The sequence below is a fragment of the Haemaphysalis longicornis genome, unplaced genomic scaffold, assembly GCF_048455015.1.
Source record: "Haemaphysalis longicornis isolate Haplotype H1 unplaced genomic scaffold, Haemaphysalis longicornis Haplotype H1 scaffold_6, whole genome shotgun sequence".
NCBI lineage: Eukaryota > Metazoa > Arthropoda > Arachnida > Ixodida > Ixodidae > Haemaphysalis > Haemaphysalis longicornis.
Window position 1 is genome coordinate 211,725,078 of NW_027526407.1, and position 54,091 is coordinate 211,779,168.

Here is a 54,091-nt window from a genome sequence, read left to right on the forward strand (position 1 = left end):
TTTCGTTCATATTAGGGAAATAAGATATAGCGCAACAAAGGCAAGGACGGCGTTACTTACTAAGCTGTTATGGGAGACACCGTTGACGGCATCCTTCTGAGCAATTGCATTACCGCCAATTGGATGCTTCTCAGTCGACGAACTGTGTCATTAGTGAAGTAGCGTACACCCTAAAGCCGTAATGGGAAGCCGTAACGGGAACCCCCGGAAGCCCGCGAATACATTGTTTCCCTTTTGAGTAATAGCACACCTAGGTTTTACCAGCATTATCGAGTAATTGTCCACGGTAACTCTACTGAATGGCCCCTACTTATCACATCCTAAGAGGCCTAACAGCAAATACCGGACGATGAAATATTGTCATGCGGTTTATATTTCATTTTAACCGAAACTATACATCATAGTAGAATGGGGTTGATGTTGCTATACAAACAGATTACACCCAAAAAGCTTTTCATCAATTAAAAGTGACAGAATACCTTGCGGGGCAAACGAGACAATACGTTTATACTGTAACACATCCTATTGTTCCCACAAATTAACGCTACAGCGTAATGTTAGACCGACAAAAAGCAGGAGGTACTTGCTTTGCTGTCGGAACTCAATGTGGAAGGTACTGCTAACGAGTGCGCTGTCTCAAATTAAAAGTCAGCTCACTGCGCTCGGTCAGCAAACACTACAGAAAATTCGCGAACAGTCCTGATTGACAAATATACAGTGCAGGGACATTTGACTCACTCTGGCTGGACGGATAGGCGTCTTCTTTCTCCTTTTTTTGACAGCTCTACGCTACGATGCCTACATGCTCATTCCCGGGTTTACTTGATATTGTGACCGGGTCTACTCCATGGCTAAATTTGCGAAGTGTTGACCTAATTCTGGAAGTTTATTCTGCAACACAAGCAATCAAATAACCGTACGTCCACACGCGCTTCATTTAGGTTTGTCGTGTGAATATGTCCGCGAACCTTAATGCGCTGGAACAGGACGGATGAAAAAGTAGATATTGCAGGAACGAAGTTCTTTTCACTGGTCATTTATCTGCAGACCCCGCATCTTCCGTGATTTACAAAAGTGCATCGCAAAGGGACAAGAAGCTGGAATTGAAATTGTTTTCGGAAACTCTCAACTGCAGTTTTTGTTTTATGAATTCCTGACTACACAATCATTTTGTTGCGGAATTTCCAGGAATTGAGCAGCAAGTTCCGTATCTCAAATAATCATACCGTTAGATTGCATCTGAGTTATTTCGGTGCAACCTTGCTCGTCATAATCTTCTCCTTTCCTGTACTTGTGAAGTAGTAGTCGTAGTAAAAAACGTTTTATTGAACCGGTGAAGTGGGAGTGGTTGGTTTGATTGGCTTCGGTTTGTGGGAGGAGCGGGAGGACGAAAAAGAGAAGCACTTTACTTAGAAACTCGGTATAGGGAAGAGGGGTGGCGCAGAATGCGATGTTCTCCGCGACCTTGGCGGCCCGGCTGGTTTGTGCTAACTATACGTCCGGGTCGGAGCTCTCCACAGCCTGCTTCCAGTGTAAGGGGGAAGCAAAAGGGCGAAACGGGTCGTGGTGACACTCGCAGAGGGCATGGTGGCGGGTATCCGGTTCGAGACATTGAGGGCAAAGAGGCGAAGGGTAGAGATTGGGGTTGATGCGGTGAAAGAGTTTGGCAGGGGGTTGTGTGAGTTTGGACTCGGAGTAGCCACCACTGTCGAGCGGCCTCTCGGGTGAGGGAAGGGTGTGGGGGAGGATATATCCTGCGGAAGAGGCAGAAATGTTGGGCAATGTCCCGGTACGAGACTAGAGCGCCTCAGAAGTTGGGGGTGCCGTGGGTAGAACCAAAAGAAGGGCTTGCTCGGGTGACAAGAGCTCGAGCTGTACAATGGGCCGCCTCATTGGCCTCTGGTCCCGTGTGGGCCGAAGTCCACAGCAGAGCCACGGCGGGGGGATGGTGTTCTGCGGGAGGGGATTTTGAGGGTGTTTGGGGAGAGTAGTCCTTCAGAGAAGTAGCGAATCCACAATTGAGAGTTCTAAAGGACGACTGTAGGTGTTGGAGACTGTACTAGGGCGAGGGCGATGGCGGCCTCCTCCACCGCGGTTGCTAATATTGTATGTGGTCCGGGGGGGAGGGGGGCGGCTGTTGAGCGAGAAAATGACGGTTGCGACGAAAGCCGGCTTATCGTTGTAGCTAGCCGCATCGATGCATAAATGATGCTGGGATGTAGCGAACGTGCGTTGCAGATGTCTTGTCCTGTCCGGTCTGCGTGGTCGGGGGGCGCGCGGGAGTAGGCGAACATGCAGCAGCCGGGGAGTGGGGATAAGGGAGGTGAGGGGAAGGGGGAGCTCAGGTGCGCCGCTGCAAGAAGGGCGCGGCCAGTATGCGTGTGACTGGCTATCTGGACTGTGCGGAGGACTTCGATGATGTAGCCGACGGTATTACGAATGCCCACAAATAATAGACAACTGGCGGAGGCGTTGGGAGGTATTAGGAGAGCAAGGTGCTAGATGCTCGCAGTTGGCAGTGCAGCATTGTCTCGTCGCAGGCAGCGAGTTTGCAGTACGGGAGGTAAAACGTAACGCGAGAGAGTACGAGGGAATGAAGAAGTTGCCTGGGCGGGTGTTAGCAATGCTTCGCTACACAGCGTCCCCACGTGACACGTGTGATGTCACTTCTCCGAACCCAAATTAAACGCGATCGCAGTTCCGAACGTAGAGGCCACCGTATTACAGTTATTAGTGAAAATGCCCGCATACTTGGTCCCCGAAAACGTTTTTGCAATTAAAATATAAAAAGTGGCAACTTCTGCTGGAGCTCAAACCCAGGTCGCCAGCGCCACTGTCCAGAAGTGATGAAGTAAGATGGCAAGTTGGGCTAGGTGGTGCAGATTAAGATTGATGGTGAAAAACAGCGCAAGGACCACATGGACAAAAGAGTGGACGACGCGCAGCGCTGATGATTTCTACGCCGAAGGCCCCCGCGTTTAGCAGTTGCAAAATGTAACAGCGCGTGAAGTGACATCGCGCACGTCGCACGGGGGCGGTGTGCAGCGAAGCGTTGGGAAACAGGACACCGTAGAAGGTGTAATTGTGTAGAGGCATTGTTTTCCCGTACGCTCATCCAGCTGAACCCTTTTAGTTGCAGAAGCCACTCTTAAAGCTACAAACGTAGCCTGGTGGTCGTTGCTCCTGCATTTCTCGCCGTACAGGAGGTCGGATCGTAGTCGCGGAAGTGCAAAAAAATTGGGCCCATCTCCCCGCGAGGGGGACTTGAGTAAATGCGTCGCATAGAGGGTGGGTGTATTGCGTTAACGTTTAGTGTTTGGGGAGTTGGTGGTAGTGAATGCGTTGTATCAGCAGCTTCTTGACGTAGTTTGAATGAGTCAAGGATATAAGGCGCGTTCGTAGCCTCCCATTCTGTGTCGGCTTTGTGGCGCAGTGGGTAGAGCGCCATGTACATTGCGTTTCGCCCGCAGGGTCGAGGGATCGAAACCAGGCACCGGATAGTATTTTTTTTTATATAGTGTAGGGGGAGGGGTGCGGACTACGACTACGGACGTCAACGCGGGTGACATCGTGAGTTACTGAAATGCTCTGCATTAAAAAAAAAAACCCTCTTTTCACGTGCTCACTGGAACAACGGCCAGCAGGACTGGATGGAAGCTGCATAATATAGACGCTCGTACTGTGTAAACACCCTATGCACTTGGTGTCCGTTCACGAGTACCCATGTTCTCGGTAGTAGAAGTCGGACATCGTTCAAGCTTCGCCTTCCAGAGTGGAACGTGATAGGCCTGCAGGAGCAGGCGTCGATGCCCCGTCCGCACTCGTCGAAGAGCGCCCAACATCTGCACCGCAACCATCGTCCACGCGTGCTCTCTCGGCGAGCGATCACGTAAGGATTCCATGGCGGCAGTCATCGGCTTCCGCCGCGGATGGAAACCTCCCGCAGCGCAACCCGACAGATAGTCGACTTGGCCGTGTCGACCAATGACGATTTTCGGACCGTGGCACTGCAGCCGGCTTTTCTGCCACGCGACCTACTTAACACTTTTTCATTACAACAGAACCGACAAAAAACGCGAGACCGGCAGTCCAACTTGTACAACAGCTGCATCGTCAATCCTAATTGCGTTAACTAAACTATCTTTGCTGTCTGTATAGCAGGGAAGATCTCTCTGTCCTCACGAACAGCACGTAAGAAACTGCTTGACTTTGGTATGGAACACGTCGTGCAAACTGCGTCATTACGCGCTTACTGCCGGTGTAAAGTACTAAATGTACGGCGCAGGCGTTGATTCGATCCAAGAAATTGATTGTTAAGTGCAGAGAACTTTAGGCGCTCACCGTGTCGTCCTAGCTCGCTCGCTGGAACCAAGCATATCGTCACGGCGTTGAGGTGTAGCCGGTCACGTTCCCTTCGCCGCGGCGTAAACCAGAGGCTTCGAAAGCCAAGCGGCTATGCCAGGATATACGCAGCGTGAGCTAAGGTTCAAATGGTTATTCTTAGCTTTGCTGGTTTTCTAGGATTAGCTGATTATAATGCTTACGGCTGCTTATCATCCGATCCTAATCCAATACAATCCAACGCAGTGCAATCCAATCGAATCCTCGCGCTTGCGCTGCATGGCTCTCCAGGAGCTCAGCGAAACTGGAGAACCTCGGTCAGTGCAGCCAATCCAATCAAATCCAATCCAGACAGACGGACAGACATTGAACTTTATTAAGCCCTGAAGGTCTAACCTAGCGGCCCAGAGGACCGTCCAGAGTAGATGCGGGCCGCACCTGCGCGGGTGGCGGGAGGTTTATGACTTGCGCCCTAACGCAGGCCTTCTGGACAGCCAGAAGTTGAGTGTAGTAGTCTTCGCTGTGGAGGACCATGGTCTATTCTTCCTCTGTGAGAGAGAGAGAGACAGCCTTTAATAGAAAAGGATGACCACTGGTCACGATGGGGGAAAGGAATGGGGAGGGAGGGTAAGAGAAAAAAAAAACAAATAAATGCTGGTTGTTCTCAGTAGACTCAATAACTGGGCCAGTTCTTAGAACCTGCAATTCATGGGCCAGTTCATGGTGATCGCAATAGGGTTAGAGCACATACACCAGTTCGTTCGGGGGAGGACCCGCTCAAACAACCCGTGCCAGACCGCTTTTAAATGAATAAACCGCTATTTCATATAATAGTTGTGCATCAGTTTGTTGTGGATCGGGATGGGGGAAAGGAAAGCTGGTAGCAGAGGGGACAGTGAGGGTCAATGTCCGGGTGAAATAAGCTAAACCGGCTCCTGGTTGGGAAGGAACCGGTCTAAAGCATTCTAAAGGCTGCTGACTGTGGGTGTGTGAGAGCATGGTGGGCCAGTGGGAGTGTTCTTGGCGTAAGTTGGTAGTGTGTGACTACCTCGCTGAAAGTGAGTAATTCCTCTCGGAACTCTCGGGGGCCTCGGGAGCTCGGCCTGTTCGATCGCCGCGGCTGACGGTTTCTTGCGCGCGATCGTGAGCGAACTCGTTGGCGTTGGGGAGGTTGTTGTGGACACCGTGGCCCATGTGGGCCCAGAACCATGTGATGTTATGGAATGTCTCTTGTTTTCTTCCCTGTAGAATCCTGGCTGCCTCTTTGGGAATAGTTCCTTTGAAGACGGCTCTTGATTTGCTCTTGATTTGCGAAGTCCGAGTAGATTTGCTTGAAGCGGGTTTCCGTCATGGCGATGGATAAGGCGATTTGTTCGGCCGTAGTGGCCTTTGGTGCATAGAAGGACGCCGAGGTGACGAGGTTTCCTTTGACATCCATCGCTGCCATGCCAAACCTGCCCGAGTGGCCGTACTGGGCGACGTCCACGAACAGAGCTTGGCCGATCCTGTATTTGCGAGCTGTAAGATTGTTATATTGGGGGTGTACATTCCTCGGTAACGGGTCTACCTGGAACGTTTCCCTCACCGTTCCGGGGACCTGTGCAGTGTGATCCACAAAATGTTCCTTCAAGTAGCCGATGTCTCTAAGAATCTTCCTGCCGGCCCTGGTGGAGAGCAGCCTCTGTTCATGCGCGGTTCTTTGCGCTTCTGCGATTTCGACAAGTGAATTGTGGATGCCCAGTTCTTGCAACTTTTCCGTGCTCGCGGATAAGGGGATACCGAGCACCGTCTTTATGGTCTTCCTCGTGAGCGTATTGACTTTATTCTCTTCCGTGCGGGACCAGTCGAGGGCACCCGCCACGTAGTTATTGTGGCTCATGAGGAAGGCGTTGTACAGTCGCAGCAGGTTGCGCATAACGAGATTGAAGAACAGCGGTGACAGTACTGCCCCCTGCAGGGTGACCCTCGGGCCGAGTCTGTACTCATTCGACCGCACCAGTCTCTGATGAAGGATCTTGTGTATGACTGAAAGTTTCTTCCGAGGTTGAGTTTCGATATCACCTTCAGCACGTGTTGGTGATGAACCGTGTCGAAGGCTTTTGTGAGGTCGAGGGCTAGGTTGACGGCCCCTGACGTCTCTCGAATACACTTCCAGGACTTGGTTCTTGAGAAGCAACATGACGTCTTGCGTGGACAGTACGGGTCTAAAGCCGACCATGTTGTGCGGGAAGATCTCTTCTTGCTCGATGCGACGTGAGACCCTTGCGTTGACCACGTGTTCGACGACTTTGCCGACACAAGACGTCAGCGAGATCGGTCTCATGTTCTCGGGCGCTAGGTGCTTACCCGGTTTGGGAATCATGAGGACCGTTGCTTCTTTGCAGCTTTTGGGAACTTGGCCAGTTGTCCAGACCTCGTTCGCTTCTTTAGTGAGGAGGAGGAGGAGGAGGAGGAGGAATAAACGTCCCTATAAAGCAGTTCGCCTTGGGGAAGAGTCCTTATTCCAGGACCCCTTGAGACCGTCCGGCTTCTGAGGGTCTTGACCGATTTGGCGTCGAGGTTACGGAGCATGCGCTTCGTGACACCGCCAGGCAGAACGGCTGTTCAGCTCCTGAAGAGCCGCCCAGACTTCCTGCTCCGTAATTGGACCGTCGAGAACCTCGTTCTCTTCTCCTTGGTATTCCGGGTAGTCTTGATCTGAGCTCTGAACCACAGAGAGGTAGATGCTAGCTAATTTATCGAAAATATTTTCGTCCGTCACGCCCGACGTTCGCAGGTTGTGCATGAGTTTGTCGAGTGCGAGTTGTTGATTGCCTCTCGACTGTTTGTCGTCGATTAGCTTCTTGATTAGATTCCACTTTCCACCCATACACATGCGACCGTCTGTGAGGGCGCAGATCTCGTACCATTTCTGAGTGTTGAGTGTAAGTGCGTGTTCCTCTATCTTGCGGTTGAGTTCCGCAGTCTTCTTCCTCAGTCGTCTATTGAGTCGTTGCTTGTGCCATCTTGCTTGAATTGAATTTTTCGCCTCAAGCAGGTTCGCGAGTTTGGCGTCCATCTGTGTGATATTTGGTGGGGCCTCGATGGTTTTGGTGGCGGCCGCGACATCCGTCTTAAGCCTGTCGAGAAGATCCTGCAGAGTCTCGTATTCGGTTTGGTCTTCCTTACGGATCTTGCGAAACGCGTCCCAGTCAACGATTCTATGTTGCCTGGGCTTTTCCGCTCCCATCTGAAGGGTGGTGACCAAGATGTAATGGTCACTTCCTAAGTTCTCTAGAGTATTGCGCCAGGTCGCCTCCTGAATGTTCTTTATGAAGGTTAGGTCCGGTGTTGTATCTCTTGTCACGGACGTCTCAATCCGCGTAGGAAATTGGGGGACCGTGATCAAGTTAAACGAGCAGTCTGTGACCGCCTGTCGGAGCCTAGCACCCTTCTTCTGGACCGTTGTTTTCTGGTAACCCCAGGGCTCTTGCGTCGAGTTGAAATCACCTGCCATAACAATGGAGACATCCCTCGCTAGAGTTGCAGCCTTGGAAACTAACGCGTTGAAAGGTTGTTTATAGTCAAGCGGGGAGTCGTAAACGTTGAGAATGAAAAGCCGTGCACTCCACTGACATTAGGGACAATTTCGATCATGATGTGTTCAAGCTTAGCTGAATTTATTTTGAGCACGTGCTCTTGGAATGAAACTTGCGTAGATACGAGCGTGGCAAGCCCTCTCTTTCCTTTCTCTCTATCCCCGACGACTCGATATCCTGGAATTGTAAGGGTTTCGCAGAGCGTTTCTTGTAGGAGGATTACCTGGGGTTTCTCGGGTTGCGATTCTAAATATTGCTGTAATGTGGCTCTTCTTTGCTTGAAACTAGCGCAGTTCCACTACCAGATGTGAAAGTCCTTTGGTTTACTGGCCATTGCAGGGTCCGTTTGGGTTTGAGCATATCGCCGAGTGAGGTAATCATGTTGCTCCGTTAGATTGTACAGCATTACTTGGGATATGTGCCGCCACGATACTCTCCATCGTGGCCATTCGTTGGAATATTGCATTGAGGTCTACGGATTGCCTTCTGAAGGCTTGCAGGACAGCCTCAAGTTTGTCTTCCCCCTCGGCCCCCAGAGAGCGCGGAGACATTCTACGCTTGGTGCTGCGCGATGGGGTCGTCCCCCTCTGCGACTGTAGCTGATCTCTCTGTGTTTTAAGCGAGGCGTTCTCGGCCCTAAGTCTCATGTTTTCCTCGGCCATATTGGTGATAGCATGTGTGCGCTGATCGAGCTGCACCTTAATTTCTTTGTTTTCCCTCAATACGTCGTCTATCCTGCTATTGATATTCGCTGGCAGTGCCCTAGACGTTACCTGGGTGTTCGTCGACGACGTTGGCGGCGTTTTCCGCCCGCCGTGGACTCGATCAGCCCAGGAAGGAGGCTGCAGGCGCACCTGCTGGCTGGAACGGTCACGTCCGGATCTCGATCGTCTCCTGGACTGCGACCTGCTCGAACCGCGTTGGCTCCTGGACTGCGACCGACGTCTCGAACGGCACCGCCTGGCACCGGAACGGGATCGCATCCTGGATTGCGACCTGTTCGAAATGGCGTCGACATTAGAACTGCCGCCTTTGTTACTGGGCGAGCGCGCCCCTCCCTTGAGGGCGCTGCGGAGGCCGCTGGCGCCCGCTGGCGGTTGAAGTCATCGGCGCCGCTGGAACGGTCTCGCGATTGCAACCGCTGTTGTTTGCGCTCCCGGCTCCTCTGACGTCGGCGCTGATGCACGAGGAAAGGTACTTGGAATTTCTGCTTGCAGGTCTTGTTGCCGGTGACGTGTCCGCCGCCGCACAGGCCTCACTTCGTTTACAGTTGTGTTCTTCATCCGTGTTTGCGGCTCCAGCCTCTGCAATTATCCAACTTGGGGTTGATGCAGACGTCGGCTCGGTGACCCGGCTTTCCGCATGAGTAGCAGACGTCGACTTGACGCTTGTAAAGAGAGCACCTGACGAGGCGCATGCCAAAGACGACATACCTCGGAACCTGCATGCTCTTAAAGAGGAGCTTGACAGTCGTAGAGGTCTTGATACGCTTGGCCTCGAGGACCGGCAGATTTCTTTCGGTGACGAAAGGCTCCTTAAGTTGGATGTCCGTGAGGTGCGCGTCGATGTTGCGGACGACCCCTTTGCACGTGTTTTCGGGCGCAGCTACGTAGGCAGCAATTGCAAATTGCTTGGTGCCGATGATTATTTGGTGTACCTTGGCGTATGACTCCGCGTTTTTTGCAGCCGGCGTTGTTCGTACGTAAATATTTTGCATCGGGTTAGGACACAGCAGGTCTTGCTTGCAGCGTATGGGTACGAGCTAGTTGGTACTCCATCTAAACACCGTAGAGCTCAGTAGGCAAGACAAAGGACGAAGGGGACACGGACGTGTCCCCTTCGTCCTTTGTCTTGCCTACTGCGCTCTACGGTGTTTAGCTTGCCTGCAGGCTTCCCCAGTGATTCCCGCCGCCGTCGTCAGGGCTCTCATGACAGCGTACAGGATCATTTTCTCGACATCGATTCCGTCCCTGGGACAAATAATAACACGAAGTTGACCCCTTTGTAAGCGTGGGAGCCGTGATGCTGCAGCCAATCGCCTTGCAGTGCTACGTGGGTCGGGCGTGTGGCGGCTTACCGAGCTGCCAGTACGTGAAGGTAATGTCCGCCGAGGATGGAAACTCGGGGCGGGATTTCCTCTTCTTTGATAGTGACGTACGCCATCCTGGACAGTTGACCTCTTCGGGGGAAATATCCACCCCCTCTACCATTTCCACCTGGAAATGGTAGAGGGTATGTTCTCGGAGTGCTGCCGGTTAGGCCCAGGAGCGGCCGTCGGCCAAATCCAATCCAAGCAACGTTGTTGTTCGCGGCGTACCCCAGAGGCTTCGAAGGCCAAGGTGTTTATATAGTCATAAGCGTTCGAAACTCGTGAAACGCTGGCGCTTGTCATACATCTTCCCGTTGTTTAGCGCAAAGAAAACTACAGGTACATTTGAGGGAAAATATACGTAATTAACCGGCAGCGCCCCCGTTCCTTTAGTTAAGGACGCCCGTTGGGTTGGTTTTTCCGATAGTAAAGGCAAAATGTGGCAGTGCAACGCCGGCCCGTGCGGGGAGAAAAGCAGGCCCGTGCGGGGAGAAAAGCACAAAGAGAACAGAAATCTCGCTGGCGCAGTTTCAAACAAGGGGTGCGAGCAGAGCGAATGCGGGAAATTCGAATGCATGGGGTGGTAGCAGTAAGCGAATACCGGCGGTGCAGCCCATTATGGCGAATCACTGCTCTGCACATCCGACAGCTTTCACATTTAGTGGAACGGCTTTAACTTCATTTCTTCTACCCCGCGGTTGCCTCCCCAGATGGTGTGCCTACGTCACCGAAGTCGACACGTTCAGGACATGCTTATGGTGAGCCCAACGGCAGCTAGGAGGAGTAGTGGCCGTACAGAGATAGCGAGAATAAACTTAAATAAAATCAAGGAAATGCTTCAGAGACGCGTCGTCATTCCGGAATGCCTTGAGCTTGGGCCGTGTGGACAGCCCTTTCGATCAGGCACAGCTGATCTTCGAAGCCGGAGCTGGCCAAGGCTCTCTCCCAAAGCTCGGAGCAATGCATCGGTCCTGTATACTAACGTACGTAGCATATATTCAAATTACATAGCCCTAACACTTTATTCATTGACTCTGAATCTGATATTGTCCTGCAAACAAAGACTTGGATGTCAAGCTACCCACGAGTGAGTTATTCCAAGGTAATCAAATTTTTGTGGTATATCGACGTGATCGCGACGACAGGACAGGTGGCGGTGAAATAGTTGCAATAAACGCCTGGTTAAAACCTTTTAGTTTCTATACCTTCCGAACGTTAAATTATAAGAAGGTATTGTTCGGCGCTTATTGCCGGTCTGTACTAGTGGTTTTTGTGAAGGTCTTGATGATAGTGTAAATCCAATATTGATATGATATCAGCGAGTGGAAGTTTCTTGGTTGGTGATTTTAACTATTCAAATATACTGGGGCTGCATTCGTGTCCTTTAGTTCAGCCTGCATCAGCTCAAGCTTCATATTTCTTAACGTCTGCTCCACTTGTAACTTTTCGCAGCCTGTTCGCCATCCAACCTGGGTAACACTGAAACATCGTCCTTGCTTAATGTCTTATTGACCTCCAACCCATATACTGCTTCGCAAATCACACACATCCCTGGTTTGAGCGGCCAAGACGCATGCAGATTACTGTTTCCCTTCCTGCTGCAAGAAAACTAGAGAGCGTAAATCTCATCAGGGGTGATATCTGTACTTGCCTTTGCGGATTTCTTGGTGGTTTGCTGCCTTATTACAAGGGGCGCAATGGTGATTACATGCGGAATTCTTTAAAAAAAATGTCCATGAATTATTAAGAAGCATATCTAAATAACGCGCGTCTACAGTAACACTAATGTTCCCGAGTCCACCCGATATTTAAAAAAATTGTCGAACAAAATTCGCAGGCTCTATCATACCGTCTAAAAATCTGCACGCCCGCAGCATAGATCAGCGCACAAATCAGAAGCCGCATTTTACGCAAAGCCCCTCAAAGCAGCAAAATGTACCTGTTTTCAGTTAACTTCGTTGCTTAATACTAATCCCTAACGTTTCTGCGGCATAATGAAGTACCAATGCGACAACTCACTGTCTGGTAAATAATCAAGGTTTGTAGCCATTTGCCTGGATCACTGCAAAATAATACTTTCGCTAGCTGTCCTTGTGAGGTGGAAAGCTCGGTGTGACGCCGACCGCGAAGTGTCGCGAACATACCCGCGAGTGCTCGTAGCGCGAATGGGTGCTGCGGGGATGGCCCTCAGTGTGGCTGCGCCGAGGGACCATGCGAGGGAATGACGTTGCCAGTGGGAAGTGGCCACAAGCGAGCAGCTGGAGAGGCCGTGCTGGAATGGAGGAGAACGCCGGGATGAGTCGACGGAGCAGGTTCAACGAGACGTCTATGTTGAAGACTCGAAGCTCGCCGGGTTTCTGGGCCCCAAGCTGTTGTAGGGTCTACCGGGCGCCTTGGCATTCTGGTGGCGCGGCGCGACTCCTGAATCGTGGAGGCGCGCAACGTTGGTGTGCTCCCCTCTTGGAAGACCCGCTGCCTTCTTTCCTGCCGGAGCCGCCAATTTGTGCGAGGGTAAAACCCCCGCAGGTTCTTTTCAGGCACTCAGAGGCGACTGGGACTTGCCACAGTGGGAATAACTAGACGAAGGTGCTTGGCAACGGCACAAAGAAACTTATATTCTTGAACCAACACACACACGAAAGACACTTAACTGTGACGTAAAGTACAAGTTAACTTGCACATTCACTGACACATACATAATCTCAAGACAGATCAAACCTAAAGAAAACACACAAAAAGTCCCCACCAAATTTTCTCCGGTATGAGGCGCGGTCTGCAGGGCGTCGTGGGTGCTCGTGACGATGCGATTCGAGGTGTCGCGGGGCTACGATTACATCGTCGCGCATGCCGCCGTCGAACGTCTGCTCGGCACCCGCTCACGATCAGGTGCCAGGTAGGGGCCGGTAGCGGGCAGGGGGCAACCGGCCACTGCCGGGCGATGACGGGGCTCGTCCAAGAGCGCAGCCCACCGACGTTGCGAGCCTCCACGAGTTAGAATTCGCGCTTCTGCTCCGGGATGCCAATGCGCCAGAAGATCCGTCTCGAGCTCGGGCCCCGAAAACCCGATGAGCTTCGAGTCTTCAACCTGGACGTCGTGCTCCTCGGACCTGCTCCATCCACTCCTCCCGGCGTTCTCCTCCCGTCCCAGCCCGGTCTGTCCAGCTCCTTGCTGGTAGCCACTTTCCATTGGCACACGTCATTCCCTCGTGTGGCTTGCCGCTTGTTTTGCAGCGTGAGCTACACTGACCGAGGTTTACCAGTTTCGCGTGGAGAGCAGTGGAGCCTGCGAAGGCGAAAAAACGATAACATCGTCCAAGTAACAGAGGCATGTGGACCACTTAAAGCCCTGGAGCAGTGAGTCCATCATGCGTTCAAATGTTGCTGGCGCGTTGCAGAGGCCAAAGGGCATCACCTTGAACTGATAAAGACCATCAGGTGTTATGAAGGCGGTCTTCTCACGGTCCATTTCATCCACGGCAATTTGCCAATATCCCGACCGAAGGTCGATGGATGAAAAATACTTGGCTCCGTGGAGGCAGTCAAGGGCGTCATCTATCCGCGGAAGGGGATAAACGTCTTTCTTCGTGACGGCATTAAGGTGTCGATAGTCCACGCAAAACCGCCATGTGCCGTCTTTTTTCTTGACTAGCACCACTGGTGAAGCCCATGGACTGCAGGAAGGCTCAATGATATCCTTCGCCAGCATCTTATCCACTTCTTGTTGGATTACTCGCCTCTCAGCGCGGGAAACTCTGTACGGGCGTTTGTGAATTGGGCTTGCGCTTCCTGTAATAATTCGATGCTTCACCGACGAAGTTTTACCTAAAGGGCGGTCTTTGAGATCGAAAATGTCCCAATAGGATGCTAGAAGTCGGCAGAGCTGAACGGACTGTGCAGGGAGGAGATCGGGAGCCAACATCGTTGAGTATGGCTCGGTTGGGGAAGGGGCACAAGAAAAGTCATCGGCGGGATGTTTTTGGGGATCGGCTGTTAAAACAGAAAGGTTGTACTCTCCTAAAGGGGACAGATGACCAAGAGTGATTCCTTTGGGCAGCGATTGCACGGAAAAGCTGAAATTGAGAAACGGAAGAGATGCTCTGCTTTGCTTGATTCTGACAACGGTGTGTGGTAGCTTCACTCTGCGCTCCAGTGCAACGGGTGTGGTTGGCGATACGACGTAATCCCCGTCCGGTACAGGGGAAGAGATGAACAGCGGGACATAAGTGAATGCTTGAGGTGGTAAACGAACATCTTCGAGACAGCACAGACGCGGCAAGGGTTCTTCGATAGTGACTGGTGGCAGTGGAAGGTCGAGGTGGACGAGCCCGAGAGAACAATCTATGAGCGCTGAATGATCCGACAAAAAATCTTGGCCTAGAATAAGGTCATGGGTGCAGTGGTCTAAAACGGCGAACAGGACTGTTGTGTCATGGCCAGCGATGGTGACGCGCGCGGTGCACATACCGGCGACCGCTGGGGTACCTCCGTCAGCGACCCGGAGACACGAAGTGGCTGGGGTCAAAACTTTTCGCAGACGACACCGAAGCTTCGCACTCATGACCGATACTTGCGCCCCGGTGTCAATGAGCGCACTCACATCGATACCATCAACTTTCACGTCCAACAAGTTCTTTTCGGCTCGCAGTGTTGTCAGAGGATTTTCAGGTCGGTCGGAAAATGCAGCGTCACCTCCGGGGGCTGCATCCTCTAGTTTTCCTGGGAGGGTCTCGAGTAGCTGGTCGGCGGGGTCGGCGAGGAAAAGCGACGAGGAGAACGGGACTGGCGACGCTGCGGCGATGGGAAACGACCAGACCAGCGGTTGTCGTCGGAATCAGCGGTATTCGGCTGCGGCTGACGGCGGGAGTAGAAGCGTCGAGGAGGGTCGTCAGGGTACTGGTAGAAGTTGTTCTGGCGGGGCGGAAATGGACGGCTCCGGCAGTATCGAGCCACGTGGCCTACCCGACTGCAGTTGAAGCAGATCGGCCGGTCGTCAGGAGTCCGCCATTCATCAGCAAGGCGGCTCTGGAAACGTGGCGGCATACTGTCGCACCGAGAAGGGCTGATGGGTGAACGATAACGAGCGCATGGGTGACTCACGGAGCAAATTGGTTGCACTCCTAGGTTCAGCAGCTCTTCGCGCACAACTGCCTGTATGAGAGGTACAGGGACAGCGGAGGAGGTCTGGGCGTCGTGGGGGAAGCAAGTTGGGGCAATGGCCTCAATCTCGCGACGTACAATTCTTGTGATATTATCTGGAGTTGGTGGCATCCCTGTGGAAGTGCGCTGTCCTGCTGGCGGCTGGAGGTTATCTTCGCAGAAAGAGGTCGCAGCCGTGTTAGGGAGCCGGGTGAATTTTTGAGCGATTCGGCGGCTTTTCGCCAGCTCAAAGCGACGACATTCGGCGATAAGGGTGTCAACTTTGTCGCAGTTCTTGAAAACTAGAAGGTTAAAAGCATCGTCGGCTATGCCTTTTAACACGTGGCCCACTTTTTCTTCCTCCGACATCTGACGGTCAACTTTGTAGCAAAGGGATAGCACGCTCTGAATGTAAGTAACGTACGATTCAGTGGGGCTTTGCACGCGGGAGGCAAGGTCATTTTTGGCTTCCAGCTGCCGACTCTCGGACCGTCCGAACAGAGCCTTCAGCTCTTCTTTACAAGCGTCCCAACTGGTGAGGCGGGCTTCGTTTGTGTCAAACCAATCTTTGGCCGCACCTTTAAGGTAGAGGTCCAGGTTGGCGAGCATGAATGTGGGGTCCCAGCGGTTGTGGCTACTGACACGCTCGTACATAAGGATCCAGTCTTCTACGTCGACGTCATCCGTGCCGCTGAATGTACCGGGTTCGCGCGGGTGGGTAAGGATGATGGTCTGGCCTGTAGCGGCCTGGCTAGGCGGAGTCATGGTGAGGGTTGTCCCTCAGTGCTCTTTGCGAAAGGAAGTGTGCCGGACGTGGCGTCCGCTACGCAGCTCCGTCTTCGCAGAAGGCCAGCACCTCCACCACAAGATGTTACGAGGCGAGGACGCGGAAGAGAAGAATGTATTTAAAGTATTTACACTATTTACAGGAAGAAAGGCTGGGCTGCCGCTAACATCAGAACGACCCACAAGAGACCTCGTCGTCTTCCTCTACCAACAACCGTCGCTGGACGCATTGTTCTTGCTTGTGGACCAATCCCTCAGAACTACATCGTTCGTCGTCCGCTAGTTTGCTCCGTGGCAATATACAACGCAGCAGACGTATTCGAAGATCCCTTGCTTGAAGGCTGTCTTCACGACTATGCAGGATCCGAAAACAGGAGCCCATAAACCGCGTAGAGCTGTTGCTGTTTGCGATGTACCTTGCTCCAGGAACGTCCCTTGTCTTCCTTTGTCCTCAAGTTCCCATTGGCACCTAAAAAGAAAAACAAAACAAGGCAAAAATGAGATGTAGCTTTTCAGAAATACTGCAGGTAAAAAAAATTCAAGTGGTTACTTGCTATTTATGCCTGTAGGTAGCACCACAACAAATGTTTTAGAAAAATGGCGCAATGCCTGAAGCTGGTGTGCAAAGCATGCAATTATGGAAAGCTATGTGCCCTGGTTCACTGTTAACATGGAATGTTGCGAGGGTATTTGTTCAGAATGCGTGCAGCTGAAGACCTAAAAAATGGCAAGGCCCATTAACCCTAATATCCACTGGCCAACAGGCTGTTGGCCAATGACCTCCAATGATGTCTTTTGGCCAATGTGGCCATTGTTTGTTTGCCAACATGTTTGTTGGCCAATGATGTCGCTTGACCAACAATCCTTCGATACCCATCAGCCAACAGTCTGTATTAGCAAGCTCCCACCCAGACTCGAAGCTGTGCTAGCATGAGCTCATCGCCATAAAATGGGCTGCAGGAGCTCACCCAGCCAAAGCAGACGATGCCGTGCATGAGCCAATTGCCTTTCAAGAGCGCAGGTTGACATCTGGATCTGTCACTTCGGCAGAGTGATACATCACATGAGCTATCGTTGTTCTTAGCTTGTACCCAAGTATAAAGAGTTTCACTGCAGCTACAAGGTAGACGCACCACCACACTCACATATTGCCATTATATTTAGCTCTTTGAATGACACCCCATGGCTGTTACGTACAATGTAACATTTATATTACTAAAGAAAGCACCTGCTACAGCACAGGTAGCATTCCAAAGACGAAATTAAAAAGTTTAGTTTACCAACTCATAATTGTCTTGTAGAATCACGTGTTCATGACTGTGACTTGCTTAGGTGAAATTTCTCACTAACTGGGAGTTCAAAATTACAGTAGGATTTTTAAATGTTGCGTTGAACAAGCCTAATTTAGGCAAACAAGGAATAAGCAAACAGTCCTGTGCCATTTCATGATTGCAACCAGTGTCATTTTAAGTGACACAGTGACGGTGCTTGCATATTCTACATGTTCAATGCAGCGCAAGCAACCGAAAAATCATGCCTCTCATACGCAGCACACTCAATGTGGCTGATATGCTGCATTTTGCCCCTTCCGTGGCATTCACAAGCATGGACCAGCATTTTCTCCCACCTGCTGAACCATTTACGAGTGCTTGTCAAGGTTCATCTAGGTAAGCCTTCACATTCAATTTTAATTTTGAAAAAACTTCGGTCGGATGGAAGAAAAGGCTATACAGCGGCAGTCTTTGAATTCTGTCTTGGGTCATGGCCAAAGTCGCCTCTTCAGCCCGTCAATAAGCTGGAGCATTGTCAAAGGTGAAGACGGCTTTGCCATTGGGGTCATGTTCTCGGGCTCGCTGCAATGATTCTTCAAGAAATTCGGCCCAGTGTGCCTTGTTGGCGATACTCCAGTGAATGACGCTGCTGGCCAATATTAAGAGCAGGATGTTTGTTTTCTCTTCGGTGTCCGTCACAAGTATTACAGCTGGAGTACCCCTCTTCGCTCGGGCAAAACAAAACTTAATGTGCACCACACATTAAAATTGGTCTCATTAATGTAGTCCCATTACACCATCGTGCCCACCTTCAGCAACAATTCTGCATACTCACGGCGCTTCACTGTGACCAACTTCAGCGAACTGCCACGGCTGTCAATCCAGTGCTGAATGCAGACCGCATCCGAGAAAGCATGAAATATGGGTGGTTGTCCACAATTTCAGTCAGCACTTGCATGACAGCCTCATCGAAAATCTGTTCAACAACAACGCTTTTTGGCGGTGCTGCGGTTCGTTGCTGCAAGAAATGTAGCCGTCTTGACATTTATGCCAAGCATCTCGGGAAAAGCTTCAAGCCGCCACCGCGCCAATACACGTGAAGGATTCGGGCTGGGTCGAAATTTGAAACGGAGTTGTAGTTCTCTCCACCAGGAGCTTTTTCAGTGTTCCACGAAAACAATTTTTTAATCCATTCTCCATAAAACATCTTATGCGTAGAGATTACAGACATTCACTAACATGCGGCAACCAGAAGAGCTTTCAGTCGGTGCCTGCCATCTAAATCATCTGCTCGCGTAACATTACACAGGGAAGTTCCTTTGGTAAAACACAATTCTAAAATGCCTTTGTTATTTAGTTCTGAATCAACATTTTTTCGCAGTGTTGGCTGTTTTGTAATAGTGGTTGAGAAACAAGCCTCAAATTCAAGGCAAAGCACCTTGAGTAGGAAGAATCGCTGCAGTCACTATCGTGCCCTTATTGTGCAGCGACTCTTCCTACTCAAGGAGCTTTGCCTTGACGTTCCGACAGTTTTTCTTGACCAGTATTAGAAAACAACAGCTAACACCGTGAAAAAACATTGATTCAAAATTCAAAAACAAAGGCATTTAAGAATTGTGTTTTACCAAACGAACTTCCCTGTGTATTGTTACGTGAGCAGGCGATTTAGACGCGAGACACTGACAGACGCTCTCCGGGTCTTCGCAGGTAGTGACTGTCTGTTAAGCTCTACACGTAAGATATTTTTCACAGAATGGATAAAAAACGCCACGTTTTCATGGAACACCAAGAAAGCTCCTGGTGAACAGAAGAAGCACAATTCCATTTCAAATGCCGATCCAGCCCGAATCGTTGACGTGTATTGGTGCGATGGCGACTTAAAACATCTCAGTGATGTGCTCAGCATTAACATCAAAATGGCTATTTATTGCAGCAACAGACTGCAACACTGACAAAACGCGTGTTGGTTAAGCAAAAACTTTCCACGAGACTGTTGTGCAAGCGGTTACTGAAATTGCTGACAATTACCCGTCTTTCACTCTTTCTCAGATTCAATCTGGTCTCAGCAAAGCCATGCCACGCCTTGAAATTAGTTCCTCCAGCATTGAGCACTTGCTAGACTGCCACAGCTATTCGCTGAAGTTGGCTACGCCAAGACGAGTTGAGACAAACTGCTGAAATTATCCTTGCTACCGGAATAATGAGTTAGTTGGAGCACTTTCCCCAGCCCCTTTGGAACAAGCGAACTAGGATTACATTGTTGTGCCATGAGTACGCAGAATCACTGCAAAATGAGGGTAATGTAGTGCAACTACATTGATAAGACCAATTTTAATGTGTGGTGCACATGAAGATGTGTTTTTCCAGATCAAAGAGGGGTGTCCAGCTGCAGAACTTCTGGCGGCCACCAAAGAGGACACAAAACATCCTGCTCTCAATGTTGGCCAATGACCCTATCCACTAGGGCACCGCCAACAAAGTACACCGGGCCGTGTTCAACAAACTCTTAGAATTGTCGCAGCAAGCCTGAGAGCTCATCCCCGACGGCGAAACTGTCTTTCCTTTTGACAACACTTCAAGCACATGGATGGGCAGAGTGGCCGTTTTGGTCATGACCTAACACACAATCCAAAGGCCGTCGCCATGTAGCTTTTTCTCCAATCTGACCGAAATGTTATTTCAGAATTCCGATTGAGTGGGAAGGCTTACTACTTTCCTAGAAAAACTTTTACCAGCACTCCTGAATGCGCCAGCAGGTGGAAAAAATTTCCCCGCATTTCCCCGAGGGGAAGAATGTGAAAGTGCGAATGCAGGAGTTGAATTTGCGCGGTTCGGTAATGTTCGCAAAAGAGAGATCACACACACACACACAACTACAAAGAAAGAAAGATGCATTTATTCACAGACACCTATTTGTGTTGTCGTTGTACTTGATTGCTAGAGCGGATCTCAGCTTTGAAATTTCGTGTCAGTACTCCTTTAAGCGGGTGCATTAGCCCTTCTCAAGCCCGATTCCTGGCCAATCCCCCACGTGGGTATGTGCCATGCACAGACACCTATTTGTGTTGTCGTTGTACTTGATTGCTAGAGCGGATCTAAGCTTTGAAATTTCGTGTCAGTACTCCTTTAAGCGGGTGCATTAGCCCTTCTCACGCCCGATTCTTGGCCAATCGCCCTAAGTGGGTATGTGGTGCGGACGGACGGACGGCGGTGGACGCGTGATTCAGATTACTTGGCCAATCGCCCTAAGTGGGTATGTGCTTAAGAAATTAGGAACTCTTCTTGGCCAATCGCCCTAAGTGGGTATGTGATGCGGACGGACGGACGGCGGTGGACGCGTGATTCAGGGTCGCTTAAGAAGTGCATTCGCACTTAAAAAAGACCGCCGGTCCATGATTACAACGCCACAGCAGACGCAAAATGCAGTACATCATCTGCATTGAGTTTGAAGCATATCACAGGCATAATGATTGGTTTTAAAGATAAATGAGCGCTATGCTTAAAGGAGCCATGAAGACAAAATACAAGTTGGGTTTATTAGAAATACTGCTTAGTCCCGATAATAATGATACCAATATCATCGCAATCTTCGAACAAATAACGGAGATATTGAAGAAAACGTTTGAAGCAGTCGCGACCCCCTAGCCAATTTCCCGCAACTTTTCTATGACGTCACGGAACCTTGTTTGTGCGATTGGCGGCCGCCTAAGAGACCTGTCGCGACGACACATGACTGGACGTCTGTAATGGGGCCTCTAGTTCCATTTTACCGCATCACTTGAATGCTAACGTGCAGTTAACGCACTTGAAAATTATGTTTTATTGTTGGCCCGTATGACGTCATTCTTGCTCATAACACGTCACTGTGGCGCAAAATTTGAAAGTTTTTAAATACTTCTTGCTTTTTTTTCGTTAAAAAACATCTTTTGTGGCTCTAATGGAGCTGAGTGAGATACTGAATCCTCGTTCTTTCAAATTAAACGAAGTTGTATTTTCTCTTCATGCCTCCTTTAAATGAGAGCTAATTAGCTGCTTACTTAAAAAAATGGCACTGTAAGTGTTAATGTACCACATACAGCTATATGCCATGTGCTCGCCATGAGAAACCAGATTCCTCACTTACAATGACATGCACATTTAGTGAAAAGTGTAATCAGACCGCTCACATAAATCATTTTCTATGTTACGTAGCCTCACTTGAATAAAAAGCCGTTTTCCAAACCACGTACCTTGACTGCGCTAAACATCTCTTCACAAACATACAAGCTCTTGTTGCTTGCACTGCTGAAGGGTGTATGCACTGGACTTTCGACCATGCAACGGCGCTACCTGCATGGCGGTGCCGACGCCATAAGTGTGGTTGGACTCTGTAGCATGGGCAGCGCTTTCCCGACATGAAATGTGGTTTGGAGCATGGTGTTGGCAATAACGTTCGTGTGGACCGTGTTTTTTTCTGCTAATCCGTGGGCTTGCAAATGCCTTGTCGTAAGAGTACCCAGCATTGTTCACACTTAGAAATTCCAGGCTGCGCTGTTCACGCCTTCAACAACAGCAGACTCTAAGCAGGCCGCACAACAAAAACAAACAAGCCGTTTCTTTTAAATTTTTTTTTCTGCTTTGAAGTGAACACTAGGGGGGTGCTTGAAGACGGTCTGATTTCATTCGACGAATTTGCAGAGAAGTTATTTAGCCCCAAATCTGTTGCACCCGTTTCATTTCAGCTGATCCCCAGGATGATGGGTGTCTAAGCTTTCACCTCGCGCCTCGTCACATGTTTGAAACATTACATAGTGCTAAAATGTTTATAAATCAAGGTAGCCGGTGTACTTCATGGGTGAGACGAACCCAACTGGGCACGCAGCCTTAACATAGGCTACTGCCAGTGTTTTGAGGTGAACGCGCCTACATGCGTGCAATGCCGCTTCTCAGGTAATTGTGGGCATCTAACCCTTTTGTCGCATTTGCCTCTTTTCTAATGACCAAGGGTGTTTAGAGGTAACACACTACAGCTTGACGCTGGGTGCACAGCTTGAATACTTCAAAAACAGCGCAGAGACGAAGATGTATGGAGTGGTAAACTAGAGCGCTCTTTATTTTTTACTTGTCTCTGTGCTGTTTTTGAAGTAGTCAAAGCGTGTCCCATGATCTTGTTCTGCTTATAACTTCCGCTTCGTCTACACCGAAAAGAAAACACTTGAAATTCATTCATAAAATCTGTCGTCACTGCTGCAACTAATTTTATCATGTAGTTACCTCGCAATTGTGCCCATCCAGACCCTGTGCATGAAAGCCCAGCTTTATTGGAGGACGTTCATGCGTGCGACGCACCAGAACACTGTCGCCACAGCACCTCACCATCTTCCCTATTCAATATGCGTGCAGTATGCCTGGGTGGCTCATCTTACACGCCGTCATCACATAAAATATCGTTGCAGCCATGGACAGAGAAATTTGCCTTACTCGAGCTACGGTTTGAAGCAAGGCAAGAAATAAGGAAAGAAGCACATCGTAATGATACCGAAATAGCACGAAACAGGTGCGTTATCTGCGCCGCTGTGTCTGTCCAACCATTTGACGGTTGCATTCGCTGCGCAAAGTTCTCAACCACCGCTCTAACATTCAGGAAGAAAACAGGAGGAAAAAAAATGGCACGCTTGTTTTTGTTGTGCGGCCTGCTTACCATCTGCAGTTGTAGGAGGCGTGAACAGTGCAGTCCGAAATTTCTAAGCCAAAACAATGCTGGCTACTCCTTACGACAGAGAATTCGTGAACCCACGGATCACGCAGAAAACACACCGTCCACACGAACGTTCTTGCCAACACCCCGCCAGAAATTACGTTTCGCATTGGGCAATGTGCTGCCCGTGCGGCAGAGTGCAACCGCACTCATGGCGTTGCAGCCGCCATGCAGGTAGTGCCATTTCATGGTAAAAGCCCAGTGTATACACCGTTCAGCAGTGCAGGCAACAAGAGCTTGTAGATTTGTGGAGAGATGTATAGCACACTGAAGGTATGCGATTTGGAAAAGGGCTTCTCATTCAAGTCAGGCTACATATACATAGAAAACGATTTATGTGAGAGGTCTGTTCACACTTTTCACTAAATGTGCATGTCATTGTGAGGAAGCTGGTTTCTCACGACGAGCACGTGGCATACAGCTGCATGTGGTACATTAACACCTACAGTGGCATTTTTGAAGTAAGCATCCTATTAGCACTCATTTAAGGAATGTTGGAACACCACACGTCCTTAAAGAAGTCTCGTCCAATCTGCATTCATGACATCACAAAATGCAGCCCTCCTTTAAACAACCATGTTCACTAAGCACAAAAAAAAACAGAAAAAAAGACGGATGTAAGCACAAACAGGGTGCCACTCACAACTACAATTTATTTTGAAAAGAAGAAACATATATACACACTCTTCGTGCATGTCACACATTGATACTATGAATTGCATCACATGTCCTTACCTAAATACACTACGTCTCTCTGTGAGAGTGCTATAGACGGCTGGACGGCGCATTTGTTGCCTTGTTTTCTGATTGTGCATTTCAAGTATTTCCCCGGTTTTTCATCTTTATGTTTGCAAGCAAGTGGTAGCGCCAAATTTTGCGGTGCATTTACACTCATCAAAATAGGTTGCCAACTGTAAGACGTTGCCTTTGTTCGTGATTGTCTTGTAGGAAGCAGGCGTGAAGCGGATGCGGCTTCCCACATTTATTTAGGTCGCGTAGGCCCGGTAAGCACGAGGGGCCGCCCAGCTGCTGAGTCGACGTTCGATATGTCCTGTGGTGCGTGGCACTGCCCACGCAGCCCGGGCAAGCCCCGCTGATGATGCTCGTGGGATGACGCAGATGATGATCGTGTGCGCTGTGCATAGTGACGAGGTCGGCGCTTACTGATCGCTGTTGGACGTCGTCGGAGTGCCGACGTGGAAAAGTAGCCACGAAAGCAGTGCTTGCACCGCTGCCTACGAAGCCTGTGGCGCCGAAGCTGGAGCACCGGGTTGTTTGTCAATTGAACTCTCGAGCCGTCCAAAAGGGTGTCTTCTGCACATGTGTTGAGATGCTGAGGAAGCTGGGCATGGCAAAAACTGGTACTTGCTTCACACCATAGTGCAGTCCATTCAGCCGAGACTGCGGTGTTCTCGATGCACCTAGGTGTGCTGAGGGCCGCCATGGACGCAGGGACTGCAGGTGTACCGATGACATCGTCCTTGATCCGAGTGTCAGGACCAGAGGAACTGGCACGGGATGACGTTATCAGTGTGCGCGACACAGGACTTTCGCAGCTTCGAGTAGGCGCAGAGGATGTCTTGCCTGGCAGGACGCCCTTGCGATAGTCCTGACTTCTGTAAACGGCGCTGTTGGGAATGCCTCTGTCTCAACGTCGCTCGAGGAGAAGCAAAATTTGCTAATACTGTCCTTGCCATGGAAGGAGGTGGAATGGAGGGCGGTTGCGGCCAGTGAGCGTCTTCAATGACGTCGGCTGCCGCTCGTCGACAGAGGGGTGCCTTCTCGGGATGTGGTCGGAGCACACAAGGCAGGCTGTGGTTGGTTAGCGTCCACTGTGTCGTCGTCGGCCGGTCCCGTCAGTAAAGGTGCAGCTGCCACGCTGGAGACGGAGACCAAGGTGTCGGCGTCGGTGGGAGCGAACATCGCTGTGCTGGGTTGCACGGAGGGTACCGTGTGTGGCGGCGTAGTATGCGCGAGCCGTGCGGGTACCTCGTGTGCTGCAGGCGGCGGCGAAGCGTGAGCGGACCGTGCCGGTACCTCATCTCCTGCAGGCCGAAAGAGCTCGTCCGTGAGGCCATAGTGCGCGAGCACGGCAGCGCGAAGGTCGTCGTAGGGGGTTTTGCTGGGCGGTGGTAGGGCGAGGACGCAGCGGAGCTCGAGCGGAAGCGTCTCCCAAAGGATGGAGTGCTTGAACGGCTGTATTGTGACGTAGTTCCGCGAGAACGTAGCCTCAAGCTTGATAAACCAACCTCGGAGGTTGCGCGGCTCGAACTCCGGTATGGGCGGGTTTCCCCATGTCGCCATGTCGGTGTGCCGCTGGCCGGGTCACAGGCGCGGAAAGTCCGGGTCACCACTTTGTAGGAAGCAGGCGTGAAGCGGATGGGGCTTCCCACATTTATTTAGGTCGCGTAGGCCCGGCCAGCACGAGGGGCCGCCCAGATGCTGAGTCGACGTTCGATGTGTTCTGTGGCGCGTAGGACTGCCCACGCAGCCCGGGAAAGCCCCACTTACGATGATCGTGGGATGATGCAGATGATGAAAGTGGCGCTGCTAGAAAATGAGGTGCACGTCACTACAGTCTGTTCGTGTTCCTTTGGTCTTACATTGATGCATCTTCCCATTTGTTTTAGATAGCTCACTGAACCGATAATTCAATATCATAAACCACCCCATGGCCTATCTAATATGCTGGGACTGAGGTTTTATGCCACCGCCTTCGCTTCGTGTTGCGCCCATTGTTTGAGCTTTCTTTTTGATGGCTGCAATATGCCTCTCAACTTCTTTGGTGCCTCAAACACCACACTTACCCATATCTTGTCGCCACATTCTTCAGCTTGTGTGAAAGCTTGTGTGCATTCGGAATTAACACGTATTCCCAATTCTTTTCTTTTTCCTGATGCAAGCTGAATGTTCATGCACCTGCTTTCACCTATCTGGCCATTTTTTTGGCAGGCTAGCGTGAGTGCGCATTTTTGATAACCATCACCCCTCAAACGCGCCATCAGTCCCAGCCAAGGGTGGTTTTTGATATTGTATTGTTGGTCGAGTAAGCTATGTAGGTCAAATGGGAAGATGTGTGAATGTAAGACAAAAGGAACACGAGCGTGCCATCAATAACAAAGACAGCCTTTCACACCTGGCCGCTTATTGTGATGACTATAAATACACGGCAAAGTTTGGCACTACCACTTGCTTGCATAAACATAGAGATCAAAGAGCCAAGGAAATACTTGAAGACCACACAATCAGAAAACGAAGTGACAAATGCATCATCCAGCCATCTGTAAGACTATCACAGCAAGAAGTAGTGCATTTAGATAAGAATATGTGGTGCAATTCGTAGCATCAATGTGTGACATGCGCCAGTGGCAGATCCAAGGGTGGGCAGGAGGGGCAATCGCCCACCCAACCGCCCACCCCAAAGCCACTAGCTACTCTACCCCACCACCTTTCACTCCCCTCGGAAGTGATCTTTCGGCACGTGTAATTTTTTAGGCTGCAGTGTGGACCATTACCATCCACGGCGAGCAAAGCACCCCTCATTTGTTGTAACTAATGCAACCACTCCATGCTAATCACTTTCTCCCCACAAACAATTTTTCCCTTCAAATAGCTGAGTGCACCAGCGAGAAGGGAACCTTTTTTAAACATGTCACACGGTTGTCTGAAATATGTTGATCAACAAGCACCTCCTGAGCAAGTGAGAACGAATCACGGCGTTTGGTTGTGCCTACCCCCCCCCCAAAGTCCCCTGGATCCGCCCCTGACATGCGCCGAGAATGTGTACATATGTTTGTTCTTTTTAAAGTAAATCCCAGTCGTGATTGGCGGCCTGTTTGTGTTTACCTCCGTCTTTTAATCTGACTTTTTGTGCCAGTGAACATGAATTTAAACCAACTCACCCAGTTATCTGTTTTGATGCACTTTAACATGTATTCAACGGTCCTCAATTGTACGCACCTGGTTACAAGCCCAACATGGTGTGTTTTGATGTGGCACATTGCAGCAGTCGAGGTTATTTCGCAGGGTGATCACTGAAACCGAGGAAAAAGACAGGCATGGAGATGTGAAAGTACGCAAATATGCACTGCATAAGCTTTACAAAAGGCATGCGCCATCTCAGACGATGCAGCCTGACAGTCTTCTCAGCGTTCATGTGATGTAATATTCTGCAGTCCAGTCAAAGTGCTGTGGTTTTGAAGTCAAATTTGGGGCTAGTGCACAGAAGCTATAAACATGGGCAGTAAGATGTACTGCAGAGTGCTATGGATTTATTGATACCATGAGGTGTTTTTAACTTGAGCTAAAAGATGCGGTTTTGTATACTAATGATTGAGCTAGCACAAGTGGTGAGTAAAAACTCTATTCACACGCTCGCAATAACTAGCAACGGACACCCTACTAACCCTTTCACTGCCACTCCCAAGATAATTAGGGCAAACCCACACGTACACCCGTGTACCTGCGTTGCCTCTTTACCTAACTCCCTGCCACTTCTAGACAACTCGTTTAAAAAATATTGTGGGTGTGTCGTGCCATCCATTGATATGCCACAGAAATGCTTAAACCGTGTCAGGTAAAGTTCAGACAACAACTGCATCGCATGTTTCTTCACCCGGGTTATACCTGTACTACACGAGCGTTTTGAAGGACATTTCAGTCGAATGACCTTCAAAATTTCAAATGTCATTCGAACTGGAAGGAGTTCTGTCGATCTACACGACCATTCTCAAAGGCAGTTGAAAGTTTCCGCGTTTGCCCGCCATGTTTTGGTGTCGCCACTGTTGCCATGTCTCACTGGCGAAAATTTAATTTTAGAGTTAAAATGGGCAAAAAAGCAATTATTCGTAATTACATTTATAGCAATCTACAAGCACGCACAAAGCATGCACAATGCAGCCAGTTTTTGTCTTTTTTCGTACTTCTGGTATTGAGAGTACTAAGTTACCTCGTAATGGTAGAGCGGGTGACAATGAACGAAAACAAGTGAAAAATTGTGAAGATCTCGCACTTCAAACACCCAAGTTTTACTCGTAAATAATTGGTTTTGTTATTACGGCTTGCAGAAACTGAGACCGAGGGTACGACCGTTCGTGTTTCAAAGGCTTTTGAGACTCTCAAATGTAGTTGTTGTGCTCCTTTGACTGAAATGCCATTTTAACCAAATGACTGAAAAACGTTGTGTAGCAGCTCAAAGGTGTCATTTGAGTCAAATGACATTCGACTCAAAGGCCTTCGAAACGCTCGTGTAGCACGGATATTACTTTGTCTTATCTCAGTGGCATGGCCGCACTGGCCATGGCGAGTCAGGTACGACCAAAACACCAAAGGGAGCCTTGCTATCTGTGTGTCAGCTGCCAGCTGCCGCTTAGTGTGGTGCATTATTTCAAACATTACACTAAAAAGTTTTCCAAATATCTTGACATCCTAATTAACAGGTAATTATTCCGTAACTGGTTGAGTGCAACCTTGAATAGATTGTTCACGTTTTGCAAAGAATCATACTGCATTACTGTAAAATTTCTCATAATTGACCAGGTATAAGAAATATAAGGTGTAGATGCAGCGATATATAAGGTGTAGATGCAGCGATGGCGTAGAGGTAGAACACCCGCCTCACGTGCAGAAGGACCGTGGTTCGAATCCCGGTGCCGGACAATTCCAACCGGATTTAAAAAAAAAATCCGCGTATTGATGGAATTGCACAAAGGGGCTTGGGGTGCGGCCTGACCCCGGCGACCATTGCCAGCAATGCACTCCCTCACCAGAGCAGGACTGGCCACCCTGGTGTAGTAACGGCCACAACCTCCCATGAATACGCCAATTAACCCTCGGCCCTCAGTCCCCAGCGGCTGCGAAGCAACTGACCACGGCGGCGGTCAGACTTGTGACACAGCAGAGAGGGTGCTAAGAATCCCTGGATCCGGACAGGCCGCCAATGGAATCTGAACCTGGCAACGTTTAACGCGCGAACCTTATCTAGCGAAGCAAGTCTCGAGGTGTTGTTCGAGGAATTAGAGGGCATTAAATGGGATGGGATGTAATAGGGCTTAGCGAGGTTAGGAGGGGAGGCGAAGCCTTTACGGTGCTGAAAAATGGACACGTCCTTAGTGGTCTAGACGACAGAAGAGAACTGGGAGTGGGATTTCTAGTCAATAAAAGCATAGCTGGCAACATAGACGAATACTATAGCATTAACAAAAGGGCAGCAGGTCTTGTAATTAGGCTCAATAAGAGGTACAAGCTCAAGGTGGTGCAGGGCTACGCGCCCACATCCAGCCACGACAACCAAGCAGTGGAACGCTACTATGAAGATGTGGAATCGGCAATGGCTAAAGTAAAAACGCAGTATACCGTAGTTATGGGGGACTTCAATGCTAAAGTAGGCAAGAATCAGGCTGGAGACAAGGCAGTTGGGAACTATGGTCTGGGCTGTAGAAATAGCAGGGGGGACCTACTAGTTGAGTTTGCAGAACGGAATAACCTACGCATAATGAATACCTTCTTCTGTAAACGGGAGAGTCGGAAGTGGACCTGGAGGAGCCCGAATGGGGAGCACAAAAATGAAATAGACTTCATATTATGCGATAACCCTGGCGTCGTGCAGGATGTGGATGTGCTCGGAAGGGCAAGGTGTAGTGACCACCGTATGGTAAGTAAGATCTCGAATTAGGCTAGATTTGAGGAGGGACCGCAACAAGCTAGTACGAAAGAAGCCGATAAATGAGCTAACACTAAGACGTAAAGTAGAATTCAGGATCGCGCTGCAGAACCGATATTCCGCCCCTAACGAGGAAGCCGAGCTTACGACACAGGAAGCCAGCGACAACCTTACACGCATTATCACGGAGTGTGCAGTGGAAGTAGGCTAGACACTATGGCTAGACAGGATACTGGTAAACTTTCTCAGGAGACGAAAGATCTAATCAGGAAACGGCATACCATGAGAATCTCTACCGCAGCTGACAGAATAGAACTAGCCGAGCTCTCGAAGTTAATCAATAAGCGTAAGACAGCTGACATACGGAAGTATAATATGGAGAGGATCGAATACGCTGTAAAGAACGGAGGTAGCCTGAAAGCAGCGAAGAGACGTCTTGGCGTGGGGAAAAATCAGATGTATGCAGTTAAGGATAAGCAAGGCAATGTCATCACAAATAGGGATAAAATAGTCACAGTGGCTGAGGAGTTCTACAGGGATCTGTACAGTAGCCGGGACATCCAGGATAATGCCGAACGAGACAGTAGTTCAGAGGAGATAGACATCCCACCAGTAACGACCGAAGAAGTAAGGAAAGCTTTGAAAGAAATGAAAGGGGGCAAAGCACCTGGTGAGGATCAGATAACAGCAGACCTCTTGAAGGATGGCGGAGAAATTGTACTTGAAAAACTGGCAAACATGTATACGCAATGCCTAATGACCGCAATGGTACCGGAATCTTGGAAGAACGCGAACATCATCCTAATCCATAAGAAAGGCGACATGAAGGACTTGAAAAATTACAGGCCGATCAGCTTACTGTCAGTCGTCTACAAGGTATTTACCAAGGTAATCGCTAACCGAATCTCTGCAACCTTAGATTTCAGTCAACCTAACGAACAAGCAGGGTTCCGTAAAGGTTCCGTAAAGGACCATATTCACACGATCAATCAGGTGATAGAGAAGTGCGCTGAGTATACTGAACCCCTAGGGTGTCCCAGCTATCATGCACCAAGATTTAAAACAAGAGAAATGGCGTAACTGGAAGAAAACCTAGTGCATAATGTTTGCAGTACTGTGAAGAAGCGGAGAGTAATTTTTTCGTTAATGAGACTTAATTAATTAATTATAATTATTTATCTAACTCGAGAAATACTGTCCTAATCACTAAAGTGTCAATGGGGCACTTGTAGGTAACCACGAGGGGCATCTAACTGCGCTATTTTCAGCGACGAACTAATTGCGTACTCATTTATTCTGACTGATAAAGGAAACCCGCGAAATATGAAAAATACCACGTGACGACGCTTACGCGCGCATTGTAAAGCAGCGTCCCCAAACAAAGCTGATTGAAAGCAACTGCTTCGCGTGTTACCCGCCCGAAGAGACAGCGCATCACCTTGATAATAGCATGCACGGAAGGAGCAGCAGCAGCAAGATTCGCGGGACGCGTGTGCAGATAAGGAACAAACTCGGTTGCGATTTCTTCTGTGTTTCTTTTTTCTATTTCATTCTGGCTAACTCAGAGGCAGCCTGTTTGAGGGCGTTGCTTTACGGTGTGCGCGGAGGCGCCGTCACGTGGTATTTTTTATATTTCGCGGGTTTCCTTTTTCAGTCAGAATAAATGAGTACGCAATTAGTTCATCGCTGAAAATACCGCAGTTAGATGCCCCTCTTTGTTACCTACAAGTGCCTCATTGACACTTTAGTGATTAGGACAGTATTTCTCGAGTTAGATAATTAATTACAATGAGTTAATTAAGCCTCATTAACGAAAAAAATACTCTCCGCTTCTTCACAGTACTGCAAACATTATGCACTAGGTTTTCTTCGAGTTACGACTTCACTCTTTTTTAAAATCTTGGTGCATGATAGCTGGGACACCCTGTATATAGCCTTCATAGATTATGAGAAAGCATTTGACTCGGTCGAAACCCTAGCAGTCATTCAGGCATTACGGAACCACGGGGTAGATGAGCATTATGTAAGAATACTAGAGGATATCTATAATGGGTCTACAGCTACCATCATCCTCCATAGGGAGAGCTGTAAAATACCTATAAGGAAGGGTGTCAGACAAGGAGACACAATCTCTCCTATGTTAGTCACAGCATGCTTGCAAGAAGTATTCAGAACGTTGGATTGGGAACAGGTGGGAGTAAGGGTTAATGGAGAATACCTCAGTAACCTCAGATTTGCTGATGACGTGGCCTTGCTAAGTAACTCGGGGGACGAATTGCAAAGCATGCTTTCCGCACTGGGCGAACAGAGTAGAACCGTGGGCCTGAAAATTAATATGCAGAAAACTAAAGTAATGATCAATAACCTCGGGACAGCACAGCAGTTTGAGATAGGTGGCGAGGCAGTGGAAGTGGTAAGCGAATATATCTACTGAGGCCAAGTTGTGACCCCAGATCCCAACCACGAGGCAGAGATAATTAGAAGGATCAGAATGGGGTGGGGTGCATATAGCAGACATTCTCAGATAATGAATAGCAGCCTACCATTGTCGCTGAAGAAGGAAGTGTATGACAGCTGCATCTTACCGGTACTCACCTACGGGGCAGAGACTTGGAGGCTCACTAAGAGGGTTCAACTTAAATTGAGAACGGCTCAGCCGGCAAAGCGGAAAATGATAGGTGTAACATTAAGGGACAAGAAGAGAGCGGAGTGGGTCAGGGAGCAAACTGGTGTTAAAGACGTATTAGTAGAAATTAAGAAGAAGAAATGGACGTGGGCAGGGCATGTAATGCGAAGACAAGATAACCGCTGGTCATTAAGGGTAACAGAGTGGATCCCTAGAGAAGGCAAGCGCTGCAGGGGGCGGCAGAAAGTTAGATGGGCAGATGAGATCAAGAAGTTTGCGGGGATAAATTGGTCACAGTTGGCACAGGACCGAGGTAATTGGAGAATAATGGGAGAGGCCTTTGCCCTGCAGTGGGCGTAGATAGGCTGGTGATGATGATGATGATGATGATGATGATAAGAAAACCATGGCAGTGAAAGGGTTAAGTGTCTTTTCGAATATGCGGAACTGCTGACAAAATTTTGCATTCCACGAAATCCTGTGGTGAGCAACTTCGATGCAGCACTTGACGATTGCTTGACACATAAGCGGTTCCTTCGTGCTCACATATCTGTCAAACCGTTGGCTCCAGCTACGCACACTGCCGCATTGAAGGATCCGTACTGGGTAGCGCGTTATGAACGACCCACCAAGAAGCACACTGCAATTGTAGAGAAACAGCTGCGCTGAACTCGTGCACTGTTGAGTGAAGCCAGCGTGTCACAGCAGGAAGTGCTTGGGCATCAGTTAGTATTATTTTTTCTTTACACAGCCAAAATTTGAGCACTTCATAGCTGACAGCATTCACTAGGTGGGCCTTATTCACCCAATAGTGCACGAGCCCACCTGACACACGCAGTCCATCCATCGGTATCACTAGCCTTCGTTAGGGGCTGGGGTGTGCTGGTAGATGCTCCTCCATTGCATTCCTTGTCTTCTTAAGTTCGATTAATAATTAACAATAAATCTTGAGTTGAGTGAGCGCCTACAGTATTCCTTGTTAGTTTCTGTGTGACCCGCGGTTTTCGGATAATGGTACCTTGCAAACTCGCTTAACTTTCTGCACTAGTTTACAACGATACAGGTGCCTCTAAAAACAAACCCCACACTCCCCGCAAGCTACTTCCGACGGAATCAAGTGTAGCTTTTTCGCAAATATTTCTGGGGCACCTCCTGTCCAAGTTATTATTTTAATCTAACGTGGCTGTCCATTCGGGTGTAGTGGCCACGGCGTTGCGCAGCCCACGCTAAATTTAGACTTCGATCCGCATCCGCGGTCAATCCTGGATGGACAGGCTACACACACATGCCCCGGTGTTAAAAAGCATCGCGTGATGTCAAATAAAGTGTAGACCTGTACTACAGCGCCATTATCGTAGTTAAGGTCCAGCTTCAGCATGATTTGATGCTGACTGTCGCGGTAACTGAACCGGTAAATCCAGCAGGCTCACCTAAGCCTTCAGAGCAAATGAGGTGGGGGTCTAGTGAACTGTGATGGTAGGGTTTCACGCGCCGACGCAACGCAGGCGATGAGGCGCGCCGTGTGGAGAGCTCCGGATTAATTTTGACCGCCTGGGGATCTTTAACGTGCGCCGAAATCTCGTACACACGGGCGTTTTTTGCTTTTCACCTCCATCAGAAAAGCGGCTGCCGCGGCCAGAATCGAACCCGCTACCTCGTGCTCAGCAGCGCAACGCTTTAGCCAGTGAGCCACGGCGGCGGGTCAGGGTCTAGTGAACTCTGATCCACAAATAACAAACATAACTTCCAAACAAGTACTCATTGCAAAAAACGCGTAGTACTTACCGTACTACAAACGACGTTTCCAACGCAAAATCCTTCTTTACTGCAGTCTCCAGCTTGCGAACGGCACACTTGGTTCGGATGCAACGTTATCCATCACTGACGCGTGAAGCAGACGGCGATGATCGTAACACCTGCGTTCTACCCGGCCCCGCGTGTCCAACACGCGCGTGTGTCGGAAGAGCAGACATAGCCTTCTGAAAATTCTATAAAGATGACTTAACATAAACGAGAAATCTAACTATAAAACTGAACAAAACGAGCCCCAGCACCAGGCAGCTAACATACATACAAACAAACATAGACAAAGTGAGAGGTAGTTGCCAGACTGCAGTAATAACAGCTCTCTTTTCAACGAAAGTCATGTTTGTACGCTGATATTGGTAATAATCGTTCTGTTTTTAACAGATATAATAAGTTTAAATATCACATTTGAGATTTTTAGATGCAAAAGGGAATACGCGTGAAATTACCCTGAGAAATTTGTGCTGATGGAAATAAAAAACTTGACTTTCTTTGTTTAATTAGTTCATGGTAGTTTTTTGAGGGAGAGAACTTTTCCACTCTGGGATCAGGTAGGGGATGGCAAGCGCTTGCTGTTGTAAAAGAAGGGGGGAGAAATAATAAAACACCCAGTGCAAAAAAAAAAGAGAATTGCATTGCGGGGCTTCGAACCACAGGCGCTCAAGGCGATACGGTGATAGTCGAGCGTTTAACCACTGAGCTACCGCGCAGAACGCGCTTTTTAAGCGAGAAGTTTATACAGTTACTTTCGTCCTCAGTGATTGTTGTCGCTTGTGTTTAGTTTCGCCCGCATTTGAGAAATTATGGCAATTATCACGCTTGTTTGTCACGCACCGATCTTGCACCCGAGGCCAAATATACTGTGCTACAAGTGATTTCGCGAAAACTACCGTATGTACTCAAGAAAAGCTTTCGCAGATCATCTCCGACTTCTTCTCTGCAAGCCATGAAAGCCACGTTTTAAATGGAATATGCGTCGCTGGCTTTGATAACGCTTGTTTGTCACGCACCCATCTTACAGACAAGCCGCATCATGCTAATTATTATTACAAGCGATGTCACTTCTGGCACGTCAAGCGCAGCAAACTCGTTGTGCAAGACGACCGCTGACAGCAGTGCAGACCTGTGATATCCTGCGAGATGTGTGGGGATGTTACAAAGGCCACCAAAGTCGCCCTCCGCTATTACGGAGGTGAGATTCTCGTTGGTTCAACTCCAACAAGGGCAGCCGCAATTGCCACAGTTCTTGCTTTTGTTTCTGGCTTTCTGCCAATTTGTTGCGGTGGGACTTGTGCTGCACCTGATTCACACGCCGCCTAACAAATAATTACTTAGCTGCAGCCCCCAAACAAGCAGCTACTTTTAACAATACCGTTGTTGCATTTAGCAACTATATGAAGAAGTGTGGTCCAAACAACGTGCAGTGCCTTCTACTGCCGTGACTGAAGCAATTACTGCTTAGTTATAATAACGAAATTGAAATGGAAGATACACGAGGTAATCTACTGATGTTACCAGGAACCATTTGACAACATGGAAAATAATAAATAGACAAGTATATTGTCACGGAGCATAGTGGTATTGCCCACCATTATGCTCCGTGACATTATTGACTATGTGACCATGACTATATATGCTCCCTGTAACAATATTGACCACCATCACAGCAAGAGCCCTGTACGAAAAACCTAGGCACGCTTGCAATATAGAAAAAGCAAAAACAAGTGGCCTCATTAAAAAAAGTCCTGTCTGCTTAAAGCTTGTCCTCTAAGACATCTGTATCGTCAATTCAGTTTGTCATCAACGAAAAGCATTAAAGGCTAGCAATGAACAACCGTGCTTGTTGTGGTATGAGCCAAAACATATCTTGAAATGGCGGTGTGAATACTCAGAACCCAAACGTCTACGTCCAGCCTCTTATTATACGTTGTTGGATATGCCACCGTATGCTGTGGTATGCAGTCAAATATTTCACAGGGAACACTGCGCAGGGCGCGCTGCAAGCCGTTGTCGATGCGATAGAACACCAGCTGGAAGGTATCGTACTGAGATGTTAGCCGAGCAAATCGGAGCTCCTAATACTCCCACCCGCCAACAGCAGAGGCAAGGCCAGGCAATAAATATGAAAGATCCGAATCATGACCAAATCCGGCAACATGATCCCAGAGGTCAACAAAGTCAGGATCCTAGGCATGGTCATAAAAAAGCACGGAAGAAACGGCGTAACCATTGCCCGTCTCACAGCAAAAGCGGCCAACGCGATGCGACTTCTCAAACGAGTCTCGTCCCCAAGGCAGGCATGAAAGAGGAGAGCCTAATCAGTCTCGTAAAATCCTTCATCATCAGCCACATCACGTACATTGCAGCCTACCACAGATGGCTGCGACACGAACGCCTTCGCGACAGTCGTCATCGAGGTCTCGACCGGTGCTTTGAGGGTGGCAACGAGCGTGATAAGCACCGGAGCAGAACAAGTGGGGAGGTGGCCATCGCCAACACAGACTGCCACACGGTGCTGAGTGACTGGAGACGGGCAGTGCGAAACGTCACCAAAGGCCAAATCTGCAGGGAGGCCGAGCGCGTATTGCAAGCGGCCAAACTGCAAGACAGAAAAGTGCGGATAAAGTGGTTCCCGGCGCACGTGGCGAATGTGTCAAATTGCAACGCACAAGGAGATGGCACACGCAATGGCGTGAGTGCTAACAAACCGCGCCCCGGCGACTGACCGTCCGACGTGGTTCGAAGCCAAGGACCACATAACGAACTACAATGACATCACGAAGGCCTACCGCATGGCTCGCACGACTCTCCCATCCCCACACCCAAGGCTCAGTCGAGCGGAGGCAGTACTACCGAGACAGCTCCAGACCAGATCGCTAACGAGCCCAGGACTGATGCATCGCATGTACCCCGAGGCATACCTGACCGACCAGTGCAAGGTCTGTCAGAGGGAGCCAGCAGACCACAGGCACATCTTGTGGGACTGCATCACATACCCAGAGGAAGCAAGATCAAGAACGATCTGCCGCGGCTTCAGGCAGCTGCGAAGAGCCACGACCAAGACCAACAACTTTGAGCCGTCCAGCAGGTCAACAGGCGCTCGAAAAGCAGGGGCCCGTGCCGAGCAACGGTAACCCTGAAGATGACGTAGGCCCTCGTCTGGGCGCGCGAGGGATATATGTGTATGTCTCCGAGTATGTTTAAGGTTTCAGAATGGTTCACTGGATGGTCGACGAAATTGTCCAAGTGCCAGCACACGTAATGTGTCATGCCTTAGGGTGGGTACCGGTGTGCTTCCAAGTGTGGTAAGGTGAGGAGAGGGGTAACTGACTGAGAAAGTAGATGACTCAAAACACAAATGTTGACTAATAGCATCAACATGCACCGGGGTTGCCCCTAGAACCAGCGCGGTGAACAGTACCCCATGATGGTGTGCACCGGCACTGAGCAGTGATCGAAAACAAACTGACTGGTTCTACCCTAGCACCAGCTCTAGGGCTGTTAGAGCAACTCATAAAAGCATTTGTAAAAAAATGTAAAATGACGCCAGATGACAACAGCTAACAATGATATATACATACAACTTATATCCCTCACTCATATGCAACAAGGTAATTCCACTCTTCTACTGAACAGCTGCCTACAAGCTGCTTCTCGTCTTCTTTCTGCGAGCCAGAACGTGAGTGCCTGTTATTACACGTTCCCCCCTTCCGCTACGGCAAAGCATGTGGGCCATTCATGGTCAAGGCACTACAGTTACTGTTCGTGATAATTCAATCGAACAAAACATGCAAAGCTGCAAAATTACTTTTACTGCAGCCTTCCTTGCAGTACAAAAAGTTCCTACATGGTACAGTATGTTGGCGTGCTCATTTGCAATCTCTGGCTGTTATTAGCATCCCATACTGAATACATTGCATCATTGTCTGATGAATTCATAAGCAACTCATCCGTGTCAGCAATATACAGCTGATTCCGCCTTCACACAAGTGCGCTGATTCACTGTCAGTGCAGCAGACGGTGGACGAGGCCACTTTGCCAACGTTGTTTGCGATGCCTGTTGGGATTGCACCCTGGCACTCCGTCGCCTCTCTCGGTGCAGGACGGGACAACCAAAAATTGCCCCACAGCGATGCACCCCGGTTTATAGTGGACAGATGGTGCACATTGGTGCGATTTGTTGAGGATAAAAAGATGCACCAGTGCGTCCAGGTGAGCACCGGTGTGGTTTATCGGGGATGCTATAAAAAACGAAAAGATGTCTAAAACTCAGAAATTTCCAAGCAATAGTTGCATGCAGAGTGCATTAAGCACAGTCACATTAATGGAAGATGATGTACACAGAAGTACACAGAAGATACATCCTAGAGATGCGACTGGAAGAAGTTCAGGGGAATACACGCACGCATGTAGCTATTTACAAGCAACCCACTTGCAGCTGTCAGCTGACAATTACAGCAACACCCCAAAAGAAGACGTACCCTATAACCACATTAAAAAAGATGTAGGGGACTTGCACATTGCAGTTTAATACCAAGCCCGTGCTGCGAATAGCCGATGAGGCTACTGTTGAAGGTAACTAACAAATGCAGCTGCTCAGTTTCCTTAACTTTTGCTCATGGAAAAAAAAATGCTCTACTTGTCGGTTCTGCCTTGCACGTACAGTCTACTCACATTATTTACAACTTGAGGGGACCTGGAGAGTATGTTTGAATGACCAGAAGTTCTGATTTATACGACTCCAGGCAAGGAGACAATGCACGTTATGGTTGGGCATGGATGTGAATCACATTTTTAAACACTTTTACACTTGAACTACACAAAATAGACAGAGCAGAGGTGAAAAGTCCACAACTAGTTTATTGGTAGACTACTGCTGATCCAAAACCAGCAAGCAGGTGCCGGTATGACATGACTGGTCATTTTCAACCTATGAAGTGACGTCAAAAATGAATGTTTTAAAAATGGCCAAACTTTGAATACGGTCTCCCCTGAATACTAATTATGGTTCAGACAGTTGATCTACACTAAGCATTTTCTTGATTTGTAATGTGCGTTTACCACCCGCAAATCATTTCTTTTTTGAATACTAGGTTTTACTACTTTCATAATGATAAATGGACCCAAATTTTTATCTGGTGGTGCGAAAACAGCAGATATTTTCCAATGTGGACAAGTGAGAAGTATGAATCATCTGAATGACTGAGTTCAAATTATGTAGCCTTTCAATACATTGAATGAGTAGAAGCAGGCTAAAAATGAAAATTTTTAATTTTTTTAAAGAAATAAAACTACAAGTTATAAGTTTTTACTGTATGGCATCTTGAAAAAGTTGCCAGTTAAGACTTGGTCTCCTGTAGTAACAACTTCCTTCTAACATCTAAGAACTTTTCTAGTAACTTCTGGGCTACAGGTGTCCACAACCTAGATGCATAAAAAGCTTGTCCCCACCTTTGAAGAAGCAGCAGACAGGTGTTTGCAAGGCATGTTTCCAGTTCTGTGAAGCAAATGGAGTGCCTGCACTACATCCACATACCTGTGTTGCAGACTGCAGTTAAGAGCAACACGTATGGTAGCCCGGTACTGTTAATGTTTTGTCCCAAAAACAAAAGAAATGCTTCACATTTTTACTCTATCTTGCACGATCTTGAATGTGTTGACATGGAAGATTTCAAGAATGCCATAATAAAGTTCATTACCCGGAAAGTTTGTACGATATCATAAATCCAGTATGATCAATCACGTGGAGTAGGCAGGTATTAATAGCAAGTAAAATGTCCAAGGCTCACTTGTTGCATGCCTAAATCAGACTACTGTTTCAATCGTTCAAAAAATCTGCCGTATGCTTGGTGTGCTCTATGTTGCGTTTTCTTCTTCCTGACTCATGTATGCTACAATATCTATATATTTCTTGCGGTACGCATTGCATGGTGCGTGCTACATGGTACACTGGCTTCATCGGTATGTTGTGTGATGGTATTACAGTACACATTGCATAACTTTTCAACTATGTAGGACATTGCTACATTTGTCGTTACATATATTCAGCAGGTGGGTTCTCTAAATAAGGACATAATTCTTGTTCAAACCTTCAGAACATTCCGTTAAGCAGGAAAATTGTAAGTTTTCATCATTCTGATCCATTTTTGTTGTATGGCTTTTCGTGTTCGCCGTGCACTCACAGGCTATGCAGTAGTTCCCACAGGCGCTTGACTGGCAACCAGACTTCGTGTGATGTGGATATGATGGAGTAAATGCTGAAGCTGTTGTGCGTGAGTGATTGTGATATGCAACAACTTTGTTTAAAACACGGAGCACGAACAAGACAGGAGGGGAAACGCCGCTTCCTAGCGCAGCCAGGCAACGTGACAAGTGCTTGGCGATTAATTGTGCGGCCGCCGCGTTCGGCACTTCACTGCGCAGCCCAGTAATGAATTGTGGCAGCTATCATTTCGTCCATCAGGGTGCCGCTACCCCCACCTTAAGCTTCGCCGTCGCAGCTACGGACTTCAGTTTTTAAGTCCGCTTTTCATTGTGGCAATATCTGGTCGCTCGCCTACGCTTGCCCGGTTCCCCTCTTCCAAGTAATTACGTTTAATCGCGGCTATCGTAAACAACGGTTTTGGCTGTTGCACGCGAAATTACAAGTGTCGGCAGCGGTCACTTGGTTGTGAGCGTAACAAAAATAAATTGACCAACTTTTAATCTCACGATGAAAAACAACAGAGAAGCAGTGTAGACAAAAGGAAATATGGTTAAGACAGTTGCTTCAGACCCAAACACACTCGCGCGCGGCGAGGAGAGGGGCCTCCCCAACAGCTCGCTACCGGCTTGGTTTGCTCGCGTCTGATCGGTGTTGGCAACTTTAGGCTTAGCATCGCTGCGGATATTTGATAGCCGCTATCTCTGCAACTGTGAATTACAATCCATAGCACAATTTTTCACCACACTAACATCCACTTTCTCGCATGTGGAAGTTTTTTCCGCGATCAGATTGATATCAAAGAGCGGTGACACGCTGTTGCTGCCGTGTTCTGGGCCGGTTCGAACCGCTTGCAGTGCCGTGCGGGCAGTCGGGCCAACGTTGGTCGGGCCGGCGTATTTGCAGGCACGGCCGACGTGCGCGCCGACCGTTTCCGAGTGCTGAAAACGCTTTACGATTGCCTGCTTGATCCATTGTTTTGGCGGACGACGCGCGGAATTTACAAATTTAGCACGGCTTTTGTCGTAGTTGATCGGGTGAATAATGGATCGCGAAACGAGCCGCTGCTGACGGGCAGTCGCGCTGATTGCGAGAGCGACGCAAAGAACGCAAGCACCTCTTGGGGGCAGCTTTGGGACGCCGGTTATTTGAGTGCCTTCGCCTCCTAGGCTCCGAACGCCAAGTGAATTTGTTTTTTTTTTTTGCCTCCGCTGATGCGTGCCGCCACGTCCGTACTGACTTGTGCGATTTTGAACACTGCGGCTGCGGAAACTGCGGTTAGTGTGACCGAACTGAGGTGGACAAGCTCAGTTTGCGCTAATAATGGTTAGCGGGGTAACCGCAGTTTCGTCTGTCGTGTAACGTAGCAAACTGTGGCTTTGCTTAACCATGGTTAAACAGTGCCCGTGTAACTAGGCTATAATCATTGCTTATTGATCATCGCGCGTTCTATGGCGGCGGACGCGCTCTCATTTGATTGCAGCGAATAATTTTAGTTCTAGCAATACCAAATATATGGATAGGGGTACAACCGTACGAAGTGCCTCAAACCCCACTGTCTCGATCGTAATCACGCACCTACGCACGCGTGAATATGGTAAGCGGTTGCTGTTTCTGCGACAGCAAAAAGGGCAAAGTTGAAAATGTTGGTCAGTTAGGCGCCTTGATTTTGTAATAACGCATTTTTCCAAAGTTAGCGCAACTAGGCGAAGGTATCCCGGCCTAGAGGAAACCCCCCACCAGGCGGGTGCCCAGATATCAGCACCTAAGTCTCGCATAAATAAAGTTTTTTCATCCTCCTCTGTACGCAAAGCTTTTCTTTGCTTCACCGCACAGCACGCGCACGCACACTGCAGTGGCAGCACCGCTTGGGTCCAGCGTACCGCCCGCCAGCGACACGTCAATTGCAGCATGAAAGCGCTGTTCACAAGTGAGGTTCGAGCGCCTGCAGCACATTTCAGCACATTTACGCCACTCCGGCGCGCGTGACGCTGCTTGACAGCGTGGCTGAGACGCTGCTAAGCAGCACAAGCGGCTTTCAGCGGGGCCAGCAGCGCAAACCATGGCTTTCAGCGGATTTCAGCACAAAAATGGCGCTGAAATTCACTGCCTTTTCGGATAGGGATATGCAGCAGTTATGCCACCAAAACTGGGCCCACATGTGCGATGGCCTCAGTGGCGGACTTAGTAACTCCAAAACGTGAAACCTCCTTCGCTACCTCATAGATCCTGCCCGAAGTAAAACTGAAACTTGCAAGACAATGCAAACGATAATGCACAAATTTCAAGGAAGCGAGCAGTCACTCATCACTGCGCTTAGGGACAGATACCTCCCTGAAGTACAACACGATCAGCTCCCTGATCACACAGGATCCCCGAACTTGGAATTAGACAAGCCCATAACCACGGCAGAGGTACGCGCAACACTTCTCAAACTCCGCAGAAACACCACTCCCGGCAAAGGCGCTGATAAAACACTGATAAACCTCGACGACACTTCTATAGAGCTTCTCACTAACTATATGAACGAGTGTTGTACCGGCAGCAAGCTTCCCAAAGAATGCAAATAGGCAGAAGCTAGGTTCTTGCCAAAACCGGAGAAAACCCCATGTATAGAGAACCTACGCCCAATTTCTTTAACATCTTGCGTGGGGAAACTCATGGATCACGTCGTTCTACAGAGACTTCAGAACTACCTCGATGACACCGATCGCATTCCAGACACAATGTTTGGATTCTGGCCATAGCTATCGACGCAGGACATACTACTACAATTTAAAAAAGAACTTTTTCAGACCGCAAGCAAAAATGCACCCAAGGCAATTCTCGCACTTGATAATGTAACCTTCAGAGCATTTGATAATGTAACCTTCAGAGAATCTCGCCTCCCTAGAAATCTCGCCTTTAGAGAATCTCGCCTCCCTAGACTGCGGAGAACGTACGTTAGAGATTTTTTAACAGCCAGACAGGCGATCCTGAAAGTAGGCGACCTGCAGTCCGACCCCCACAAATATGGAAGCAGAGGCACGCCGCAAGGCGCTGTATTATCTCCGATGCTGTTCAACATCGCAATGATAAACCTGCCCCAAAAACTTGGAAGCATTCCAGACATGGTCTTTATGCAGACGATATCACAATATGGATAGCCAAAGGTTCGGAAGGGGGAATGCAGGAGAGATTGCAACAGGCAGCATATACTGTACACACGTACGCGAAAGAATGCGGACTCGCCTGCGCTCTCCAAAAATCTGAACTCCTGCTGGTGCACAAACGTCGTCATGACCTATCTACCTCGTTCTACATAATGATGGACGGTATACGCATACAACCCACCGATCACATCAAAATTCTCGGCATGACCTATCAAGGAGATTGCAAGAACACCCGCCTACTTCAAAAACTGGACTCATCCACTGCTCAGACAACGAGAATGATCCGCAGAGTATCGACTCAAAAGTATGGCATGAAAGAACAAGATACGATAAAGCTGTTCAAGCATTTATAATTTCAAGCCTCGCATACGTAACTCCCTACACGATCCTCCAAGCAGCAGACAAACAAAAGCTCAACACCCTTATTAGGAAAGCTTACAAACAAGCCTTGGTCCTCCCCCCGACGACGTCCACCGAACGTCTTGCAGCACTAGGGATACACAACATCATAGAAGAAATCGTGGAAGCCCATCTCACGGCACAGCAAGTCCGCCTCGGCCTCACGAGCACCGGTCGATCAGTTCTCTTTAACGCTTAACGCTCTGACGGAGACGGAATATGCGGGCATAGTCCCTCTAGAAATCAGGACAAGACTGAAATTTCACCCCTTGTCGAGGAATATGCATCCCGAACACCATCAAGCACGAAGAGCGGCTAGGGCAGAAGCTCTTCAACGTCAATACGGAAAAACCGAGGAGGTGGTATACACTGACGACGCGGACTATGCCCGGTATAAAGTAAAAGCTGCGGTAACCACCACACCCCACTCCCTCCTCAGTAGGTTAAAAGTGTTGTGTTGTTGCTTGTGCATTCTTCGTTGCAAACGTTTTATATTTCTTTAGAAAGCATGATACATGCTCTCACATGCACATATACTGAGTAAAAAAGTTATTATCGCACTATTCTTGTGAACAGGATACGGTTTCGGTTTCTGGGCGCCGATTTAAGCAGTGACGTCACAGTGTTGCAAGGACGCTCTGCCACGTGTGTCTACCATGCGGCGCTGCGGTACGCTGCGACTTGAACCACTAAATAAGCTTTAGGGTGCGTTCCAATTTACCGTTTAGACAGCTTCGTTGCCGTCTTCGCGGGCAGTCCGCCATGTTAAGCCCCGTTCCAATTCGAACGAAGCAGTCAACGAAGACTGCTTCGAGGAGACAGCATCGAAGTCAGCAACGATGCAGGCTACCTTCCTGTCTAAACTAATAAGTGGCGCCAGCGCCACCTTTTTGCGTATTAATGTTGAAACAAAAGCACTTGTTATTTTATTGAAATGTTTAACATAATTTACTAGTAATACAGATGACTTTGTTTAGTTTTTAAATTACGTAACGTTTGTAATAACAACGGTAATATAAGTTACGAAACTTGAGGCTTGCGCATATCAACACGTCTGCTACGACGCGGTCGTCTGCGCTGGCATAGAGTTAATACGTGCGCTGGTGTTGCGTTTGTGACCGTGGCGCCGTTCCAATTTTATTCGTTTAGACGTCTAGTTAGACTGCTTCGTAAGCTGTCTACCAAGCTGTCCGTGAATTGGAACGCAGCCTTAGTGACGCTAGCTGCGCCTTTACTACAGCGTCTGCTCCCGCACACACGTGCTTCACCACGGAAGTAAACACGCCGACTCGTCATGTCAAGCCACGACACAGACTCTTTGTCTGCATCCTCGGATGCAGACAAATGAAAACAATGGATGTGCAAACAATGGAAATGCAATTGGATATGCAAACCATGCCCCTTAAAGAACCGAAAAAAAAGAAAAAAAAGAAAGCTTCCCCCGCAGCGAATTGAACCCGCAACGTTGACCGAGCGGGCGCGACGCGCGAGACCACTGCGCCACCGGACAAATAGTCAGCCGCCGCGAAATAGCCGGTCCCATTGAAACCCATCCTTCGAGTCGTACGTCGGTGTTTACTAGCTAGTTTACAGAATTCCTGGCTGGTAAATTGAAATTTCTTAAATAGCGCTTGCGCATCTGCCATCAACTCTGCTCCTTCGCGAAAGCGCTCGCAAAAATAGGTGTGCCCGGCAGCCTGCCACTGCGATTTTGCACTGTAGGAATAGTGCTTGCCGTACTTTGGTTTTACGTTTTACATTAAAAACCCTGCCGATATTGATCTCTCATTACCCAAATTACCCTACGTAACACTTCTTCTGCACAAAACTGACCTTATATTTTCTACAGGCGAGCCGATCACACACGCATATGCAGTTTGCAGCTCCGGGGTAGCGGCGTTCGTTGCCGAAGAGCACGGCCGAAGCGTCGAACGCCAAATACGGATCGCATTAGCGCTAGTGTTGAGTTGTATGAGCTTCATGGACTTTACTGAGTTTATTACACTCCAGAAACTAACAAAATAGAGCCGCATTCATTGCGGCACGAATGTCGTCGGGGCGCAGTTTTCGCTTCTCGGTCGATTCGCGGCAACGCGTTCCGCGACCAGTCGGGCGACCGGTTTTGTTGGCGTCTTCGGTCGGCGAGTCAGTCGCACTACGGCGACTTTCCATCGGCCGACGTGTTAGTGTCGCCGTCGGCGCAGTGTGACAACGCGGTCTGGCAATTCGGCAGTTGGCCAATGGTTTGGCGACTCGTCGGCGTCGCCGTCACGTTGTCGGCGCCGTCGTGTCGGCATACTGTGTCTCAGACGACTACGACTACTACTATATAGGTGATTCGGGTGATTCGGTTGCAGGTGATTCGGGTGAAAAGGAAAGGAAGTGCACTGGGGATATGTCTGATACGACCAAGCGACCAACCAAACTGTGGTAACTGGAGTCTGGAGTTCACGTTGACGTCGCTCGAGTAGCTGACGTGGTGTGACGTCACAAACTTTGTTATGCTGGCAATTCATTGACGTCATGGTTAGTGGCGCTAGCGATGGGTCCCGATTTCCAGAAGAGCTTTTAGGTACTTTTTAGAAGCGAATTAAAATATATATTAAGCGTTTGCTCTACCCGGCACTTCGTGTTGAGGGTCCTTGCATACAGAGAAAGCCTACAGCAGGCTTTTTACAGACTTAAAATTTGGTGGCACAACACCTTTAACTAACGGAAGGCAACAAACGCTGCAAGCAGAAGAGACGGCAATCACCCTCGCAATCGCCCAAACACGAGCATCCACCATTATCACGGTCTGCCAAGCACCATACAGAAATTATGCGGCAGGAAGAATTACCACAATCGCTCTCGGCATCATCCTTGAATACCCACCTCGGAGAAACATAAGAATAATCTGGATCCCAGCCCACTCTTCTCTCTGCATAAACCAGGTGGCGCACGCCTTCTGTCGAGATTTGGTCAGCCGAGCACCGTTAGTCTTCTAACGTTAGTCTTCTTTCCTCTTCTTAGAGGAAAGGACAGTATACCCCCTAAAGACAGTATATCACACAGCATTACCGGCTTGGCCGAATGCGATACCCTTCAGTTTCTGAGCAACTAACCAGGCCCCAACAGACTGCTCTTCGTCAACTCCAGACGAACACGTACCCACACCCTACGAGGCTGCACGCTATTACGTCCCACCCTCTATGATCCCCTGTGCAGACACTGCGGCGTCCCTGCCACGCTTTATCACATGGTATGGGAATGCCAAGTTAACCCCCACATTGTCCCCATCCCAAACCCCTCCCGAGAGCAGTGGGAGAGAGAACTCGCTAGCTGTTGCCCCAGCAGACAGCTGCAGCTGATCGAACCGGCGAAGACGGCGGGTTGCTCCAATAGTGCCCTGGACTGAGGGCTGCACCCACGAGGCTTTTCAAAGCAATAAAAGTTGTACTCCTGTTTCTCCTCTTCAGCGTCTTCGACAGAGCGGAAGCAAGCATGGATACAAGCGAATAACGGCTAAACAAGCGAACCGAACAAGTGCGGCAGCGAGTGGCGCGGTCTTGAAGTTCGGTGACACCGCAGCCCGCAGCGCCCAATGTGGCGCTTTCGGCTCCAAGGGCATGCATGCGTGGAGCTGGTCCACTGTGCCACGGACGCGCCCGAGCTCGCGCGGGAGTAGCAAGGGACACCCGCACCACCGCTGCGCGCTGATGTATTGCGGGAAAGCTTGCCGCATGCCTAAGGAGAGCGAAAAATCCCGCGCAGGAGAGTTCGATATATCCATTGTGAGCAAAATCGCGTACGATATAAAAAGTTTTAAATACGTGTGATTTCTAACAGAATTATAGGCAATATATATTATAGGCAATATAGGCAATAATAGGCAATATAGAATTACAGGCAATATAGGCAATAATTCCAAATATCCGTGTTTGATATAAGCGGCTTCTTCGTCCGCGTCTATTTTTCGCTAGTAAAATGCAGGCTTTACTGCAATTTCAAATTACTCCAGAACACTAAATTGTATATGTCAAGCCTGTTATTTTGAATTTATACTAAATGTTTCGATGATGATTACTTAGCAATAAATAGAATACCATAGGAAAGTTCCTTTTCACGAATCAGGTGACGCACATAGTCTCTCTAATTATCGCCAAATATCCGGGACTTCGGTTCCTTGTAAAATTCTTGATTACGCAGTTTTTACCGGGCTTTTTAAATTTTTAGAATCGCGAATTTTTTTCTTACTCGAAGCATGGTTTTCGCAAATTCGTTTCCTGTGAAACACAGCTAATCACGTTTACTTACCATTTTCGTGCCTATTTTGTTCCGGTTTGTGAGTGACTGAACACTCTTGGATCTCGCTGAAGCATTTGATAATGTAAATTACTACCTCCTTTTACGTAAATTTTTTCATCTGAAAATCGTTCCGCAAGAATGTTTAAAACCCTACGCATTTCGTATCCTCTAATGAAACTGATTCTCCTGGGGTGGCTGTACGTTCACGAGTACCTCAGGGCTTTGTACTAAGACACTGATTTTTTCTTATCTACATAATGACCTTTCCTTTAAAATTTCTTCTGTTTGCCTTTTTGGTGGCGACGCTTTATAGTAAAATTACTAACGCCACTGACACTGCTTGCTTCCAATGGGATCTGAATAATATTATTTACTGGTGCAGCCTTTGGCACGGAGAAGTTAATATTACTAGAAGTAAAGCGATGAAAGTGTCCCATAACAAACTACCTAGTCCATTATTACTTTCTTAAACACACCTTACAAGATTCAGTAGAATCCTACAAGTATATCGGAGTGCGCATAACTAATAACCTCTTTGGTCGCACCGCACCAATGTGTCGAACCGAAAAAAATACCGGTTCTGTTACGGTTCTGGTTCAGGCGAAATCATTTCGTTCCGGTTCAGTTCCGGTTCAACGGAATCACGTACCGAACCTGTTCATTGAGTTGAATTATCACTGAAATTAGAAAAAAAAAACATTTACTAGATTAAAACGACTGCCAAATCAAAATAAAACGAAAAATTCAAAATGCTGCTCTTCCCCAACGGCAGTGGCGCAGTTGCAAAGCAAACTTTAAGCAATTACGAGACATTAGAAAAACACATGAAGTGACGACGATTTACCACCTACTTTCTCGCCCATTCTTGATGTTGTCCAGCGACTATTTATAAAGCCACCGCCAAGAGATATGACGGTGGGATATATTTTCTGCCCTTTCCGTTTTTGTTGAAATTGCAGTCGTCGCTATGGAGTCTTATATTTAGGGCTGCGTACTGGCGCGTTCAAATACCAGCACTTAATACCAATGGAGGAGGAGGAGCAGGAATAACATTTATTTTTTAGGGGAAAGGGGAGGGGAAAGGAGAGTGAGTGGTGTTCTCACTCCAGGCCGCCTTCAGGCTCCCCAGCAGCCCTCACCCGGGAGATCAGGTACTCCTGATCCTCGAGCTGGTAACTGGTCAGCCTATGCTCCCACTGCTCCAATGTAGGTGATGTAATTGGGTTGGGAGGGTTGACGCACTCCCATACGAGGTGATAGGTGGTGTTTGGGGCATTGCATGTTGTGCAGTAGTAGGGAAAAACAGTTGGTGACATATCATGCGAAATTGCCAGGTTGTAGTAAGTCTGTGTTTGGATTCGGCGCCAGATTCGAGAGACTTGTGTATTGAGTGATGGGTGAGGAGGAGGAGGGTAAAGGAGGCGCTCCCGGCGATAATGATATAAGATATCCGTGTATATTTTTGGGACCGACTGGCTGGACGAGGCGATTGGAGGTGTGTCGTCGGCCTCCCTTGGGAATGCCCGGTGTAAAATGTCGCGGGCCGCGGCGTGAGCCGCCTCATTCCCGGGGAGGGAGGCATGACCAGGCGCCTAAACAATGTGAATGGGCGGGAGAGTTTTGGCGTGTTTCAGAAGTGTGAGCGCATGCAGAGATATTCGTCCTGATAGGTAATGCCGGCATGCCTGTTGCGAGTCAGTGATGACTGTAATAATTTGCTTTTTGCTGGAGGTGGCCGCTAGGGCGATGGCTGTCTCTTCTGCGACATCGGTGTCGGTTGTTCGGACTGTTGCAGCTGAGATTGATGTCCCTTCAGAACCCACTACCACTGCAACGTGGGCCTGGAGGTCGGGATTTCTTGCGACGTCTGTATAATAGACATCCGGGTTGTCGGTGAATTTATTGCTTAAGTATCAATGGCGTATATTTTTTCCATTTGTAACAAGAGAGAAAAATCCTACAACAGGCACATAAATACTACCAGTGAATTGGATTATTTGTTCACCCTGAAATTTGTTCACCCTGTTCACCTTATTTAATGTGTTAGCCACAATTTTGTTAAAAGTAAGCTATAGTTAACGCTCAGTCACTGCATTATTGTTCTGACCACTGCAATTTCTTTTGCGATAGCTATACTATATATGTGCATTACTTTCAGTATGTTATCGCATCACATGACCGCCGGCCATCGTTCCGTGGGCTACATTGCGGATTCTCATAACAGATTATGCTGTTACAAAATGAAAGGGAAATTTGACGCGCGGAGCATGAGATGGGACTTTTCTGGGTAGACGCTCTCTAATTCGTCCACAGCAGTACTCCCCGCCGGAACGAGTAGCAGTAGAAGTGATGGAGCGAGTTGGGCAGTCAGTACAAGTGCACCTTCAAAAAAAAAAAGCAGATCTGAAAGAGACAAAACTGCTAAACAAGCAGAAAAGATGACCGCTGGGCGAATGGGACAGTGTGAGGTACCGGCCGCGTGTTTTTAAACGCTTCACGGCACAGAGCACCCATGTGACATGTGTGACCTCACTGCGCGCGCTATTCTTTGCAGGGCTCCTCAGGAGCGGTTAATACGGCCAATGCTCGCCGCGGAAACAGGATGTTTGCTGAAGACGACAAGGAATGCAAAGTATCGCTGCCAACAATGCTTACTGGTCGGATCGTGTTTAATACTGTTTTTTCCACTGCGACATGCGTGCCCGCCCATTTCGCGTCGAGGATTTCCGCGATACTTTGGCTGGTTTGGGATTGCTCCCCGAAGTGCTCGCATTGAGGGCGTTCCAGATGAGTCAAGTATGGGCGGCGACATTCAATTCGGAGCAAGGCGTGAAGAAAATTTTACAAGCGAAGGATGTCAAAGTGAAAAGCCGCGCGTGCCTCGCCATTGATCCGGCCAACCAAGACATGCGCCTGAAGCTACACTGGCTGCTGTACAAAGTGACGGAACAGGATGTGCGCGTCGCTCTGCCCCTTTCGGGAGGGTCACCGACGTCTCCAGGGAACGTTGGCGAGCGCAGGGAGTGATGGACAAGGGTTCGACGACGCGGTCCGTGACCCTCAAGGTCAACGCGGGCGTGAGGGCTGAGGACCTGCCCCACCAGCTCCGTGTCGCAGGCGAGCATGCGCTCGTGGTCGTGCCCTGCAGGGCCCCGCAGTGCCTTCGCTGCTCTGGCATGGGGCAAATGAGGCGCGACTGCAAGGCGCGCGACTGCAGAGGCGCTGCACTCTCTGCCGCCGCTTCGGCCACGAAGCGAACGAGTGCGTGCGGACGTACGCGAAGGTGGCCGGTCCGGTGGGAGCTGTGGACCGAACGGAGCACATCATGGACGAGGATCAGGTGGAGGCGGCTGTAGCAGGGGGCTGCGGAGACCCGGTGACGGAAGACGCGCCGCCTGAAAAGAGCGCTGATGTGAAGGAGCAGGATGCCGTCGTAGTGCAACCTGCGCAAAGTGCCAACGACGGAGACCAGCTGGCGTTCGACGGCGACGGTGAGAACCCGGTGAGCGTGGCGGGTCAGTTTCCGGCGTTGGAAACCCCCGGCCCCCAACAGGGCGTCGACTTGGAAACTGCCGACGAGGACCAGTCTGTGGCCAAGCGGCCGCGTCAAGACAGTGTCGGGCAACGCGGACGGGGAGACGGCTCCGCACCGGTGGGGTTGGTGAGTGTGGTACCTACGTTGCGGCGCTCGAGCTTCAAGCCAAAGCTTAACACGCCCTACGACAGAGGACCTACGGCATCAAAGAATTCGTAAGAGCGCCATCCTTGCCTTCGCTTTCGGACTGCTAAAAGTATTTTTAAATTGTCTTTGTGTGCCGTCGAAGAGCAAGGAAAGTGTAGGGCGTGTTCTAGCGATGGGCTTAAGCTCATTAGTTGTATTTCGTGGGTTTTTGGTTCTGTGTGGGGTGTCGAAGGGTTTCTATTACGGTCGTGGCGCGTTTTTTGGGGTGTGTTGGTTGTGGAAGGGTTTTTTTCTTCGTGCCAGGGTGGGGGTTTGGGGTGTTTTGTATGTACGAGCGTCACGTGAAGCTCTCCCGACGGGCTGAAGTTGGCTCGTTTTTTTTTGAAAGGGGGGGGGGGGGGTTGTTTTTCGTAGTTTTACGGTATTGTGTTTTTTTTTTTGAAAAGTACCAGCGTAACTGTTTCGGGATCTGCTTGGTTTCTCTCTCAACCTGGTGTATTTAAACACGTTAATTCGTATTGCCACGCTTAACGTCAGGGGGCTTGCTCACAGGAGACGGCAGAATCAGTTGTATCGTTTAATGACCGAACAAGACCTTGATATAGTGGCGGTACAAGAAACGAAGGTTGAGAGAGAGGAGCAGACAGATCGTATGGTGCGCCCGTTTGCGTCGAGGTACGACGTGTGCGTCGCTAACGCGGTCGGGATGTCTGCGGGCGTTGCCCTGCTGGTACGACGGAGCTTAGGGGCAACCCTAGAGACCGTCACCGCATCCGAGTGTGGGCGTTTTGTTGTGTGTGATTTTGTTTTTAAAGACGATAGTCTTTCTTGGGCTACTTTAACCCAGAAATTTTGGTCTGTCTGTATGTCTGTCTGTCTGTCCGTCCGTCTGTCTGTCTGTGACTCGATTCAGCCACCCGGCCAAAGCAAAGCAATGCCTGCGCAATAGTCTTATGTAGTCACGGCTAAATCTACCCGTCTATGTCCGGTGTAGTGTTCATTCTTGTGAACATTGTTGAAGAAGAACAAGACATTACGCAAATATGAGACAACCAATGAATACAGAGGTGATATTTGCAGTGTTCCTTTATAAAATAATCAAACATGCTTGACTTTTGCGAAATTAAATACTTCATCCACTGCAGAAAAAGAATTCACTCCGCCGTCGCCTGCTGTCGCCCGCGCCACTATAGCTTCTGGCGCCATTTTAAGAAATCAGCCGGCAACAGTTACGCAAGGTTCCACTAGATAGGTTCCACGTTCTGCTTGCAACGCACGTGGAGTAGGGAAACGCGGTTCTATAAACGTTGAAGTAGGGCGCCTCAATGAACGCGCGTCTTCGCCGTACGGCAGCGTTCGCATCGAGGCACCCGGTTTGGAGAAGTGGAACGCGGGAAATTTAAAATGATTTAAGCAAACCTTTGGCGTCTTTACCTTGGAAGGAGCGCGACGCAACAGGAACAACATGAGAGGTGAGCGGGAAAACAAACGGAGGCATTTACTTCGCAAAAGCCGATAAAGACTATCGTCTTTTGACGGCATTTGCAACGAAAGGAGCAGATACGCGGCCAATTTTTTCGTCAAGCGAATAGCGCTTGATTTGTGTGTACGCGCCCACAAAGGCAGCGGAAAGGAAGGGTTTTTTTGAGGATGTTCGCGTTTTTTTGCGATAAGGAGAGGCTCATCATTATACTTGGCGACTTTAATTGCGTGTGTTCCGCGCAAGACAAAAGTAGCCCGACATGTTTCCGCGATGCAAGTACGAGAGTTGTAACTGATACCGTCGCTGACTTTGCGCTGAAAGATGTGGGCGATAGTCCTTGCAGTAGCGGTACCATTCGTTATACACACTTCCAGGGCAGCAGCCATGCGCACCTCGACGGAGTGTATGTTTCGGCAGAGATTCTGCCGGAGTGTGATAGCTACCGGGTCTCCCCCGTTTCCTTCAGCGATCACTGCCTTGTGACCGTAACCGTTGGTAGGATTGCAAAACCAGACAACGCGTTCTGTTGGGGGCTTTGGAAGCATAATAACAAGCTGCTGCAGGGTGAACATTTCACTGAGGCCGTTAACGCATGCGTACGGACGTTTTGCGGTGGAGAAGAGAACATTACTTTGCCCTAAATTGGGAGCTCTTCAAACAAGAAGGGCCCTCGAAAGATCATCGGCAATCAAATACGACGAGAAACGAACAGTAGCCTGGTTACGAAGTACCTTGGACGTTTTCCTTAAGGAAGAGTCTGAATCGCCCGGGCGTTGAAGGATGACATTCGAGGATTAAAAGCGCAGGTTCGAAAAGCGCAGCTCGATAAAGAGAAGTACCAAGGTGCGCTTGTGC

General features: G+C 49.0%; 1 long non-coding RNA gene across 1 annotated transcript; it reads right to left on the bottom strand.

Annotated features, from left to right (window-relative positions):
• Positions 1 to 16,308: 16,308 nt before the first annotated feature.
• LOC144142196 (uncharacterized) lies at positions 16,309 to 34,174 on the bottom strand. The gene is made up of 3 exons (XR_013316883.1): positions 34,011 to 34,174; positions 26,899 to 26,972; positions 16,309 to 16,399 (listed from the first exon to the last, which is right to left on the bottom strand). It is a non-coding gene; the product is annotated as an uncharacterized LOC144142196 (long non-coding RNA).
• Positions 34,175 to 54,091: the final 19,917 nt, after the last annotated feature.